At 36.6% G+C, this 69574-nt stretch overlaps 1 protein-coding gene across 1 annotated transcript; it reads left to right on the top strand.

Moving 5' to 3' along the window:
• The first annotated feature begins 30547 nt into the window (after positions 1–30547).
• LOC140793777 (uncharacterized protein At1g32220, chloroplastic) lies at positions 30548–57406 on the top strand. Its single transcript, XM_073145464.1, has 10 exons — positions 30548–30863; positions 37203–37344; positions 37850–37938; positions 39002–39057; positions 39134–39189; positions 42204–42297; positions 46879–46958; positions 49656–49698; positions 49854–49945; positions 56972–57406. The coding sequence occupies exons 1-10, from the start codon at positions 30808–30810 to the stop codon at positions 57143–57145; spliced, it is 882 nt and encodes a 293-aa protein (XP_073001565.1). The 5' UTR covers positions 30548–30807; the 3' UTR covers positions 57146–57406.
• The last annotated feature ends 12168 nt before the right edge of the window (positions 57407–69574 follow it).

Raw genomic sequence — 69574 nt, 5'->3', positions numbered from 1 at the left:
GTTTTAGAGAAAATTTTATATATTAATCTTATATAAAAATTTCAAGGCTTTCCTTCGAGTTCAGTAATTAATCATCAAATTATCTTTTATTTTTTTAATTTAGTTGAATTTATATTAAAAAGACCATTGTGCTCTCCTATAAATTATTTAAAAGGATTCTAAGCTAGTTAGTGTTACTCGATATCATAGTTGCAAAAAAGAAAGTTTTATTTTCTTGCAAGAAAATTTTCGTCATAAATATTTTACGCTATAAACTTTGAAAATTATTTATATGTATATATTAACTTTAACAACTATTTTTTAAATTTTATTTATGAATAGTCCAATAAAAACTAACCATAATGGCTGCTTTAGTTGTGCTCTTTACAAAGCTATGGGCATTGAGCCTATGGATTGAGTTAGACTTACGATCCAACCACCTGGATAAAGTCAATCGAGTCAAGTTAGTTATTTAACTTATTTATTATTTTTAAATTTAAATAAACATGATAATTTGCAAGTGGATCTGATTTCCTCAGACTTTACTCTTATAAATAGGAGTGGTCATGAGTTGATTGTCATCATAAAATTGATCATTAAGTTTAGTTATTTTATTATCTCATATTTATCTTTCGTTGTAATTGTTAGATTGTCTTTATCTTTTTAGGAGTAGATTATAACCGTAGAACTTATCCAAGCTTCCAAACCTTATCCATCATCCACAAACACAAGCCACCCTATTACACGGCCATCCACCACTCTCTGATGACCGCCACAAGGTTGGATATTTCCACTTCTATTATGTTCTAATCTTCTTCCACAATTTTCTTTTTAACTTTTTATCTTGACTTTCGATTTATGTAGAACAAAGTCATTAGATCCTAACTTATGAGGCTACCATCATAAAAAATTTCATAATTAATTTCATAATTTTTCTTACATCCAGAGCTGGTTCATAATATTGGTATTAGAGTCGATGTTCCTCGAACGATAATTAAGATGCAATCTAAGACTAACGAGGAAGGAGCAACTATGGAAGATTAGGAACTCATCTTTGTTCTTTTGGAAGTTTCTTCGGTAGCCACCATTGATGACAAGCCATTGGCGTTTGGGAAGACATTTTTTAAAGAATTTTCTAAGGTGCTTGCCAAATCCGCCGTAGAGAGCACAAAAAGGATGGAAAGGCTATTCAAACCTTAATGTCTACCCTCCTAATCCAGCACCACCTACCTACATCGCTAGCCACGGCTGAAACGACACCCTCACGGCGAGAATAATCCAAGCCGTGAGGGAGAGGATGAGCTGGCCCAAATTGAAGCCTCGACCTCTCCTCTAGTAGCCGTGGTGGACCCTCCACCATTGTAGACCATAGCCATTGTCGCAACCATGCTAGAGCCAACTGTAGAAGTGGCTTCAAGGTTGTCTTACCCACTCATAGTAGAAGCTAAGAACCCTCTCCCCCCCTCCCCCCTGAGCCAGGTCAATGACTACCACATGAGATGGTTGGAAAACCTCATGCTACGACTCTCTTTCCACTATAGCAGACCCGAGCTTCGTTGGTTCACGTCTAGCGTTCCAGCAAACACTACAACCATGGTTAGCTTTCTCGAGTCGACTATGTAACACCCCAAAAAAAAAAAATCTAAGAGCGGGGCCCCCTCTCCTTAGCCCATTTTGACCTGACAAAGGAATGCCTTTGTTAGACCAAGGAGAGGGGAGTAGGACAGGCATAGCCCCTCCAGCACATGCCACCATTGACGTGCAGTGACCTCGAGTAGAGGGCCGCTGCACTCCCCCTGTCTCTCTCTCTTACACCCTATTTGTTCCCCTCCTTAAGGAGAGCTCGAGCGTCACCTCTTCCCTTCAACCATTCTCCCCTCCCGTCACTGTTGTGGTCGGGCCGGTGTAGTCCTTGTCATCATCGGTGAGTTTTCTCCCTCCTCCTATCCTTTCTTTTCTAAGCAGGACGCGACGCTTCGAGCCGCGCGTCATCACTATCCCTCCTACCGTGACAAAGCGGCAGCGGTTGGCCATCAGCCTTAGTGCTCTCCCCCACTAGGCAATGCCCCAACTTATCTAAGCTGGGACTGCCGAGCTCGGGCTAGGGATGCCCAATGCGAGCATGCCAGAACTAGGGCACTCGTGCGCGCTCGAGTGTGCCGCTCTCGAGCTAGGTTGTGCTGAGCCCGGGCGTGCTAGGCTTGAGCTGGGACTGCATAGCTCGGGCGTGCCTATCTCAAACAAAGTGGAACCAGCTCGAGCATGTAGGGCTCAGGCTAGGACTCCCCAGCCCAAGTGTGCCTATCTCAGGCTGGGTGGAGCCAGCCAGAGTGCGCCGGTCTTGGGCTAGACTTGGCCCAACTCGAGCGTACTTGTTTTGGGCTGGGTGGAGCTAGCCCGAGCGCGTCGACCTCAGGCTAGACTTAGCCTAGCCTTAGCGCAGGGTTACGGGTTGGGCTTGGCTAGCCTGAGCTCGAGCACTGGGTTGCGAGTTGGGCTTAGCCCAGCCCAACAAGCTTTGCCCTGGGCCCTTTTAGGCTTCATCTCACTCATTCTTAGGGCTGGGCAAGGATGGAATCGGATTTTTCTTTCCTCCTTATCATGATCTACAACATTAATATTAATTGTCTTCTCTTTTGTCTCCCGTAAATTTAAGATTTTGGTGCTAACCTAGTGATTCTGTGGCAGAGTACCTTGATGCTAGAGCTCAGCTTAGGGCCAGCCGTGATTAGGCGATGGCTACTCATTGCCAGGGAGTTTTAGAGAATCTAGGCAAGTGGTCTATGCCAACATGACCGTATTTGACCTGTTAATCCTTGCATTGCAACAAAAATCTATTTGATTAACATGTTGTTTGACATGAATTGTTATTAATTTAAATATGATATGCCACATGCAAAGATAACCTTGCTTATTATCCCGTTATGCTAGACTTATTTATCTGACCATGACACTTGCACACGTGCACGACCTAAAAAAGGGTGATTTCTATGTCTTGGCAATACCCAACACTTTTCCAGTTAGGGTTAGGGGCTGGGGATATTTATAGTATTATATAGTAGGGCCCATGCCTGAGGTCTCAATCTATGAATCCCAGACAATCAGACAGCTGTTTCGCTAAGTGATGCGCAATTTACTGTTGATCAATGAGAATCAAACCCTTTAAGGTGTTTAAATTAGAGAGTAAGGATAGGATGACATAGTCCTAGCAATACCCGATGACGTAGGGTAAAAGCGTCCGTGAGTGATGACTCACGAGATTACCACACCATAGTGCGATGATGTGGAGCCGTGGGCTCAGATGGTTGTATCGATATGCGGTACCAACTTTGGGGATGGACTTACGATTGGAGTCCTTAGTTTGTAGAGGCAGATGATCGGTTATGCTGTTCGCCGGGTTACGGGCAGGCAATTCTATCGGTAGGGTCTACCCTCCCTTGAGGACTGCTATGATTGATGAACAAATGTGGAAAGTCGAGGGCCTGTGTTAGGAGGCATACCAAGCATAAAAATTGATAAATTAACTGTAATCTTGTCAAACCATGCTTGCCATTCATGACATGTATACTTCAATTTACGATATATATTGTTTTACTTAGTACAATTTCCTGTATCTTATTTTGAGAGGGGTATGTTATTATTCCTGATAAATAATTAGTGATAGGCACATTTCGTAGCAGCAGCTAGCTAGTATGGCAATAAACCTTTTATTTCCATGCTTTATTCTAAACTTATATCAAGGGATCTATGTCCTCGTATTGTAGCCACTCCAAGCATGTACTTCTGTAGAGGATGGTTACCCCTTTTTTATTGTATTATGGATGGATTTGTTGTAGCCTGTAGACCCCCTTCTTTGTTTTCCACTTAATTTGTTTGGATTCCTTGTTTTGATGGCGTGTTGTTGAGCTCCAAATATCCCATGTGACCCTCACATGAGGAGTTAGCCTCATGAGAGCCGTGTGGCAGTGTTGAGCTATTATTTACTGTTATCCATTGGTGGCCACCGTAGCTGCTAGAAATCGCCGCATGGCCAAATCCGATTGGCTCAACCACCTCGCTTGAACTAGCTGGGAACCCATAAATGTGACTTAGGACTGAGTACGAGCTCGAGAACAACTAGTGGAACAACTCAATGGACTCGCGTCAATTGACTAAGCTAGACCTGCATGCAGACCTGTGGACCTACAAGAACAACATGAGCTAGCTCATGTAATAGTCACCTTGAGGACAATGCGTGAGAAGTGTGGTGGATTGTTATAATTTGACCACATGGGTTAAATCAGTCGAGTTATTTGAGCCAAGTCGAGTCAAGTCAAGTTAGTTAGTTTGATTTATTTATTATTTTTAAATTCAAATAAAGCAGACAAGCTCATATGGATCTTATCCGATAGGACTTTACTCCTGTAAATTGGAGTGGTCATGAGTTGATTCTCATCATGGAATTAATCATTGAGTTTAGTTATTTTATTGTTTTGTCCTTATCTTTCATCCTAGCTTTTAGATTATTTTTATCTTTCTAAAAATAGATCATAATATTATTTTTATTTTTAGCTTCCAAACCTAGCCACCATCCTCCACCATGAGCCATCCTACTATATGGCCGTCCACTACCATTTGTATACTAGTATGAAGATCTTCATTGGCGCATAATCTGATTGTATTAGGGGTGTAAACGAGCCGAGCCTGAGCTTGGCTCAGCTTAGCTCGAGCTAAGCCCAAGCTCGAGCCGAGCTCGAGCCTAAATTGAGCCTATCATCAAGCCTCATTCAAGCCGAGCTCGATCAAGCCGGACCGAGCCAAAGAAGAAGAAAAAGGAGGAGGAGGAGGCGGGGCATCATGGCGGCGGCGGCATTGCGGTAGCTTGCCGCTGCCAAAGAAGAAGGAGGAGGAGGAGGAGGAGGAGGCAGGGCACCACGGTGGCTTGCTGCTGCCGAAGGAGGAGGAGGCGGCACCACGATGGCTTGCGGCTGTCGAAGAAGAAGAAGAAGAAGAAGGAGGAGGAGGAGGAGGAGGAGGAGGAGGAGGGGTGGCACCGCAGCAGCTTACCGCTGTCGAAGAAGAAGTAGGAGGGAAGAAGAAGAAGAAGAAAGAGGAGGAGGAGGCACATCGCGGTGGAGAACGAGGCGGCACCAGCGCACCGCGGTAGAGGACAAGGCTGGGATTTAAACTGAGCCTATCAAGCTGACCCTGAGCAAGCCGGCTTTAGCTCAGGCTCGGCTTGATATTAATTTTGAGTTGGTTTTAGCGACTCAAGCTCGGCTCAGCTCAGCTTTGACCAAGTCGAGCTAGACTCAAGTTTCAACCAAGCCGAGCCCGAGCCAAGCCTGAGCCACTCGTCGAGCTTAACAACCCTAGATTGTATACCGCCACTAATAAACACTAGAATGAGCAATTTTCATTGGGCCAGTAGCACCTCCTTGAGTAAAGGCTTCTATAGCTGGTTGATCAAAATGAGGATCCCAAATTGCATTAGCAGTAGGACTTACATGTAAAGGATTTTGTATCCACGACTCAAATTTTTCTTGCCAAGCTACATGAAACAGATTTCAAGATGTCCATAGAAAAATTATTGCTAACTGCACAAAGTGAGAAGCAAAAAATGTTCAAATAAAGACATTCCTCAGTAATATAATCATGACTCTCAATAGCTAATTTATAAAATTTTGTTATGGTTTTCTTTAAAAGTGGCAAATCCAAAAGTAAAAAGAAATGTAGTGGTGATTATGATATTTTAAAGGGCATTTTATAAATCACACCCTATATTTTATCTATTTTATGATTCATACCTCGTCTTTGAGGATTTTGTAATCCGATCCCTTACTATTTTCTTATAATTTCTATTTAACACCCCGAGTTAATATAGACGATACTAGAAAAGGAATATTTTATTATAATATATAATTATAAATACATAAATTATCCCTATCTTCTTCATCCTCTTTTTTTATCTTCCCAAAGAAGAAGAAGAAGAAGAAGAAAAATAAAATGAGGAGAAGGAGAAGGAGGATGGGGAGCGGGGAAGATGAGGAAAGGTGGCAGTTGCGACGATAACGGCGATGGCGGAGGAGGTAGGCGAGGAAGATAGTGGAGGGATATAGAAAATAAGACATGACATACCATGTAACCCAAGAAAACAATCCTAAGATATATGAAGCCAATAGAAGCAAAATTTATTATAACTAAAATAAAGTCAAAGATTTCAATTCAAAAATTAATCTAACTAAAATAATATCTAAATCATTCATAAGGTTCAACGATTACTAATCTAATATGAAAAGGTAATATAATAACTAAAACTAATCTAAAGACTCCTAATGGGGAGGATTGAAGCTTAGTCTCCAAAGTCCAACTTTAAATTATTCTGATCTACTTATGATAAAAAGGTAGATGCTTAATGAGCTCGACACTCAGCAAGTAATCTCACTCTATCTATGAATATGTCTAACATCAGAAAAATCAACAAGTGATAAATATAACATAGTGCACAAGGGATCATAACTCATATATAACAATTTTCTCAAATAAATATATTTTTCAAAAAATTTCCAAAATTCTTGAATTATGAATGTTGCAATAACTTGCATTTCTAAATAAATCAATCTAAAAGTAGAATTTATATATGTTGAAATTAATATCTTGAATATCTGACAAAACTGATAAAATGCTATATTATCTCTTTAATGGGTACTCTATTCTGTGGTCACATCGCACTACCAGTCATCATTGAGATGGCTCTCAGAATTTTTCTAGATAGTTGATCTGTCTAGGTCACAGTAGGTACTTTACAGTGTCCTACCGACTTTTTTTTAGCCATTAAGTAAGATTATAGTCATTAGGACGAAAAGGAATCTTCTCTCTAATCCCTTAGAGTCACTTGGTAGTATACTACAACATTAGATTACAAGAGTATTTTCCCTAGAGTTATCTCTCAAAATGGGTTCCAGATATCTCTTTCACCAGTATAATTTATATTGACTCAATCCAAATCAAATCATGACCATATACTTTGAGATTCTTAATTTTTATCAAAGAATTCATTATACATAAATTAAACAATGCATAAATGTCAATGTATTTTGAATCAAATAAGTTTAAACTAATACAACACTCTAATGTCATGATTAACTTATATATCCTATTTACATGAAAACAAAATAGGGTAAATATCTAAAATTCAATCTGTCTCATTATCTAAAAGAGACTATTCTAAAAAATAAATTTCTGATTCTTAACCATAAATACTAATAGTAAATAAACATTTACATGAACCAATAAAATTTAATGAACCAATAGAATATAATCATAAATGTTTAATTATTACTGTTTCTAATGAACTAATAAAATATAACCATGAATGTCTAACTTGTAACTGTTTTCAATAAACCAATAAAATAAACCTATAGAAGAGATCATACACATTCAAACATCTTTAAATAGATTCTATCTAATGAAAGAAAATTACTACTAATTTTTTTTAGATTAATCTAACAAAAATATGAATGAGAAAACTTGCCTCTCACGCTTATCCAAATAAATTCTAATTTTTAATTTTTTTTTTCAAAATCACTGTTCCCCATCTTTTTCGTCCCTTCTTTTGACTTTACTACTATGTACTATAGCAGCAGACCCCCCCCCCTCTCTCTCTTCTTCTAAAAATCTCCTTGTCCGTTCTTTCTCCTTTCGTCTTCTTCTTCTTCTTCTTCTTCTTCTTCTTCTTCTTCTTCTTCTTCTTCTTCTTCCTTTGTTGCACTCCCTTGTTGCCGACACCAGAGTTCGCCGCTACCAAAGTCCAACACCGACGCTAATGTTTACCGCTGTCGTAGTCCGCCATTGCTGAAATCCGCACACTCTCTCTCTCTCAAAAGTTTAGGGTTTCTCTTATATATATATATATATTATTACCTAGTATATATATATAAGGAGATAAAATCCTAAAGAGATACGAGTTTAGTTTTTTTCTCTATTTCCTAATACGGATTAATGATAAGTGCATTATCATCCTTATTGTTATTATATGTTTATTTTTTTCGTTATTACATTCTATCTCCCTTAAAAGAAGTTTCATCCTCGAAACTTGTGCAATCATAGTTATAACTACTACTATGAAATAGGTGAATGTTATGACATTCTAGTAAAATACCTAATTTACTTAACTAATGACAATAAGGATTGTAGATCTACAAATTAATTAAATCATAGGAAAACCATCAATAAAATAAATGATGGGTATTTCTCTCGCATGTCATCCTCGAGTTCCCACATAGCTTTGTCAATTGAATGATTTTTTTTTCCATTGAATCTTCACAAAAGGTACTACGCATCTACCGAGTGATTTATTCATGGTATCAAGAATCTTCATAGGCTTTTCTTCATAAGTTATATCTTCACAGGTTTGGAGCGGTGCATAATCAATAATGTGATCTAAACTATGTACGTACTTTTACAACATGGACACAAGAAAAATATTATGTACTTCTGCTAGTTTAGGTGGTAAGGCCACCTTATAAGCTACTTGTAACAACCTATCCCTGAAAAAGAAAATAGTGTTCTCTCTCTTTCATCTCTCCCCTCTGTCTCTTTCTCTCGGCCTCTCTCTCACTCTCCTCTCTCTCATTTACTCTCTCTCCCTATCTCGCCACCACCGAGGTGAGCCCCTCTCCATCCTTTCTCTTCCTCTCTCTCTCTCTAGTGATCTTAGATCTCTAGACCCGAGCCGCCGGCGAGAGGCCGGTCGCTGGCTGGCCAGCAGCAAGAGGAGAAGGAGGAACTGAGAAGGGAGAAGAAGAAGAAAGGAAGAAGAAAAGAAAGAAAGAAAGAAAGGAAGGAAGGAAGGAAGGAAGGAAGAGGAAGAAGAAGAAGAAGAAGAAGAAAAAGAGAAAAACGAGGGAAGGCCGGCTCGGTGGGGAGGGGCTAAGTTTATTTAGATAATTAATTATTTTGATAATTTCTACTCTCTAGTTGTAACAACCCAAGTAGGGTTAAAAAAACTAATGCTTGCTGGGCACGACACGACTGGCCACGCTGTCGCCGGCCTCATGCCCAGCATGCCATGCATGCTGTGGCGTGGTGGGGGTGACACGCACCTCCACTGAGCCACTCTTCTCCACGCTGCGGCGATGCGTGGAGGTGGGACCCGGCCTACCGGCCACTCCTTCGCTGCCACACGACCCGCTTTTCCTCTCTCTAATAATCTCTCTCTCTCTCTCCCTCTAGTCCACAAACAGTTACCGACCGCCAAGAAGAGCCGCTGTTGGCCCTTCTGTTCGCCGATGAGTCTCTCTCTCTCTCTCTCTCTTCTTTTCTTTCTCTCTTGCTCTTCCTTTTTGTCAATTACCGTTTGAGATGCAGGAGGTTTGAACCGCCGGCGAAAGGCTGGCCGTTGAGTGGCCACCAGCGGCCGTACCCCTCCCCTGCGGCCGAAGCCTCTTCCCCGCTTTCTCCTTCTCCTTCTTCTTCTTCTTCTTCTTCTTTTTCTTCTTCTTCTCCTCCTCCTTCCCTTCTTTCCTCTTAGACTGCACCTTACGCATGGTGCTGGGCTAAGCCCAGCACTGTTTATAGTTTATATAAATATATATATATATATATATGCACATTATTTATTTCTAATTATATATGATTATGTTATTAATTATTCAATTAGTTTAGTTAATTTAATGTATTTAATTTATATAAATTAAATATAATTATATCATAGTTAGTAAATAATTCTAATTATATCATGTTTAGCAAAATACCTACAATATAAATTACTATTTTAATCCCAGGTAGGTAATAGTAATTATTAGGGTTATGTACGTATATATTCTTACATAATTATTTGCAGTAACTTAATTCTTATTTTTTTAATTATCAAGGAGAATAATAAGTAGATAATTATGTTTTAAATATATTATTAAATAATATAATTATGGTTAATAAATAACAAAACAAATATGAAAATGAAGAGTACATAATTACAACACGAAACTATCTTTTTGCCGGGTTAATTTTAATGAATAAAAAAACTGACATTATTTGTTATAAATAATTTTAGATCCCGACCCCCTAGTTCAAGACCCTATGGACCTAGCTATCGAGGCTTATACCTTGTCGTAGCAACGTGAACGAGTGGTTGTTTGGTATTTGCAATGGTGGTGAGTAGTCTTATACCTAGATGCCTTTCTCAAATTAGGATATATTATATATTATGTACATGCATATTTTGGCCTCCAGCATGATTATATTATTTTATATAGAGATGATTCAGTCAAACATATTTTATCATGCATTTTGATCAGGCGATCCTGGGATTTGAGTACATTGGTGATATATAGAGATGATTGGAGATGATTATACTATTATGGTTTTATGTTGGGATGATCTCTATCATGAGTGTGCATGTGATGGACTAGCAAGAGTACGCATGTGTTAGATACATGGTTGGAGTCTGCATTACATCATTTTTCTCTTGGCTTCTTTACCACCTAAATTCTTGAATTGCATGATCTGTTGCAGTACTGAATATATGCATATGATCTATCATATATAGAAAATCATAAAAATACATGTGTATGTGATGTGATGTGATATGATGTGATGGTTGGAACGGTATCTCATCCGAATTGGTACTAGACATATTCTTAGCGTATGGCAGAGTATGGTGATGACTAATGATTGTACTATTAGCGTATGATAGGGTACAACTATCATTGATATACCCTTAGCATATGACAGGGTATGATTACTTTTTTCTGAGATACCCTTAGCGTATGGCGGTGTATGATTTATCTACAAAGATACCCTTAGCGTATTGCAAGGTATGATTTATCTACAGAGATACTCTTAGCGTATGACAGGGTATGCTCTGAGCTTATGACATGATGTGTATCGAGTTTGGGGCCGGGTATCGTAGTCCAACATGGTGGATGATATTCAGAGTTGAGACGGATGATTGTGATAGTGAGAAATATGTGAATTATATCTGCCTCTGACATATACGATTATCCAGTGATTGGCATGCATTATACATCATCATTGATGTGACTAGTATCATTGGATTATATCTGCCTCTAACATATACGATTATCTAGTGATTGGCATGCATTATACATCATCATTGATGTGACTAGTATCATTGGATCATAATTATTATACAGGATATATTGTTATATTCAGTGATGTTATATGGTAATTTTATCATGTGATATATTTTTGGTTGATGATATAATATGCTCATTCATGAGAATTGACTTCATTCATATATATGTCATGAAGGATACATATATACATGCTCATACATGACATCATATTGCTTTCTGATTCATATTATCCAGTACATGATTTACTCTTTATTTGGCATCACTAATTCGGGGTAAGGTCTATTCATTGAGCCTTTAGCCCATGAATCTCTTTGTTTTCTCATTTCCAAAAACCCAGGTGAACGAGTGGAGCAGGATACTCCCTTAGAAATCTTGCTAGTGGGTGAAGAGTAATGTATGGTTAGTGTTATGCGCTAGATGAGTTATTTTATTTGATGTATTAGTAGACATCCTCCAAAGTGTGTCTTTATTGTTGTCTTATATTCTAGTAGGTGACTTTGTACTTTTATAATTATGTATATACCATCGTTGTGTATATGTTATGGTGAAAAGCTCTTGATGATGTGTTGTGGCCTGTGTGGGGCCCAAGTAGGGTTATCCGTGTGTTGTTGATAGTTAAACTTGTGTTATTCTTAGTTTAGATGTTGTGAATAAATTTATGATGTTGATACATATTTATTTGATTGTTAGTAACTAAGTAAATGGTTAGGTGCCATGCACGTGCCATGTGGGCTCGTGGCATGCACGTGTTTAGGGTTGTAGGTGTTACACTAGTATAATTATTAGCTAAGTGTTTTTAGTATAACAAGTTATTAATTATAATTATAAATATTTACATATAAAATTTATTTATGGTTTAGTTATTATTCATTAGATTAATACATGTAGCTTTTTTAATAATAATCTTCTATCTAAATTTATATTTCATATAATTATTTTTAGCATCTTATTATTGTCTACTACTTTGTATAAAATGAAATAGTAAACTTTGCATATTATTTTTATATAATAGGATAATGGCTATTTTTCATATAATTTATGATTAATTAAATAAGAGTAAGTATCACAAAATAATTATTAATAAGATTATATTTATAATGATATTTTTATAAATCATATATATGGTTGTCACTAATTAATTACTATATTACTTACTCTATAATTAGCAAACTAGGATTCTTATTAATAAATATAAATTATGGTATTAACATATTAATATTATCACAATTAAATTTATCCTATGAATCTAATTAATTTAAAACCTAATAAACTATCATATTTTACTCGAATAGATTAAAATCGGATAAATGACTTACTTTATGTTACCTAATATTTTCATATCCCGAATCCCTTATGTGATACCTCATGGACCCTGTTAGCGATGAGTTGACACTCGGTTATCGGATATGAGGGATACGTGGTTTTTATCTTCTAATTAGATGTGAGTAGTTTTATCCCCTAGATGCCTTTATCAAATTATGATATATTATATAATTATGTATATGCATGTTTTAGCCTCCAACATGATTATATGATCTTATCTAGAGATAATTTTAGTTCAGCATATTTTATCATTCATGTGAGTAGACTGATCTTGGATATAAGTATGTTGATGATATATTGATATGATTAGAGTTGGTTATACTATTATTACTTTATGTCGAGATGATCTATAGCATAAGTTTATGTCGAGATGATCTGTAGCATGACTTTATGTCGAGATGATCTGTAGCATGAGTATGCATGTGATATATGTATTGAAAAAACCCTTAGACACACGTATGTATCTAAACACTAGGCAATGATCTCGCTCGTTCGCTTAAGTAAAAATTAGAAGAAATATTAGAAACGAAAGCAGAGATGAACGCCAAGATTTTAACTTGGAAAAACCTAAACGGAAAAAAATCGCGGATCCAAACTCGGATCAAAAACCAATCACTAGAATAGTAGCAGTTACAAGACTGACTCACAAAATAACCCGTCGATCCAAACGGCTTTGTTCCTCTCAGTCTTGCTCGCTATCACCCACGATTCACCGCTTCTCGTGATTGAAGTCCAACCTCAGTAACCCTCGAGATTGATTTTTCATCTAGATAGCCCTTAAGACGAAAGATTAACTTTTGTAGATGAGTGGAACCTTGTTAGTTGAAGAATCGATGTAGCCTCAAGAAGTCTCCTTCAATAATGCTTTTTCAACCACCTTAGAGATAGGGCATCACAATTCTTATATATGATCTTCAAGATAGAGCCAAATCCAAGTCTTATCCATACTCACGAAAGTACAAGATAGAGCCAAATCCAAATCTTATCCGTACTCACGAAATTACAAGATAGAGCCAAATCCTAATCTTATCCGTACTCACGAAAGTATAAGATAGAGCCAAATCTAAATCTTATCCGCACTCATGAAAGTACAAGATAGAGCCAAATCCTAATCTTATTCGTACTCACAAAAGTACAATATTCTTAAACTTTGTTGGTGCGTTCGAACGGGCTCGAGTGCGTTCGAACGCGACAGCTTGAATTCTTCAGGTTGCGTTCGAACGCGTTTGTGAACGCAGCTCTCGGTCTGTGTGAACGCAGTGCCCGCGTTCGAATGAGTTTGTGAACGCGGCTCTCTGTCTGTGTGAACGCAGTATCCACGTTCGAACGCGTTTGTGAACGAGGTGTGAACTCGACGGCTTTTCTCCAATAATCTTGCAATTCTTCAAAACAAAGATATTCTAGACTTGTGTAAAGCTCATATACATGAAAAAATATACTTAGAATATTTTGTACGCAATTGCCAACAAATAAAAACCTAACATGTATCATTGGAGATTTCAATGCATCATATATTTCTTTTTACTCTTTTTCCACCTAAATTCCTAATATGCATGACTTGTTATAGTATTGGATAAAATGCATATGATCTGTCATTTAGAAGAAAAGTATAAAATCTAATTAATAAGATAGTTGGTATAAAGCATGAAAATACCCAAATGAGCGCAAGGGTTAGAGCGTGCCTGAAGATGATTGATCGCTCGACATAGTCATGATTCTGTGACCTTACGTCCGAGGTCAGTAGTCTGTATGCGTAGTAGATATTCGGACACATGTCATTCGCCAAGGCATATGTGACGAGTTATCCTCATGCGGTTTCTATCAGCTAGTTGGGTACTCGAGTTTGGATGATGATGATACCCTTAACAGTTGGCAGGGTATGATTATATAATTGAGATACCCTTAACGATTGGCGAGGAGCTATCGAGCTGGATTTTGAGATGGGGTACCGAATGTTGACTGTGCACAGTGGTCTAATATGATGATATTATACTAAGATGTTAGTGATGATCGTAATGTTGAAAAATACATATAATTTTATTATCATCTGATATACCTAATTTTTGAGTAGTCATTATATATCATATGTGGTTTTATTTGATATCATAGTATGGTTATGATCGACATGCATAATATGTAGCATAATTTGAGAGAGTTATGATAATGGTATGACATAGAGAATTATTTATACATTATCGAGAATTGTATACTTGATCAGTTATGACGTGATATCTACCATACATTTAGATATGTGGTACGTGATAGCGACTTAAGATATTCTGAGAAGATATCTGAGAATGGTGAGGTGAGCTATAGGTGTGAGACACTATAGATGATAATTTGTATAGAAATTGAGTTGTATCATTATTTGTTATATTTGTACTTTATTGTATCAGACGATGATTTGTATAATACATGTAAGATTATAGTGTACTCATGTATTAGTAATTTTAGTTGTATCTTGATAGTTTGTCGTGGCCTATGTGGGCCCTGCTAGATTATATAGTTGTCTAGTGTAGTAGTTGTAGATTTAGATATAGATATGTCAGCAGTTTTAACTTGATGATGTCCTGATTTATTTTATGATGGATTATGTGAGCACAGGGGTGTTTCTATGCGTGACTAGCCCCGCCCGTCCTGTAGCATGCACCGCGTGCGTGCCGTGTGGGCGCGTGGGCGTGCATATGCCCGTGCCGGGCGGGGACGTTACACTACTGGTCCGACTTTGTCTAGAATTTTGAACGACCCAATGTACCGAGGACTTAGCTTTCCTTTCTTTCCAAATCTAATAACTCCTTTCCAAGGTGAGGCTCTCAAAAATATTTGTTCACACACTTCAAACTCTAATTCTCTTATTCTATTATTAGCATAATTTCTTGTGACTTTGAGTAGTTAATAATTTCTCTTGAATGGTAGTAATCTTCAAAGTAGCATCTTGCACTAATAACTATTTCTGACCAACTTTGAACCAACAAGGTGGAGATCTACACTTGCGGTCATAAAGAGCCTCATATGGAGCCACACCTAAACTGGAGTGATAGCTATTACTGTAGGAGAACTCAATTAATGGCAAATAATTATCCCAATTACCTTTCCATTGTAAGGAACAAGCTCTTAGCATATCCTCAAGTGTTTGAATGGTTCTCTTAGATTGTTCGTCTGTCTGTGAATGGTAAGTTGAGCTGAAATTTAATCGGGTCCCTAAAGCTGATTGCAAGCTTTTCCAAAATTTATATATGAAACATGGATCACGACAAGATACAATAGATATTGGTGTTCCATGCAAATTAATAATTTCATTTATATAATCTAGGCCAATCGATCAAGAGAATGAGTCATCTTGATAGCAATAAAATGAGCTGACTTAGTCAATCTATCTATAATTACTTATACTACATCATTGCCAGATTTGATACGAGGGAAACCTAAAACAATATCCATAGTAATCTTTTCCTATTTCCACTCTAGTAAAGGCAAAGATTGCAACTTTCCCATAGGCCTTTGGTGTTGAATTTTAACTTGCTAGCAAGTTAGACGTTGAGCTACATATTCGGCGATGTCTCTTTTCATACTATTCCACCAAAATCGCTCCCGTAAGTTCCTATATATCTTTGTACTTCTAGGGTGGATACTAAAACCTAAATTATGAGCTTTAGTTAAAATCTCTTTCTTCAGCTATTCATTAGCAGGAACACATATTCAACCTTGAATTTAAGTACTCTCTGTGGATATTGAAAATTTTGGTACTTCACCTTTCTCGAATTCCTCCTTGATCTTTTAGCACTGAGTGTCTTTGTAACTTTATTTATCAGAAATTAAGTGAACAAAATCAATTTTATTTGTATTGATAGATTTTTGTAAAGAGTATGATACAATAGAATCATTTAAAAGTCACAAACACAGTGTTTTAGTATTTAGGCATTTGAACGCACCTACAAGACATACCTTCATCCAATGTTTTGGCGTTTGAACGGCCTTTGGAGGCATTCGAATGCAATATCCTGAGAGGAGTAGTTTAATAAGGCGTTCGAACGACATCAGAAGCGTTTGAATGGGTTTTTCCGAGAGCAATGGCATTTAATAGGCATTCGAATGACATTAGAAGCGTTCGAACGAGTTTTCCAGAGAGCAACAACATTCAATAGGCATTCGAATTGAACCAAAAGTGTTCAAACATGTTATCCCGAGATCAATGGCATTCAACAAGCATTTGAATGGCACCAGAAGCATTTGAACATGTGTTCTCGAGAGAAGTGGGCTTTAATTGGCTTTTTTGAACGTGCCTTGTGAGCGTTTGAATGACCTTGGCTGTTTGGACTACTTTTGCTGTGCGTTCAAACGGCGATTCGTGTGTTCGAATGCACTTATGAAGTTGATCAATTATGGACCGACTTAAACTAGGTTTCTCATCTATCCTTGGAAACCTATATAAGACTTTAAAAGCCTAGAAGATAAAAAAAGATTGGAGAACGTGAATTGAAGCTTTTGAAAAGATTTGAGTGAAAGTTCATTGATCAAGAAGCTATAGGTTTTGAGTGTTCAAAGATTGTTATTAATTGTTGTAGCATTGTGCTACTTGTCTCGAGGGTTACTAAGACAAGATTCAGTTTGATCTCAATGGTTAAAGAGATCGGTGCAATCAACCACTAGAAGCAACTTATCACGAGATCTAGCAAGTAAGAGATCTTCAAATCTAGCTGTGGGTTTCAGCAGGTAATCTATAAGTAGTTCATGTATTTGCTTTTGATAAGTGGTTGATTGATTCTAGTGTAAATGATTCATCATTTTTACCCTAGTTTAGGGTTTTCCACGTAAATCGTGCGTGTTTGCATTTTTTACTCTTTATCTTTCTTTATTTATCATCAAGCTTTCTCGTTAAAGGTTATATAGTTGAGATTAGGATTTGCCCTAGAGTTTTTCAATCTTCTTCTTGCATTAACTTAATGCAGTCTAGCAGTGTAGGTCTAACTATAAGTTGGCTATATAGAGCTTCAATACTATGTGGTACTATTTCCACCTCAAGTCATCTAAGATCTTCTAAAAGGTGATGCTAAATTATAAGCGATGAAATAAGTGTCATTGACGACTTCCTACTTAGAGCATCCGCCACTATATTTGCTTTGTTTAGGTGGTAGTTGATGCTAAACATCACAGTCTTTGATTAACTTCAGCCATCGACATTGTCTAAGATTTAGCTCCTTCTGTGTGAATATATGTTTAAGGCTTTTATGATCTATATAGAAAGAACAAAGACTCTCCGTAGAGATAATGATGCCAAATTTTAAGAGCAAAAACAATTACCTCCAACTCCAAGTCATGAGTGGGATAATTCTTTTTAGGATGTTTTAACTGTTAGGATGCATAAGTAATGACTTTATCATTCTGCATAGTACACAAACTAATCCATTCCGTGAAGCATCACTGTAAATGACGAAATTGCCACCCACAGTTGGCAGTGAAAGGATTGGTGCTGAAATTAATCTATAAGTTATAACGCCCCCGCCCGGCATGGGCATGTGCACGCCCACGCGCCAAGACGACACGCGCGGCGCACGCGACAGGACGGGCGGGGCCCATCACGCACAGATACTCTCCCGTACACATACAATCATGACATCATCAAATACTACCTGCTAACATATCCATGATCACATAACCCATCACCAATTAAATCATATTATTAACTAAATAAACCTGTTAACATATGAATATCACAGTCCACAATAATATACATTAAACCACTACATAATCTGGCAGAACCCACACAGGCCATAACAAACTATCAAGATACAACTAAAATGACTAATATAAGAGTACACTATGATTCGACATGTATTATACAATTCATCGTCTAATACAACAGAGTACAAATATCAAATACTAGTACAACTCAATTCCTATATAAACTATCATCTATACTGTCTCGCATCTATAGCTCACCTCATCATCGCTCTAAAATATCTTCTTAAGATATCTCAAGTCGCTATCACATACCACGTATCTAAAGGGGTTAGAAAAGAAATAAAGAGAGTCATGAGCAAAAGGCTTAGTGAATAGACCTTACCCCGAATTAGTGATGTCAAATAAAAAGTAAATCATGTACTGGATAATATGAATCAGAAAGTAGCATTATGCCATGTATGAACATGTATATATATATCCTCAATGACATACATATATCTAGTACGACAACAGATCATGCAACTCAGGAGGTTAGGTGGTAAAGAAGTCGAGAGAAAAATAATGCAATGCTGACTCTAACCATGTATACTTTTGCTAGTCTATCACATGCATACTCATGATAGAGATCATCCCGACATAAAAACCATAACAGTATAATCATCTCTATATATCACCAATGTACTCATATCTCATATTAGCCTAATCAAATATATGATAAAATATGCTTGACTGAAATCATCTCTAGATAAAATCATGTAATCATGCTGGAGGCCAAAACATACGTGTATATAAGATATAATATATCCTAATTTGAGAAAGGCGTCTAGGGAATAAGACTACTCACAGTTTGATCAGAAGACACAAACCACGCATCTCTCACGTCCGTCAGATAACCGAGTGACACTCATCGCTAGCAAGGTTCACGGGGTCTCAAATAAGGGGGTTCGGGATTTGAAATATTTAAGTAGTATGATGTTAGCCGTTTATCTAATTAGAATTAATTCAGTTAAAATATAAATGTTTATTAGGTTTAGAATCACTTTTCTTTATTTTTGATTACATAACTAGGTCTATAATATAGATACGATTCAAATATTATACTTCTATTATTATTATAAAATGTTAGTTATAACATAAGAAGAAGAGGCCTGTTTCCTTTTATATGAGAGTATTTTGAAATATATAATTATAAAATAAAATAAAAGGCTAAATAAGTATAGACAAGGTCTAATTATAATTAATTTTATAATTCATACACTATCTTGATTAATTAGGGACAATGTAGTCTTTACTCGGTAAAATAATAAGTAAATAACTAAATAAGCCTAGTATTTTATTTGTTGCAGAATAATCATAAAATTAATAGAAATATTTAAAATATATATGATGAGGGTATTAGAATATAAATCTAATAATTATAATTTACCAATCTATCTATTAATCTAATAGATATATAAATAAATAAATAAATATAAGTATTACCTATATTTATACCTAATTAATCATTAATTATAAAATTATTATTAATAAAATTATATTGAAGAATATATAATATGATTAAAATAGTTAATGTCTAAATAATCTATTTGCATTAATTAAGAAGAAAAATACCTAAATAAATAACATAAATAAAACAATTAATTAATAACTAAATTAAATCTACCATAAGTGCTGGGCTCGGCCCAGCCATTGCAAAGGAGAAAAAAAAGAAGTAGAAGCCGAGGAGGAAGAAGAAAAAGAAGGAAAGCGAAAGAAGAAGAAGAAGAAGGAGGAGGAGGAGGAGGAGGAGGAGGAGAAGAAGAAGAAGGGAGGAGAAGGAGAAGAAGAAGAGGGGGAGGGGAGCTGAGGGAAAAGAAAGGAAGAAGAAATAGAAATAAGAAATAAGAAGAAGAAAGAGGAAGAAGAAGAAGAAGAAGAAGAAGAAGAAGAAGAAGAAGAAGAAGAAGAAGAAGAAGAGAAGAGGAAGAGAAGAGGAAGAGAAGAAAGAGAGAAGGTGAGGGAGGAGCTTACGAACCCGGGCCAGCGGGGAGGGCACCGGCCGCTGCTGGCCAGCTAGCGGCCGACCTCTCGCCGGCGGCTCGGCTTCGACGAGCCCGAGCTCTGGCGAGAGAGAGAGAGAGAGAGAGAGAGAGAGAGAGAGAGAGAGAGAGAGAGAGAGTGGCAGAGAGAGGGAGGAAGAGTTTCTCACCAGCGGCGGCGGCTTTGAGAAGGTGGCGGCGGGCCGACGTTGGCAACGAGGAGTGCGAAAGAAAGTCGAGAGAGAGTGGAGTGAGAGAGAGAGACCGAGATAGATAGATAGATAGATAGAGAGAGAGAGATTTAAAGAGAGAGAGAGAGAGGAGGCGGTGGAGGGGGGTTGCAGCAGCGGCAGCGGGCGTGTGGCGCCCCCACCACGCAAGCTGCGCATGTAGCTTGCATGGGCATGAGGCCGGCCATAGTGTGGCCGGTCGCGTCGTGCTCAATTTAATTAATTAATTTATTTATTTATTTATTTTTGGGTTTGGGTTGTTACATAAGTAGTTCTTGTACTTGCTTTTAATTGGTAGTTGATTTGATCCTGGCATATAAGATCTATAATTTTTACCCTAGTTTGGGGTTTTCTACGTAAATCGTGCATATTTGCATTGCTTACTTTTTAGCTTTCTTTATTTATCATCAGTTTTCTTGTTAAAGGTCATATAGTTAAGATTAAGGTTTGCCTTAGAGTTTTTCAATTGGTATTAGTGCATGTCTTTCTTATTTTAGAAAGAGATTTTGTTATTTTGGATTTTCCTAGGGAACGACAATCTACTGTTAGACCTCCTTTGCCTGATGGATCTAATTATCTGTATTGGAAAGCTAGAATGCGGACTTTTTTAAACTCTATAGATGAACGAGTCTAGATTTCGATTGTTCATGGCTGGACATCTCCAACTATGATCATTGATCAAACAGAAGTTATCAAACCTGTATACAAGTGGGATAAATTAGATTATGAATTGTGTGGTTGGAATAGTAAAGCATTAATGTAATTTTTAGTGGTGTTTCTTCTGATGAATCTCATAGAATTTGCACTTGTGAAGTTACTAAGGCAGCTTGAAATATTTTTGAGACTACTCATGAAGGTACTCCTACTATCAAATTATCCAAGCTTCAGAGACTTACGGTTATGTTTGGAACTCTACGTATGGATGGCAATGAGTCTTTTGATGAATTTTATTCCAAACTTAGTGATATTATCAATTCTTGCTTTAATCTTGAAGAAAAGATTCCTAAAAATTAGATTGATAGAAAGATTCTTAGATCTTTACCTGAGAGATTTCAATCCAAAGTTACAGTATCGAAGAGAATAAAGATGATATTAGAGTTGAATGACTAGTTAGGAATCTTTGGACTTTTGAAGCTCCTCTTCGTAAACCTAGAAAATCTAAAGGGGTTGCTTTGAATTCTATGCAAAAGATTGACGATGACAGCAATGATGATAGTGATTTTGATCCTAAGATGTTGGCTCTTTTGTCAAGAAATTTAAAATTTTCTTTAAAAAAATCAAAGGATGTTTTTGATAAATTTAAAAAGTCAAAACCTCATGACAAGTCTAAAGGTCCTAGTGTTCCTACTCAACTTTTAAGTTTGAAACAAAAGGGCTCTAGTGGTGGTATTCAATGTTTTGAAATGCAAGGGTTTTGAACATATTGCACTAGAATGTCCAAATTGGTTGAAAAGAAAAGACAAAGCTATGAAAGTTACTTTGGATGATTCATATGAGTAGGATGGCAGTGATTTTGAACATCAACAAGAAAATTTTATAGTATTTACTGCATCAAATGTTTCATTTGACAATTCTTATAAGAATGTGAGCACAGGTGAAGAGGAAGATGGCAATGATGACATAGACATATAGAGGGCGTATGATAAATTATATGAAGAGACATACAAAATGAAGAAAAATTTCATCAAGACTTCTAGCAGACTGAAGCACTACTTAACTTCTAGTAGGCCAAATATATCCTTCAGGGTTGGAATTTGTGCATGGTATTAGTCTTGTCCTAAAGAATCTCATTTGATTGCGGTTAAATCTATTATCAAATATGTGAATTGAACAACAGATTTTGGAATTTGGTAAACTTCAATTATTGGTTATTCAGATGCAGATTGGGCCGGTTCTTTAGATGATAGAAAAAATACTTTCTGGTGGGTGTTTTTACGTCGAAAATAATTTAGTTGGTTGGCATAATAAAAAATAGAATGATATTTCATTATCCACTGTAGAGGCCAAATACATAGTCGTTGGTAGTTATTGTACACAGTTGTTATGGATGAAATAAATGGTTAAAGATTACGGGATTGACCAAGGAACCATGACCTTATTTTGTGACAACATGAGTGCAATTAATATCTCTAAGAATCCAGTCTAGCGCTCCAGAACAAAACATATTGACATTAGGCATCATTTTATTCATGAATTGGTAGAGGAGAAAATTATTACTTTAGAATATATACAAACAAAGCTATAGCTCAGTGATATTTTCATCAAACCTTGAGATGTCCAAAGATTTGAATATCTTAGGAAATCTCTAGGGGTTTGCATATTTTAGTGATTTTTGTTTGCATATTTATTTGAAAAAAAATTTGGTTGGTTTTTTTTTTTTTAACGGAACTTCCTTCTTGTGGATTGCATTTTGTTTTAATTTGTGAACTTGAACAATTATTGGATTAATTCAGGCAAGATTTCTTTTATACATTCTTCTTATCCATGATCAACTTTGCAAAACTTACTCGATACTTAGATCTACTCATATTTGCTCACTGATTTAAACTTAATTGACATGAGCTATCTTGGGCAGTCATGTATTATGTACTCTCTTAATCCTCTGATTTAGTTTTTTTTTAAATATTGTCCAGTTTGACAGTGTAGATCAATAGAAAAGGCTACCTAGTGAAGAGTGTAAAAGCCGTCTTGTTTATTATATGTCCAGTTTGACATTCTATTTCAAAAACAATGATGCCCTTGAGGGGGAGAACTAATATCTAATATTCGTACAATAAAAGGGCTACTTCTCACATAGAGTGAAAGAAAGAAAAAACTGATCTTAGAACATTAGGGGTATTTTTTTTATTTTGCCTTATCTTGATTTGACTTATGCTTGTGTTTAGAAATTTGTTTTAAATATGAATTAGGGCTGAGATCCAATTTTCAAGCACAAATTATTTCTTTTGAATTAGTTTTTACGTTTGCCTTACATTAACCCTCTAAATGTTCTTTGTTTCAAATTCCTAAAAATGCAATTTACATTGATTTATATTTAATAAAAGCATATAATTGAAATTGAGTGGACACCAACCTGTGAGGTGTTCAAACGCAATATCAGGTGTTCGAACGTCCTAGGGTTAAAATGAAACCCTTGGGATGTCCGTTTACTTTATCTTTTCACTTTATTTCCCCAAAGGTTTTCACGTTTCCCTTCTCTTTCCTTCATCACTTTCTTGTCGATTCCGAAGATTTTTTTTTATGAATCCTTGGCGATTTACTTCTTGGAATTATATCTTACTCTTCTATTCAAAAAATTTCATATTAAAGTATGATTATCACTTTAATTTACTACATATTAGGTTTGTGAGTCATTGTTTTGTTGATCACGCGGGCTAGATCTTCTTCATTTTTTTATTTTTTTATTTTTTGGTACATCATTTACTTAAATTAAAAAAAATTGCATATCATACTTAACTGTTTGTATTCACTAGTATCTTATTCTCTACCATTAATTCATTTTTTCAGAATCATGACTAGAACAAAGATGTTAGCTTTAAAACATTCTGGTAAGAGTGCTCGGACTGGGTCTTCATTCAAAAGACCAAGATTTCTCTCTCTTAATAAGGTAGAAAGATTTCAGAAATACTTTGCAAACTGTTTGGTGCTTGTGTTGAGATTGTTTGAGAATTTTATGCAAATGTTGTGGTGCCAAGTAGAATTAAGATAGTTGTTCATGGGATAGAATTTGTATTTTATTTAGGAACCATTGCAGATTTTTTTTCTCTCTCCCTATACTTTCGAGCAGGTTTCCTTATGCAAATAACTCAGAACTAGATATTCAGGATGTGGTTAAGGAAATTGTGGGACCAAATATGGATTGAGACAGAAAAATGATAAGCCAGGCATCACTGAATGAGAAGTACAGAGTTCTGAATTTAGTGTGTGCTTTTAATATTACTCCTAAGGCTCAAAAAAATCAACTTGACAAGTAACGTGCATATCTGATACATGCCATTGGTATAGTCATACCTGTTGATTTGTCTAATGTGATGTATCGATGTATTGAGATTGCACCAAGTCCTTGGCTCCTATGGAGGGTTTGCCTTTCGGCATTTTTATTACAGATTTGTGTATCCAACACGGCGTGCTTTTTTATCCCTCCGACGTTGTGGTCCATCCTTTGGGTCCATGATGTGATTCAGACCACACTGAGTCATCTCGTGTATAATTTTACTTGTTTTCTTCAGAAAAATAAGGATTCTGGATGTCGCATTCAAACGCGGGGAGATCGCGTTTGAATGCCCCTTGCGAACTCCTGCATAAATTCGTATCGATAGAGAATACAAATTGTTGAGAATACAAATTGTGCATTCGAACGCATGCGAGTGCGAACACCTACATACATTCGCATCAACAGTGAACGCAAATTGCACGTTCGAACGTGCTTGACCCTGTTTGAATGCGTTGGTGAGAATATAATGTTTATAGGGTTATTACTTGTTAGTTTGGCTTGTTAGGTTAGCCTCTTAAGATGTGGATGGCAACCTAAAGGAGGATTATGAATGAATATTGAATTTTCTTCCCGTCTTTCTTTACCCTAACTCTTCTCCCTCCTCGTTCAAGCCCTAGTCGTGTGTCATCTCATCGTCGGTTCCCTCTAATCCCCCTCAACTGTCGAGTTCTCCCTTCTCCTTGGGATCGAAACCAACTTGTCCCCCTTCATCCTTTTTCCTTCAACACCACGTGCCATCCAAATCCATCACCAGTATCACCACTTTTATCACTATCATCACCATCACCCTTCATCTCCACCTTCACTATAAAATTACATATTTCTCCCCAGGTGCAATCAAAATCTGTCAAGGGATGAATATAAAAAATGTAGATCAAGAAGATACAGAATGATCACCACTAATTTCATAATTTTTGAACTACATGAGAATATTTTGAGATTATTCTCCTTCGATTGCGTGGACTGCTTCCCTGCATCCGAGCTTGGTCAAGAATGGACACACGATCCATATTAGTCTATTGGGACTTACTATGCTCAGCAAGAGCACAATCCACTCTACATGTCTTTCTCATTATTCTATGACTACTGACGGCCTTCCCACTGATCATGAATCTATCAAAACCGAGGAGTCTTCTGCTATTAATACTCGGTTGGATCTGTTCGAGCAAAAATTATGACAGCTCAAGTTTCAGAACATTCGAGCTGAGCAAGAATGTTAGTTTCCATATCTTCAGACCTTCTACACTGACATGTATCGATATTTTCCTCCTCAATGATGACCTAATTTTTAACACTTTTGTAACAAAAAAGGGGGAGACATCTGACATTTGAAGGGGGGGTTGGATTCATGTGTTCTTTTTCTTACTTCGTTTAAGTACCTTTCACCTAAGCACTTTTGCTAATATGGATGTTATGTGCTCATGAAATGTATTTGTTTGCATGAAATGTATTTGTTTGGATGTTGAGTACTGTTACTCCTACGACTTTAGAGTTTGTTCTTAATGTGAGTGGATGTTAATTACTATTATCCACACATGCGTTTCACGTGGTATCTAGTGTTTTTGATGTGGCAAGTGTAGGTTTATTACAAATTGTTTAATTTTGAATTTTTTTGTATCATGCTCTATAGGCTATTGTATTTTAGACATTTTTTTAAAAAGTTATAGGTTTTTGTTACTAAATTGCCAAAGGGGGAGATTGTAACTTTATTTTATTGGTAATTAACTGAACAAAATCTTATTTTATTTGTATTGATAGATTTTTGTAAAGAGTATTATACAATTGAATCACTTAAAAGTCATAGACATGGTGTTCCAGTGTTCAGGCGTTTGAACGCACCTACAAGACATACCTTCATCTAGTATTCCGACGTTTAAACAACCTTTGGAAGCGTTCGAACATAATATACAGAGAGGTGCAATTTTGAAAGGCGTTCGAACGATATTAGAAGTGTTTGAATGGGTTTTCTTAAGAGCAGTGGCATTTAACAAGCGTTCAAACAGTACTAGAAGCGTTCGAACGGGTTTTACCGAGAGTAGCGACATTCAACAGGCGTTTGAATGGAACTAGAAGGTGTTCGAGCATGTTATACCGAGAGTACTAGCATTCAACAGGCGTTTGAAGAACACTAGAAGCATTTGAACGTGTGTCCCTAAGAGAAGTGGGCTTTAATTGGCGTTCGAACGTCCCTTGCAGGCGTTCAAATGACCTTGGCTGTTTGGACTACTTTTGCTATGTGCATTTGAACGGCTCTTCGTGTATTCAAACGCATTTATGAAGTTGATCAATTCTGGATCGACTTAAACTAGGTTTCTTATCTATCCTTGAAAACCTATATAAGTCTTTAAAAGCCTAGAAGATAAAAAAAGATTGCATAACGTGAATTGAAGCTTTTGAAAAGATTTGAGTGGAAGTTCTCTATTGATCAAGAAGCTACAGGTTTTGAGTGTTCAAAGATTGTTCTTAATCGTTGTAGCGTTGTGCAACTTGTCTTAAGGGTTACTGAGATAAGATTCAATTTCATCTCAAGAGTCAAAGAGATCAGTGCAATCAACCATTAGAAGCAACTTATCGCGGGGTCTAGCGAGTAAGAAATCTTTAGATATAGCTATGAGTTTCAGCGGGTAATCTGTAAGTAGTTCTTGTACTTGATTTTGATTAGTGGTTGATTTGATCCTAACATAAATGATCTATGGTTTTTATCCTAGTTTGGGCTTTTCTATGTAAATCGTGCGTGTTTGCGTTGCTTATTTTTTAGCTTTCTTTATTTATCATCAAGTTTTCTCGTTAAAGTTATATAGTTGAGATTAGGGTTTGCCCTAGAGTTTTTTTAGTGTTCTTATTGCATTAACTTGATGCGGTCTAGCAATGTAGGTCTAACTGTAAGTTTGCCATATAGAGCTTCAATACCATGTCATACTATTTCCACCTCAAGTCATTTGAGATCCTCTAAAATGTGATGTTGAATTGTAAGCGATGAAATAAGTGTTGTTGAAGACTTCCTACTTAGATCATCGACCACTACATTTGCTTTGCCTGGGTAGTAATTGATGCTAAACATCACATTCTTTGATTAACTCTAACCATCGATGTTGATTTAGCTCCTTCTGTGTGAATATATATTTAATGCTTTTATGATTTGTATAGATAGAACAAGATAATGATGCCAAGTTTTAAGAGCAAAAACAATTGCCTCCAACTCCAAGTCATGAGTGGGATAATTCTTTTTATGAGGCTTTAACTATGGGGATGTATAAGCAATGACTTTATTATTCTGTATAAGTACACAAACTAATCAATTCCGTGAAGCATCACTATAAATGACAAAATTGCCACCCACAGTTGGAGTGAAAGGATTGGTGCTGAAATTAATTTTGTTTTGAGCTCTTGAAAGCTGCTCTCACAATCATCTAGTCCATTCATATTTCACCCCTTTTCTTTCAAGTGTGAGTGGAAGAGAAATTTGAGAAAAACCTTCTACAAATCTTCTATAATATCTAACTAATTCTAAGAAACTACTTAATTCTGTTGTTGCTAAGATAGGTGTAGGCCAATCCAGTACAACTTCAATTTTCTTTGGATCAACACATACTCCTTTCTTAGGTGACATGAGATGGGTATATCTTGAGTATAACTTCGGTGAGGATATTTTCATACTTTTTTTAGTATAGTTAATTAACCTAGGATTTGATTAAGTTTAATTAATAGAATTAATAATATGATGCTTTTCACATATAATTGATAAAAAAAAATAGGGCTCTATTTGCAGCAAATAGGTTAAAAAGAATTATGTTAAATGTAAATTTTCCAAAATTATACAACTAACAAAACAAAAGGAATTTTTTTTCTTTCTTTCTTTTTCATATCAATTAGATACTAAAACTGAGAAGATGAAGACAAATATAGAATACTTAATTTGTAACCAGCTGCAAAGAAAATTTATTCTTTCCTTGTCATCCATTAAATAAGATTTATCTCATGACAGCTTGCATGACCCATAACCTAAGTATAATGGAATTTCAACCACAATTGTCCACTTTAATTATATAATTAGGAGAGTAAAAGAGGTTGGTATGGAATTGTACTTGCATGACCTATATCCTAAGTACAATGGAATTTGTACCACCAATGTCCACTTTAATTATATAATTAGGAGAGTAAAAGAGGTTGGTATGGTGTTGTACTTGCATGACCCATATACTAAGTACGATTGAATTTGTACCATCAATGTGCACTTTAATTATATAATTAGGAAAATAGAAGAGGTTAGTATGGACTGTATGGTAGTAGGCAGGCTAACAAAATCAAATGTTCAGAACATCAAGAGAGCTCCGAACTTGGGGCTCAACAATCAAAAAAGTATATAATAATAAGAGAGTTTAACTTGACATAAACATCTAGGCAGGCTTTAGGAGGCCTGATTTGCAAATCAATCTAATAAGTTCTGCAATATATGAAAAAGGCACAGACCTCTCCCATAATTTACAAATTCATACTGCATGCCGATAATTTGTTTGACATCCACTCCAAAGAATGCATAAACTTTTAAGATCTTGTGTTCTTTAGGAATAAAGATCAATTTTAGAATAAGTATTCCTCTTTGTTATTATCAAAATAAGAACTTTATTATACGAATAATTATTTTTATATTTATTTATATTCTAGAATAAGAGTATAATAATTATTTTAATGTAATATAAAGTGAAAAAAAAGGTAAAAAAATGTGTTTTTATTTTTTATTTTTTATAAAATTACATAAATATCCCTTGATTTAATATAAAGTGTTACATCCTAAAAAAATTGAGGCGCACCGCTATAGTGCCATCTTCCTCCCCATCTCTATTTTGATAGGATTTGATATGAATTCTTAGACAAGATTTCAGATTTTGCTGTTACATAATCCCTAATATATATATATATATATATATATATATATATATTTCTCTCCCTCTTCCTTCCCTCTCTATTGCTAATGATAGAATTTTCTTCCCTCTCTATTTGTTCTCTCTACTTTCTCTCGTCTTTCTTTGAAGGAAAGCTCTCACTGTCAATGAGCCGTCGAACGCCTTTGATCACCCCATCCTCTTCTCTGGTTAGTGATCGTGGATGCCTTTGTGTTTAATTTTGTTTCTAGTATAAAGGGCTATAGGGGTGTAAATAAGCCAAGTCTGAGCAAGCCCGCTTTAGCTCAGTCTCAGCTCAAAATTAATCTCGAGCTTATATTGAGAATCAGGTTTGGCTCAACTCAGCTCGAGTCGAACCAGACCAAGCCCGAGTTGAACTTGAGCTTAAATCAAGTTTGTTATCAAGTAATACATTAGCTTAGTCAGACCGAGCCAGAGTTGAGCCCAAGTTTGAATCCAGTCAACCACAATGAGATGAGAAGGTTGATGTGCTGACTAAACAATTAAAACCATTTCTTGACATGTTATCGGCATAAATGAAAGTAGAAGATCCTTCTTCGAATAATATCACCCATTGCTTCCTTTTTCCCACAGTTGACACAAACAACAAGCTATTTAAGACAACTAAGAGGATAATATTGTGTCCATCTCATTCTTTTCTTTAGAACTCAAATTATAGTTAAAAATATTCTCAATAAGCTACCTAGTATTCAGTACTAGAGAACAGAGAGAATGGTACATAACAGCTCTAGTGCATTAATTAAGCAAAGAGGAGGAGGCAATGACGACTTAAGGAGGAGGAGGTGGTGGAGGAGGTTTGTAGACGGTGGAGGAGGTAGTAGAGGCGGCGATAGCAGCTTGAGGAGATGGTTGAGGAGGCTTGCCGACGATGGAGGAGGCAACGCTAACTTATCAACCGAGGAGGAGGAGGACATGGTGGGCTAGTAGCTTAAAGAGGAGAAAAGGACCGATTTGGAGATAGGGTTTGTAAATGCTAAGTTAGAGTTTAGATTTTGGCAGATGATTTACATCGAGCCTATAGAGCTGAGCTTGAGCGAGCCGGCTTTGACTCAAGATCTATTCAAAATTTAAATTGAGCTTAAAGTTAAGATTTAGGCTCAAGCTCAACCGGCTCAAGTCGAGCCAAGTTTGAGCCGCTCATTTATTTTGATATCCCTACCTTATTATGAGTTTGGACATAGAGCAAGCTCGTGCTAGGCCCGTGGACCAACCCAAGAGCTGCCTGACTTTGGTACGGTCAAAAACTCTCTTTCCATACGTAGCCTTTGCTTTGCAACGGTGTTGCGTTTCCTAACTGAGAGCCACACGTAGCCCCACCAGACTTGTCTCACTTACATGCCACGCGTTCCTCAGAGCAAAACCCCTCTCTTTCCTCCCCCTCCCCAACAAACCAAACCCGAACCCAGAGCTAGCACTAAAACTCTTCACGAGTCGCTCTGTTTCCCGTTTGTTAGAGAGAAATCAAGAAGCACCGAAGCAAAGCGTTCTCTCGCTCAAAAGTGATTCCTTCCGTTCTCTCCACTCTGAACCATTTAGAAACCCATCAATTTGAAGCGTAGAAGCCACAGGAGCTCCGAGATGAGATCGATCGTTACCCGACTAATCCGCTCGTCGTCTCCCGTATCTCGATTGCAGTAAGTCCTCTAATCTCTCGACTGTAGTAAGTCTTCAGTGATTGAATAGTTGGATTTTCTACTCATGCAGGAGTTCCTATCGAAATTAAAATTAAGATCTTTGTTTGCAATTACCTTGTAATCCTTAATAAGTGGTTGATTGTAAAAGATTCATGCCCAAAAGTTTGTCTTATCAATTCATATAACTTATCCCCATTATATAACTTAACATACCACTAATGGTGTTTGATATGTTCATTCTTATTCCGAGGGTGTCACTTCACCTTGAATCTAAGAGCCGTGGGTTCAAGTCTTACAAACAACTTCCTTATAAATGAAGGTAAAGCTGTGTACATCTTCCCTCCACAGAAACTGTGTAGTTACGAGCCTCGTGAAGCCCTAGAAGTCATTTCTTAGTCATCTTTTGTAATCATAGTTGTAACCCACCTCAATATCCTCTTCTATGTGAAACAATATTTGGATATATTGCCTTCTAGTTGCCTGAAATTTTCGTATATCATATCCATAGCTATATACTTATTTTAAGGGCATAAGCATATGCAACAACGGGTACTTTTCTATGAGAGCTTGAGATGGTTTTTGGATGTTTATATAGTTTGCAAATGCAGATTGGGTTGCTCTATTGTGATCTATAGCAATCTAAGACATCTAGCTTAGTCATGGAACATCTGACTTAGACTTCATTTTTGTGCTTTTGCTGGTAGATGGCAGATTCACGTATGCATGCCTAGATATCTTATCCAAGACACCTAGCAAAATTGCCTTGACATCTCTGCTATTTACATCTTAGATTTTGTTGTGAGGAAAATAATTGAATGTTGCTAAAAGGGACAACAATAAAGAAGAGAATGGTCAAGTTGGTCAAAAATTAGAAAGTGGCATGACTTTTATTGAATAGAATCATTGTAACTTTCATAGCTTTCTTTAGAGTAATGGCTTAAAGTAAGGTTGTTGTTTCAATTTGGTGAGGTGGTTATTGTACATGTGAGGAGGAAGGAGTGGAAGAGGAGGGTTAAAGAAAGGAGGGGGGGGGGTGGGGGGTGGAGAGAGAGAGAGGATAAATAGGAGTGTAACCAAATCGGATTTGGTTTGGTATGTACAAAGATTGGACCCATATCCATTTAATTTTGTTGATTTTGGATTTGAATCAGATTTTAAATGGAAATGTAATTGTAATATCCATATTTAGACCATTTATTATCGGATTATGTCAAACTTGAATTGGATTCAAATTCAATCGTATAAGGGACTGAATTTGAATTCTCAACAAATAACTATATACTATGAAATAAAAAAAATACAATAATATTATTCCAAAACAACAAGTCTCAACTTTTGGCAGTAAATTATGATAATTTGATAGCTAAAAATTTGAGCATAATACTTCTATCATGTCATCCAGAACGGCACAAGTTTAACAAATTAAGCAAATGTAATAGTAGTATGGAGGGTATTTTTCTCGAGACTTGAGATAATTCAGACTATATAGGAATTAGAGTAATTCAAGGCTTTTATTTACATAATTTAAGTATTGAACTATATTTCCATTAGTTAAAGCTGATCGGATCCTAAACTACTTATACCGAATCCGACCCATTTATTATATGGATTGGAAAATTAAGATTCATGTATGAGTGAATCGGATTTGGAGCGAATTCAGTATTGGATAATTTGGAACTGGTTACATTCCTACCAATAAAGATATATGATTGACTGACAAGCAATATTACATACCTATGGTGGTAATTTAAGCTAGCATATCCAAGGTCCTTCCTAGGAAGCATAGGGAAAACTGATTTGTGAATGGACATTGGAAGCAAAACCATCTCCTACTTGTTAGTTTAGAACAAATATTTCACATTAAAGACATCAATAATTGAAGAAAGAGAAGTTGGAAAAGGGAGAGCACATCTCCATCAATTGAAATAAAGCTCAAGTGGACTACTTATGCTAAGTTGTTGCAAGCCTTTAGAAGTATTTATAGAGAAGAATCTGATTTAACTGTTGGAAATAAGAAGAATTTTAAAATTAGCAATTTTGGAACGATACTTATAAAGCTCTAATCTATCAAATGTTGATTGTAGAAGAAAAACAGATCATCAAGTTCTAGAATCACACACACAAATTTTGGCATTTGTAGATATCTAGGCCAGTTTTTTTTTCCTGATTGACCAAATAGTGAGTATATCATACACTCTATAATAAGGATTTTATCAGTCATGCCTGTTTAAGGTTGATCTTTGATATGTATATCTCAAGGAAAGGAAAGTTTTCCATATCCAAATCTTCATCTTGTTCCCCTGTTTGATAAATTGTGCTTTTTCCCTTCTCTAGACTCTCTATCCTCTTGGCATATATAATCCATAGTGCCTCTTGTGCTACCTCGCCGCCTCTGCGTGTCTCAAGATGTCTCATTTCTGTCCTTATCATGCCACCTCCAAAACAATCTCTTTGCTCCTGGCACATCTCTTGTTGACAGACCATCTACATAACCTCTGCTGGCAGCTCATAAAACCTTGGCAAGAGTCATCAACAATTAAAGGGAAAAATATGGAAAGAGAGAAAATTCAATCTACTGAAAGATGAAAGAAAACTAACTGAACTACTTTTGCTACGTCTTGCACAAATATTTAATGGAGAAGTAGAACTCTAACCTAGTTTAAATAAAGGATGAATTCCTCAAATTTAGAATGTTGGTAGTAGACATGACAAATTTTAATATACCTAATGTTGCTCACAGCTGAACAAATGGAATAGAATTTTGAGTTATATACTGAGAAGTTGTCTATGATTTATAACCTTCCAGAATAAAAATATTACTAGTTTAATGACTGAAAGTTAAAACTAGCTAAGAATTGTCCTCAATTATAGGTATGTTCGGTTGTAATTTTTTCTTCTAATTAGAAGCATGCTTCTCTTCTTCTTGCAAACTCGTGTTCCCTCTTCGTAATGCCATAACCTGATTTTATTTTGAAAGACAATTCTCTACCTATTCAAACATTGATGTCATTGCAGAATCTGTCCTTGTGGCATCATTGTTGGAAGAAAATTCTAAGGGAAAATTATTTTACCTCTTTGTGATTTGACCCAAATTCAACTTACACCTTGTGCTTCAAACTTATAACCAAGGTTCCAAAAATCGGTATCGGGATCGGGATCGGTCGTCCGGAAAAACAATATGTATTGGCTGTATCGGCTGCCTGTATCGGATCGGATTATTTTAATTAAATAAAATTTTAAATATTATTTAAAAATGTTGAGAAATTTCTAAAAATTTAGAAAAAATTATGAGAAAATAAGAAATAATAATTACTCACATATAAAGCCTAAAAACTAAAAAATTAAAAATCTTTCTTCCTCTCTTTCTTTTTTTCTATCCCTTTAACTATTAGTCTGAAGTATCAATTCTTTCCTATACTTTCTATTTCTTTCTATCTTTCCCTCTCTCCCTCACTCTCTCTTCCTTTTTCCCTCTCTCTCTCTCCCCCCCTTTCTCTCTCTCTCCCTCACTCTCTCTCTCCCTCACTCTCTCTTCCTTTTTCCCTCTCTCTCTCTCCCCCCCTTTCTCTCTCTCTCCCTCACTCTCTCTCTCCCTCACTCTCTCTCTCTTTCCCTCTCTCTCTCCTTCTCTCTAGCTGCTACTGACCTATCCCTCTCTCTTTCATTCTCTCTTCCTTTTTCCCTCTCTCTCTCCAGCTGCAGCAGGCAGCTATCTTCTGCAGCCGTCTGCAGCAGCAGCTATCTGCTGTTGTTGCAGGTGGCTGCTAGTAGCCACCTGTACGGCAAAAACCAGCCAACTGGCTGGTTTCGGCCTGGATCGAGATCGGCCGAAACTGGAAACTATGCTTATAACTTAACCCCTGTGATCTAGACCAATTCGTTTTTATTTTTCATCCAAAACTAATGGTATTAAATGACCAAACTGCCCTTACCATCATTGACACTAATCTTTTCCTTTTTTTAACAAGCAATTTGCTAAATGATCAAACTACCTCTATCATTAAATCAAACTATATTTTCATGGGAGTAATTAAATCTTTTTAATGTTTGCATCTCATTAAATGTTGACTAATGATTGCAACTTAGCATGGACCGTAGGGGGATTAAGTGCTACGTGAAAGTAAGTTGAAATTGGGTCAATCCATAGGAGAATAAACTGTAATTTACCCAAACTTTAATCATGAATAAGCAAGTTCTGATCTACTCGTGTGTCTCCATTGTTCCTCTAGACAAAAAATATTATACAAGGAGAATTTTAAGTCTTTCAGTGTGTAATGGGTGTCTTTTGGTAGGCATAAACAAATGAAAAGCCAAATCGAGCATCGTTTTATTTTATGAATAGAATACCAAGATAAAATATATTATCTAACGTGCTCAATTTCTTTTCCATTTTAGTTATTTAAATAAGATATTCTTTTTTTGTGTGCATAGATTAGGTTTCCATGCTTAAAATGAGGACCATAATTCTTTCTCACTTTCTTTCTGATGGTGCTAATTGATGAATTTTGGATAGTTTAAGCTCTTAAATCATACTTATGGAGAAGAATGTTAAGTTAAAAAGATATAGGATAAATGGGCTTAAAGCTAAGTACATAGAGTAAATCTTTATTATGTCAAGACAATGAGTGGAGGATTTTGAATTGGAAGAGTGATGTCATTTGGAGTTGTGAGTCTGATTTTGTGTTGGATCTGACTCAAATCCAACCCTGAACTTCAAATAAATGAAGCCCCATGTGTGAAGATGCTTTCCCATTCTCTGCTCTCTCTCTCTCTCTCTCTCTCTCTCTCTCCACGTGTGAATGCTATAATCACGAGGAACCCAACTAATAGGAGATTAATTCAACATATTCAACATAGATCTGGCTAATTGGAGGTGGTGCAACAAGTTGAAGGCTCCATCTGAGGTGTTCCCTAACGAGGTCAGTTCTGTTTTTTTCCAAGTAAGTATTTTCTTCTCCTCTCAACTTTTCTTTTTCTTTTTTCCTTCCTTCCCCTTTGTTATTGGCTACAAGACCTCTACACCTACTTTGCCCTGCAAAGGTTGCTACAACTACCATTGTGAGTGTAAGTTTTTATTTTTTAAAGCCTATATGGCTAATTTGCTGAATTAACAAGATATGTAAGTTGCTTTTGGGTGAATTAAAAATGAACATTGGAATACTTCCCTTTAGCAAAGGTACTTGTTCGCTTGCAGTACTTGGCTTTCTAACAAGCTAAAGTGGATATGCTAAGGGTTCCCTTGTTGCAATTAGTGTCATGCTGATGTGCCATGTCAACATAGTTTTGACAATATGTAACTGTAAAAATGCAAAGGAGGATGTACATATAGAGAGAGCACTAACCGTGTTGCAAGAGCATCACCATCGAGTCTTTGTTGCCAACCATTGAAATTTTTTCCGAAGTTTTAAATTAGAATAATTGGCCACCATATACTCCAAAGCCAATTGAACTTGATAAAGTTGGACAGATGCAGTTTGGGTGTTAACTAAATTCTTGTTTTTCATTAGTCCCTAAGGCCTTGTTTGCTAGGGACCCCTCCTGAACTAGTTCAGGGACCTCTAACCTGATTCAGTAACCAAATATTTTTTTTATCTTTTTCATATCTAACTAAGTTTATTTTCTAAAAAATCAAGACTAAGAATGAGACTAACTAATTAAGTTTGGGGCTTAACCTCAAACCAAACAAAGCAGTTGAATCATATATTATAGATTCAAAAGGTTTATTGCTGTTGTACCTTGTTCTCTATTAATGATAGCCGTGCCGGTCAACATTATGAATATATTCAATCATATTATGTATTGAACAATATTTATATTTGACTATTGCTATATCTTTAATAAAATAGGTTATTTATAAAAATAATCCAAAGATAAAAGACTGTAATGTTGGTTTTAATATTTATATTTAAACTAAAAAAAATCAAAGATTGACGTGCCAAAGACCCAAAAATATTTTTAAATATACTAAATTTTTTATTAAAAATAGGTTAAAGGCATGTTGGTTGGTGTGCCCCTCGGCATGGCCATTGTAATCTCTATTAATGTTATTCTTTTGTTTCGACCATAAGTCCTTAATCTTCCATTTGCTAGTGGGTATTCCAGATTTCTAGATTACAATTCTTCTAGATCTTTTGAAGTATTTTCTATTGGGACTATATATTGAAGTTTAGAATAATGCATAAGCAGGAGACAACTTCAAACTGATTCTTGATCAAAATTAGGGTTTGAAACTTATATATTGAACTTCTTCTGGTTAACCCAAGAAAAAATGCATATGTTATTTTATGTGAAATATTTTATGCTCTCTGACTTATGTTTTGCAATATCAATGCTGTACAGTTCATCAAATTTATTGAGAAATGGGAGGGGATTCTCGACTGATACTACAACTGGTACTACAAATGATCCCAATCGTGTGGATGAGCCCTTTAAAGTGGAGGAAGCAGAGACAGTAAAAGGTCCAGCACCTCCATCAGATAAGGTAGTGACTTATTGCACCTTCTTATGCTTTGAAATTCTTCTTATTTTCTGTTTAGATTTAATAAATCTTAGACAGAAAATTCTGTCTGAAAATTTCTTTCTTTCTGAAAATCAGCAAGAGGTAGTGCTTTAATGGTAATGAAGTAATTTTGGGTACATTGTCCCATAATGGAAAAGAAACTAAAGAAGATTTTGATATAATAAAGCAGTAGTATTCATTAAGTTTCTCAAAAATAATACATTTAAACTTTAACCAGCTCCTTTTTTGTCTAGGCAGTATAATATTTCAAATGCAGTCAATAAGATACTGTAGTTATTTCTAGAGAGAGGAAAGGTTGACAAGGGTCAACATACGGCATTTAACTTAATGTCCATTTACCGTTTACCACCTCCGAATGCTGGAATTGGAAAATTCAAAATAAATATAACCAAGTCCTGGTCAACCAATAAAAATGTACTGTTTTGCATTTCTTGGTGTGACCCTTTCCTAATATGTGTCATTGTAGTTACTTGTACTTGGTGGGAATGGTTTTGTTGGTTCACATGTTTGCAAGGAAGCTTTGGATCAGGGCTTGTCTGTTTCTAGCCTTAGCAGGTATCTTTTTCTTGGACATTGTTATTCTTCTTCTAACTTCTTAACTTTTTGACTATGATAGAATTCTGTTGCTTCTTTCTTATATTATGATGAGATCTGAAGCCAAATATTTTCAGAACCAAAGGATTGATTGAAGGCAATGAAGAAACTAAGATGAGATTGGCAAGCAATTGCTGTCACTATAATCCAAAGAAACTGGAAGACAACTGACTAATCATCACAACTTTCATAAATCCAAATTTATCCAACTAATGTTGTAATGCATATGAGTAGATCTAGTGACTAGTGTAAATAATATGTACTCACTTTAAGCATCAAATGGGTTTAAGATCACTAAATATATGAAAGCTACAATAAAGTTATTCTTCAAGTATATGATGATGTCCTTATAAGGAACCCTTCTCCTTTGCTAATCCTATTACCTTACTAAATCGATTCTAGATTCAAACAAGGTTCGAAAAATCGGGATCGAGATTGGCCTTCCGGAAAAATGATACTTATCCGCCGAATTGGTTGTATCAGTCATATCGGTCACCTGGATTGAATTAGACTTTTTTAATTATCTAAATTCTAAATATTATTTAAAAATATAGAAAAATTTCAAAAAATTTAGAAAAAATGACAAAAAATAAGAAAATAAAGAAAGAAAAATTATGGTGCAGTGAAGAAGAAAAAAAAGAAAAAAAGAGAGTAGAAGAAATAAAAAAAACTGAGAGAGAAATAAAAAAATAAAATTAAAAAATTATATATCGGAGTTCGCCGGAGTTAGATCTGCGTTGCCGGAGTTCACCGGAGCTAGAACTCTCCGTAAGAGAAACAATGACTATATGGTAGAAAGAGAAAAAGAGAAAGAAAGAGTGAAAGAGAAAGAGAGAGAGTGAGAAGAAAGAGAGAAAGGGAGAAAGAGAGAGTTTGGATCAGGATCGGGTTTGGCCGATCCTGCTAATCATGGACTCAAAACTTATCTGCATATTCATTTATTTCATGTCCCAGCAGTTTTTAACTCCACATTCTTTTAACATGGTACTTTCAGATTCAATAAGTGTCTTTATTTGTTTCTCAGATCTGGTAGGTCATCTATACGGGAAAGTTGGGCTGATAAAGTCGTGTGGCACCAAGGTTAAACATATAAAAAAGCATTATTCGTTGATTCTTTTGGTCTTGGAATTGGATTTGAGCTTTCCTTTTTTGATAGGTAGCCTTCTTGTACCTGATTCATGGAAGGATGCTATGAATGGTGTAACTGCCGTGGTAAGTTTCTCCTTGTTGCTTTATTAGATGACTTGATATCATTAGGAACATGCAATTACAAGAAATGGACTACATATGATTTGAAATAACTAGAATAGATTGCTTTCATAATCTCACACTATGTTAGAGTTATTATGTTATATTTTATTTATTTATTTTGATATATGATGAGTTTGTATAAATATGCCAAGGCCCCCTCTATCATTTTATGAAATAAATTCACCAAATCCCCTTATCTTCTTCTCTCTTCTCTGCAAACGCATTCTTGTTTTAATCTTTTATTGTTTCAGTACTAAATAGGAATTTGGAAATCTTAAGATAACAGGCATAAAGTGCTACTGTGGAATGATATTACGTAACAGATCGGAATAGAAAGAAAGTCCTTAGGAGGAAAGTCAGTTATGGAGTCGAAGTTGGTTAATCTTGGTCCATGATTAGAAGAGTTTCAACTTTGAAGGGCAATAATATTTATAATTTTCTTCTATTTCAGCTGGACTTAGATCTTATCTTATGTTTTGTTTAAATAAGTATATTCGGCTCTTATTCCATTTGTCCTTTTTGACTTTGGCATGGAAGATGAGAAAGCATAGGAAGAGTTTTCTATTCCGCAACTTCAGACTTCAGGATTTCTCCTTCTCTTTTTGTCTCACTTTTTATATTCTTATCTTCTTATTTTTATTTCTACGTTTCATTTACTTCTTTGCTGAGAATGCTGAAATTGCTTTATAACAGATAATATTGGAAACACATAACGAAGTTTCTTTCTTATTAAATTTTGTAATTTATGCTTCTTATAATAATATAATCATGTGCATAATTTACAGAAATCGTCTTGTAGTAGTACATTTCTTTTATTTCTATTTTAAAATGATGCATTAATTAATTTGCAGAGATTTCTGATCACTAGTTTGAGCATTACCTAATGAAGGGCTGCATCAATTTGTCTCCTTGTCACTTTCCCCAGTGCCTTTTGTTTTGAATCCATGAGATCTCTTGCAATAATTATATAGGTTTTTGCTAAATGCTTTGCATCTATTTCTGTTGAGTTGGAACCTGGAACCAGTGGCAGAGCCAGGATTTTATTTTAGAGGGGGCAGAATTATTATGATCTATACTTAAAGTAGTCAGTATGCTAAAAGAATATATTTATTAACAAAGTTTTATATCTATTCATGATCAATGAAATACTACTTTTTTGCTTAAATTTCACTAGAATTTATAATTCTTGATCCAAGACTCAATAATTTTAATCAAAGTTTTGAAAATCGGTATCAGGATCAGGATTAGAATCGACCACTAGAAAAAATGACACGTATTGATCGTATTAATTTGTCATATCGGATTAGACTATTTTTTAATTATAAAATTCTAAATATTACTTAAAAATGTAGCAAATTTTTTAAAAATAATAGAAAAATAAGAAAATAAACATTAGTCATATATGAAGTCTAAAAACTAAAGAAAAAACTATCAAAATCATGATGAATTCTGACTTGAATTTGGTAAATTTATATACTCATAAATTATTGCTGCAAAACAATAGTGAAGAGAAATCTCTTTTTTCACTGTTTTACAACAGTAAGAAAAAGAGGTATTAAAAAGTGGATGAAAAAGAGAGGAGAAATGAGAAAAGAAAAACAAAAGAGAGAAATAAAAGACTCACCTTGAGTTCACTAAAGTGCGGACTAACTAGAAAGGTTTTACTGGATTGGCTGCTGGATGAGCTCGGTGAAGTGTGAGGGGTGGGAGGAGAGTTTGTGTGAGAGATAAATGGTAAAAGATAAAAACTTGAAAAGAAACTAGCTAGGGACATTAATTATTATGTTTCCTCGGTTAGATCTAATTTTAGATTTGACTTGAATTAAAAAAAAAAAAGTAGTTTCAGCTGAGTTTTGATTGATACAACTGATATGGCTGAGATAGATTGGCCGAAACTAACCTATCAAGATTAGGCACGACTCAGGATTGGCTGATTTTGGGAGCCATGGTTTTAGTGTCGATCTTTCAATGACTTCTTTTTTTTTTTTGTAAAAACTTAGTTTTGTTATCACCAATTTCTATATGACTAACCATTTAATAATTAAAATGAAGCTCCAACAATATTAGAAGCAAAAAATCAAAACTAACTTTGATATATTTTTCAACTCAAATTTATGATCATGATGAGTAATCACAAGATTAAAACAATAAAATAAAATATTATAATATATAATCTTCCAAGAAATATTTTTTTTTGAAGTGGATCTATGGTGAGGAATAAGAACCTTCCATGTGGGACTTCCCACTTGTGATAATTCACTGAATAAAGTACTGGATGGAAAAAATTAAAATAAAGTAATAATATAAGTGGTTTGGGCTGCCTCCTGGGGTTGGGGTGGTGATGGTGGTGTGCCACTGCACCCCCCTCGTCCCCCTACCTCCAACCCTGCTTGGAACTGAATTTTTTTACTAAGCCTGTAGCTTAAGGTCCAGAGAAATATGTGAGCCATCAACCGACTGCATTTTCTTGGACATACTTCGTAGCCCTTGTTCCAAGTTCTAGTTGAAAAGGTTACTCAATAAGAACATATATGGCAAAAGATCTGTCTAGGCATACCTGTCTTGTTGGTTCTTGCATGATTATCAGATGATTATCAGTGTAGGTCTTTTATCTCTGGTATTTTGCTGCTGATGTATTTTGGAGACTTTATTTGCTTTCGAGGATGTTGAAGAGTTAGTGTTGCTTTCTTTTATAAAATTTATCCTGCAAACTTCTGACAACTTTTAAGCTGGAAAATATATCACCTAATATTATCTAGAAGGTAAAATATAGAACAAATTAATTTGTCTGAGATGTTGCTGAGCGCTATATCACTGTCTTTGCAATTGCTAGTCTTATTGAGGTACTTAAATTTATCATCTATGTGGATTTTAGGCAATCAGTGCTGCATGTGTTGTTACACATAATGCTAATGACAGTTATATTACAAGTTTAAACGTGTAAGATTCATATGAAAAATTAAATACTTCTGCAGATATCCTGTGTTGGAGGTTTTGGGTCAAATTCTCATATGCACAAGATTAATGGGACTGCAAACATCAATGCAATCAGAGCTGCCGCAGAACAAGGTATATTAAATTATTTTCTCTCTACTTTTCTTAGTGACCTTTTTCCCCTTCAAATCTTATTTTTATTTTACTTTGGGTATTTATTAGAATAGGTTGTTAGGATAGAACTTGTGTGCTTTTCTTTTTGTAAATTCCCACTCCTTTATCAAACTAAAGAAAAACTTGTCTTTAAACCAGAACCTTGTGAATACTTTGAGAGCTACATTTCACATTTATAATATTTAAACTAGGACTGAAGGGCTTTAAGTCTTATGTAGTTTCCCAACCAAGGGACGCTTACCTATGCATAATACCCTTTTTCAGATGAATGAATTTCGGTGGAAAGATGAATGAATTTTGGTGATGGGGGATTTTGGGATCAGATTGTTCGACTCATATGCTCTTATAAGGAACAAGGAGAGAGGATAATGATCTATGACAAGGATAGATGACTCTTTTTCCCTCCCAAGTACTCTCCTTATCACTTTAAGGGAATATTGAGAAACATGAAAGTTATCCAAAGTAATTATGATTGATGATGCTGCTGGTAATTTAGTCATAGTGTGTTTGTTCCAAGGATGACCTCGTCAGTTGGCAAATGCTGTGCCAACTGGCACTTGCTCTACTAATAAGGGCATGGCATTCAGTATGGTTGTGACAATGGCACAGCCTCGTGCCAACTCTGTGTCGACCGACATAGATTGGACCAAAGATTATTCAAAGAGACCTTTTGTCTCTTTATTTGGAAATCACTTTACTAAATTAAGAAAGTGAAAGTGATATAAGGTAAGAGAAGTGAAAGAGTGGGAAAAAGAGGGGAAAGAGAGGAAATTGAGAAAGAATTCAAGATTTTCTTTTATTAATCTCATCAAATTACATATTTTCTTTCATTCTCTTGAGTTTTTTTTTTGTTTTTTGTTTTACACTTTAAAAATTATTTGGATTGTACGATTTTATGGTCCAAGTTTGAGTTGAGTCTGACTTTGACTTAACCTAAGTCCTCGAATTATAGGAATTTACTATTTAAAATAATTCTAGAAAAATAACTAGCAAATATTCAATTGATATTTGAAAAATATGATACTAGACTAGAGAGATTGATTTGGTAATACCATGATATATAATTTTCATATTTAGACTAAGGATCCTCGTGCGGAAGGCATGTGTCCTACCACCGGTTGGCACGTTGTGTGCAACTAGCACGCCTAATACATCTCCAATATATTTTTAGGGTATTTAGAGATGTTTTTGATTAGTCTCTTATCCATTGATTAATTTTGTAAATGACCTATTTTGTTAAGGATATAACAATAATCAAGTAGAGTTATTATTCAACACATAATATGATTGAATACATTTATTAATTCATAAATAGTTCAATAACTAAAATCAATACCTTGTTGTACGTAGAATGACGGGGATGATCGAAAACTTCATTTGTCGGTACTAGAATAACACGAGAATGTTGCATCAAATATTATCGATAATCGTCAAAAAAGTCATCCATTAGTAATATTACTTGTTGTAATGTCTCATGTAATCTTCATACAAATATGGATTTTGCAATTTTAGTATGACACGAAATGGATATTGAACATGTATCAAAATGATTGGCATTAGTACAAGCACACCATAAGTATATGTAGGTTGCATTATTGTAGATATTGAATATATGTGACTCTGGTAAGTGTAACTGATATGATGGCAATAATGATGAACTCCTCATCCTATGAGTTGCCCTGATATTCTGCTATCTATAGACTGAAGTCCTTCCATAAGAAAGTAATCCAATATATTTCTATACTACTTTTGAACTAAATTTGAATGAATTTGATATATTAATTTCATTCTTTTTAAATTTGGAGAAAATTTTGTGGAAAATCTAATTTTTTCTTTGATTCCTATATTTTAAAGATATTTTTTATAGACCCAGCATCAAAATGCTAGATCTATGTAGGGAGATCTTTACAAATAGAAGATCTAGCAAAATGGAGGTAGGATTTAAAGAAGAAAACATAAATTCTTCCTTAATTTCCTCTTTCGTCTCCCTTTCACCTCTCTTTCACCTTCTCTCACCTTCTATCACTTTCATCCCAAATTTAGTAAAGTGGGCTGCCTAAGTAACAAAGAATGAGACAAAAACCTAACCCTTAATGAGTTATTGGTTTATTGTTGCATCATCACTAACCCTTATTTCCTTAATGGGTTATTAACTTGTTGGCTTATTAGAGGCTTTAGAGCATCACCACCTTAATGGATTATTGGCTTATTGGAGGCCTCTAAAACATCTTTTTACCCATCATTATTCGACAAACTTGCTGTGTCGGCTCGGCACGCATCTATGCAGGTTGGCAAGACGATTGGAATGCCTCCATGCCAACCGGTATGCCTCGACAGTTGTGCGGTTGGCACATCACGTGCCAAGTGTCATGTCCTCATCTGCAGGGTAAGTGCTGGTTGACAGGTCAATCTTTGATTGTGCAATGGCTAATGTGACCTAGGAACGAGAAAATATATTGATATGGAAAATATAATGAGGTACCTACATCATTCCCCAAGGAGAACAGATAGCACTTCTGTGAATCTCTTTTTCTTCCTCCAAGTACCAATTTTTATACTAGCCTGGTTAGATAGATAAGAAAGTTAAAAGATAACTCACTAAGCCATAGGGAAAGAAGATCAGACCCACCTAGTTGTGGGGAAAAACCAAAACAACCCACCTGGCTTGTGGGGGGAAAAGAAGGAAGAATCCACCACAAAAGAGAGAAGGGAGGAGAAGAGAGAACGAGAAAGGGATAAACATGAAATCCTCCACAAGAATGATAATTTTTTATTTTTCATGATTTTTCTCTCTTCATTATTGAAATTCCCTCGCTTCTATATATAAAGATGAGAAAATTACATCAAATCATAATTTGAACTTATCTGGACCTTTCCTATTCTAATTCAAGGTTCTCAATCTTGGCTGATTTCGATCCCAGTGAATTGGCTGCTTTTGGTATCGGATTGGCCAGATCGGCTGATCCTGTCTCATATTGGGCTCGCTTTTGCTATTTCAGCGAGATGGCAGCAAAGAGCGAACGTTTAGAAGTTGTTTTGATGTAAAGGAGAGTGAAGGAAGCTATTGCAGCGGTTGAGGGGCGGAAGAGGTGGACCTTAACTGTGGAGGAGATGGGTTTGTCGTGGTGGAGGGCTTGAGGAGCTTGATCTTCTGAGGAAGAAGATTATCACTCAAGCTGATACTCTTTTGAACTTCGACTTATTAATAGGTTAATTTAATAGGAGAGAGATAGAACAGTGGAGGCTCAATAACGATGATTCAAAACCTAGTTCCTCTCCCCCTTCTCTTTTTTTTTCCCTTTCGGATTTTCTTGGTGTAGGCACACTGTTTTAGGCTTTCGAATGAGGAGCCATTCACGACGGTAATGGAGATCTAAGGTTAGGGTTTTCAAGGAGTAGATTTGGGGATTAAAAATTTTGCCTACATATTTGAGTAATTTAGAAATTGATGATGGGGCGATGGACTATTGAGATGGAGGGGATATGATGGGTCTTTTGGGTAGATGTGGAGAGATGGGAGAGTAGAAAGAGAGAAAATCACCAATGAAAACGAGAGAAGAGAGTGATCGGAGGGGAATTCCCATAAGTAATTAGTAAAGAATAATACTTGGGATATCCTATAAAATGTTCAATATTAAACATAAGGATTTTTTTAGTTTTTAGACTTTATATGTGATTATTTTTATTTTCTTATTTCTCTTATTATTTTTTTTCTAAATTTTAGAAATTTTTCGAATTTGTAAGTAATTTTGAAATGTTACATAATTAAATAATGATCCATATTGTATTGTCTATTATAGGTGGCCGATACTACTGATTCGGCCGATAAATATTGTTTTATTGCTTGGCCGATCCTGAGCCTGAATTCGATATTTGGAACCTTGATCTAATCTTATAACCAAACTAGGACTCTATTTAAATTAAAGATCAACCAAATCCTAACAAAACATATCTAAAAAGAAATAACAACCCAATCTCCTAGATTTTAGGAGTTTTAATTAAATATGACACTTTAAAAACAAATCTAATTTATAGATAAAAAATATTCTGAAAATAAAAAATAAAAGAAAATCTAATTCTCATCAACGGCTGAGCTGTTTATTTCTTCGTTTATCATGGATATTTTAGAAAGAATAATTTATTTATTGCATTCATTGCTTATATCTTGCTAATTTGGACTGTATAACTGCTTAGCTTGTGTTATTGCAACCCACGAGATGGCTATTGTGGTGCAACTTATGGAAATGAGCATTCTAAGTTGATAAATAATACCATAGCAATGTTAGAAAATAGAATGTGTAGTACATTCTCATTATTACAATTAATTTGGTATCAAAGATAAAATGGACAATTTTGATACTTTATTGGATGATGAAATAGTGTAAATAGCTTGCTATATTCTCTTTAAGATTTTCTGTTGATAACTTGATATACATTTTTAAATTCAAGTTGCTGTTCAGTATGAAACACTTATATTATAGTACATCTTTCGACATACATAGCCACATAGAATTTCATTTATCAACTTCTTCACATCTGCAGGTGTAAAAAGATTTGTGTATATCTCAGCTGCTGATTTTGGTGTGGCAAATTATTTGTTACGAGGTTACTATGAGGGAAAGGTATAGATATTTTCAAATTTGTCAGATCATACTGTATTATCCATATATTAGCTTAGCAAATGAGGGTCAGTTCATTTTAAATGGCTTATAATATAAGAAAACCAGGGCTTTAAGATAGACGACTATCCTTACAAGTTTCAGTCATTTGAGTTGCTCCTGATGCCTCAGAACAAGTAATGGTTGACTAAAGAAAATGGTATTCTTTCTAGTATTTGGAAGGGGAGGAATCTCATATTTTCTTTTGACATATTCCCCAAAAGTAAGCACTCGCTTCCTTAGACAATGAGCAAAGCCCTTGCTGCTATTATAATTTTGTTGTTCGATTTTGACACACTACCTGTTAATTAGAGACCAGATTGTAGTACTATCATTAAAATAGGAAAAAAAAGGATTTAATTATATGCTTCTAATGTAATTGAAGTGCTCTAAAATTTGAAGACCTAGATCTAATCTCTTTGGAGGGAATGGCAGTTATCACATGAATTTATCATTCACTCCTGTTCGGACATCTTTGGATGTGGTGTCTTGAGTCAATGATTTATGTCAAATTGCTTTGAACATGGAACTGTTCAGTCTTCAAACATGAAAGTTTTGTCTATATTTAGAATTTTCATTTCCTTGAAATGTGTCAGAGATTACTAGATATAACCAATCAAATTACTGAAAGCCTAGAAGCTGATGCTCATCTTTAGATGTGGTGCCTTGACATAAATTTAGATGGCAGTTATCACGTGAATTTAGCACTCACTCCTGTTTGGACAACTTTAGATGTGGTGCCTTGAGTCAATGATTTATGCCAAATTGCTTTGAACATGGAACTGTTCAGACTTCAAACATGAAAGTTTTGTCTATATTTAGAATTTTCATTTCCTTGGAATGTGTCAGATATAACCAATCAAATTACTGTAAACCTAGAAGCTGATGCTCATTGTCAATACTACAGCTAAGCTTGTTTTTCTTTTTCATTTTTGTTAAAATTGAAGGGGATGGTAATCATCCTCTGATCTGTAGTTTTGGTCAGTGTATTGGCTTATATTGATGACATATGTAGGAAAAGAGAGAGAGGGGGGGGCTCGCTTGGATAGATCAAAAGAGGAGGAGCATGTTGGAGAGAGTAGAGAGAGAAAGAGAGATGGGGTGTGAGAGAGAAAGAGAGATGGGGCGTGAGAGAGAGAAAGAGAGAAAGGAAAAAGATATTAACCCGAGATTGCCAGGTCTTGGTTGGAAAACATCGCTAGACATTGAGCTCGCCGAGATCTACGATGGCTGCCGTCAATAGAGAGAGGAGAAAAAGAAAAAAAAGAGAGAATAGGGATATCATGAACCATGGTTCTAGTGCTCAAACAGTATCTGGTCCGTTCAAACAATATCTGTGAAACATTCTACGCTAAATTGAGGTTCTGATCAAAATTGGCTGCTAAAAAAATGATATATGTCGGCTGTATCAGTCATCCGAATTGGATCAGACTATTTTGTTAATGACGTAAAATTCTATGTAGGAAAAATTTTAAAAATTTAAAAAACATAACAAAAGTAAGAAAATAAGAATTAGTTACATATGAATTCTAAAAATTAAAGAAAAAGTTCACTCAAAATCGTGATAAATTCTGAGCTAAATTTGATAAATTCATATGCTCGTAAAGCGCTGAGTGAGAAGAAGAGAGATTTCTCTTTTCACTACTGTTGTACAATAGTAAGAAAAGGAAAGTAAAAGAGTCGGGAGAAAGAGAGAAGAAATTAGGAAAAAAATAATACTTGATACCCATAAGGCACGGACCGTATCGACCATCGGCCGGCATAGCACAGCACGGCATGTGCCATAAGAGAAAGAGAGAAAAAGGTAAGGGACTACTCACCTTCACCCTTTATCGCTCACCGTCGTTGGCTCGCCGAGTTGCCGTTGTCACTCGTCGCTGTTCGCACCCTTGTTGGGTGCCTTAGCTTGTTAAAAACTTGTTGCGGATTCGGATCTTTTTCCTCCCTCGGGCTAGGGCACTCGACAGGGGTGTGAGTGGCGAGAGCTCGGGCGGCGGCGAGCGGCAACGGCGACTCAGCGAACAACGATCGGTGACAGCAAGCTCGACGACGAGGTCGATGGCAAGCAGTGAAGCTACTTGTGCACGACCATCCATGATGAGCGGTTTCTTAAACATTTCATTGTCAGATAATAGAAAGACATAACAAGCTGCTAGGCTTTGCTGCTAATTTTGTAATATCTCTGCAATGAAGAAAGGTCTTGTTCCTTGTGATAGTCTAATAACCAACATGTTTTGTAATTGAATAAATTTGAAGCATAACCAATTAGGCTGGAGAAATGTTTGATTTTGATCAGGTAAAGCGTTAGATTACTTGACAGCTCAGGCACTATTATCTTGCAGAAGATTCCTATTTTAACTTTGGCAGTCACGTAAAGGAAAGATTTATACACAAACAGTATAGGCTGATACATTTTGTTAAAGATTTCCGTTCACAGGCAACATGATTTATTTGCTGTTTGAAACTGTGAAAAGTAATAATGGTTCTCCACTTTCTTACCTGTTTAGTTTTTACTAGCGTATTTCTCTTTAAGTTGTCTTTTTAGGAGTTGAGTTGTAATCTTACTTGAAGTTGAACATGTTGCATCTGACATTCTTGTGTATAGCTTTTGTCATTCTGGTTAGTGTTCTTCATAACAAAATAATGTTGTTTCTCATACAGAAAGCTGCTGAAGCTGAGTTGTTATCAAAATTTACTTATGGAGGTCAGTTTTGTCAATTTTGTTAACTTGAGTCCATGCGAAGCATTTTTTACGATCTGTTTACTCAAGTGGCATTCCATTAGGTCTTACATCCAAAATTATTGTATCCTACATATAGATGATCAATAATGGTGACTGCCACACCCTTATTCTTGCAGGTGTAATACTGAGGCCAGGTTTTATATATGGGACTCGACAAGTTGGAAGCATGAAAATACCTTTAAGCCTTATTGGGTCACCTCTGGAGATGGTAAAGTCAAAATCATGTCCTCTGATACATACACACACAGAAATTTATGTTTAATATACAAATTCACCACTTACACACGCATGCATGTACTTTTGTATGTGGGGATGCGTACATGTAGGAAATGTCTTTAATATTGATTGGTCGTTGAACAGTGTTACACTTGCATCAATAAATCCCAAAATAATTGTAAATGCTGTTCTAGTTTTGCAGTTTATTTGAGATGGTTGATATTACGGGCATAGGGGTTCTGGTAGTTTATATTTTCGACAAATAAACCACAGCATCTTAGATTTATATCTAATTTTTATTCTGTCACCTAGTTCTTTGAACTTCAATAAAAATATAGATTATCAAGATTGCTTCTATGTTTATATATAGACAATCGCACACACCATAATATAATTAGGCATTCTACTCTTCCACTGTCTGAAGCATTCAGCTCATAAGCATTATGGAGCTTCCAAATGCAAGATCAGTGCTGTTCATCGTAGTATATGAGTATCCAAATTATGGTTGATACAAGAACAACGTACATTGGACATCACAAATCTATCACCAAGTTCTCCTAAAATTAGTGATTTTCTTTTTGTGAGATTGCATCATTGTCATTAAATTTAGGGAAATTTGTATATAACACCCTACATTTTAGCTAAATTTGCATTTACACCCGACATTTTAGCTAAATTTGCATTTACACTCTACATTTTTACTATTTGCAGATCGAGCCCTATGATTTAATTAATATTTACAGAAAACACCATGTGTTAGATTTTAACTAACACCGTTTGGACAGATGGGAATATTCCGTCAAATTTATAATTAATTTTCTTAAATGACGAAAATACCCTTCTTCTTCTTCCGCCCTATTTCTACTTCTTTTCTCTTCCTCTCTTTTAGGGCAAAACCCTATAGCTTCTTTCGATCAAGAAAAGGTAGGATTTTCTTTTCTAACAACTCTCTTTTCTCCTACTCTATCTTGGGTTTGATATTTTCTTTAGATTTAGTTTTAGAATTGGGAAATGGCATAGCTTTCATTTTTGGAAATGGCACAGCTTGGGTTTTACTTTTTACAACAATTTCACTGATCAAATCCTGAATCTACATCATATTTGAAATGTTAAAGTATGGATTTCAGAAATGGCATAGCTATTAGCTAATTAATGAGCTCAAATTTACTTTTAATGTAGCTCCCAAGAAGATTAATATCATCATCAATTAGCTCAAATTTGAGTTGCAATGATGTGGGCGAAAACTTTAGTTGCCCTTTTGGTAGCAAAATTCGAGTTTATAATACGAAGAAGAACAAAATAGAAGATTCTAAATTAACAATGGTCGCATTGAGGGTTTTCTGAAATCTGAGATAGATTTGGGTATTTGTTGGGTTAAGTTTGGTTAGGTTAAGTTTGGTTAGGTTAGGTTAGGCTGAGTTAGGTTAGGCTGGGTTAGGTTGGGTTGGGTTTGGGTTAAATTGTGTATATGTTGGGTAACTTAATCGAGGGTATTTTGGTAATCATATTAGTTTAGTTAACTTAACCGTAGGATTTGGTTAAATTAAGCTAATAGAACTAACAACAGGGTATTTTCTACAAATATTAATTGAATCATAGGGCTCGATCTGTAAATAGTGAAAATGTAGGGTGTAAATGCAAATTTAGTTAGAAGGCAGGGTGTTATATACAAATTTCTCTTAAATTTATAGTGTAGAATTATCCAAATCAGTTTATTCTCTTATTGTTAAATGGAGATCAAGATTGTCGTTTGGATTTTAAGAAGCTGGCTTATTTCTTATGCGGTTATTCTTTTGACCTTTTACTTTATTTCACCTGATTCATAGTCAAGATCTCTTGAAAGTCAAAACTTGAGAGTTGAAAGTACATATATTCAGGTTATTGGACATTATATGTGTCAAATCATGTTGAGCAGAGTGGATCTAGCAATTGGAAGTTCCAATTATTAGATCTAGGTGAATAGTACTCTCTCTTTCTCTCTCTCTCACACACGCTATGTATATGTGTCGGTGTGTACATGCCCTGTATATATGTGTACGCAACATCTCAATTGTACCTAGTGGCTAAAACATATTGTCAAAAAATTAAATCAAGGGTCTTAGTTTTCCACTTATATTATACATATAAAAACCCTACTTGCATACTGCAACATTAAATTATTTAAAAAGTTAAATCAAGGGAAGTATTTTAATCTATCATGGAGAAACATTTCTTCTGATGACCATCTTGATGGATAAGTGGAAGTGTATTATGACAAGTATTTCTTATGAAACTTCATGTTCCTAAATTCTGGATAGCTAGGGATGGTCACCAATGAAGCACGGACACGGACACGACACGATACGGACACGGCGACACGGCAAATTTTGAAAATATAGGACACAGACACGGCATAGGACACGGCGAAATAAATAAATAAATAAAATAAAAAATTGATACATCTAAAGTAAAAATTTGCAATCTAATAGTGTTAAACATACATCAAGCTATAAGAACTAAGAAGTATCATTCAAAAAGAAGTACACATCAAGCTGTAAGAACTAATTTAAAGATAATAACAAAATTAAAAGATAATCAAATGCCTCATTGCCTTCATCAACAAAATATGTCCTACTGTCCAAGTAACTGAGTTCCACAAAAGTTGAAAAACTAACAGTCATTACAAAATAGCAACATAAGGTAGATCATTCATCTTCAACTGCCTCATTCCCTTCATCAACAAACATTATAGTCTCTAAATCCGGTTCATCAATTGAGAGATCAACAAACTCCAACATTCCTGCACCATTAAAGGAATCATAAGAATCTCCTCCAACATCCCACATCTTGGTCTCCTCTCTTAAATAATCTGGAGACCTCCTTGATAGAAGGCGAAGATTAGTATGCACATATACTAAATCTTCAGCTCTTTGTGGAGTTATCTTGTTCCTTTTCAATGAATGGATGAAAGAATAACTGCTCCAGTTCCTCTCACAACTAGAAGAAGAGCAAGGTTGCCCAAGTAACCTAAGTGCTAAATTATGAAGAATAGGAGCAGAAGCACCATAAGCAACCCACCACATGTTTGGATCAAACTCATTTCTATCTGCTACTGAATCATACTCAGTAAAACTTTTGGTTGATGTGGAGAAACTAGTATACTCTTGGTATGCCATTTTTCGTTCTTCTGCATTTGGAAATAACCTTTTTAAGCATTTGTTTCTCATATTAGAAATTTCCAAATACTTATGCGGTGGTACACGATTTGGATCCTCTTGAATCCATGATGAGCTATAATACCTATTAACATAATCATATAATTAGTAAACAATAGCAATGAAAGAACAATAAAACTTTTAATCATAAGATAGAAATTAAATTAACCTTGGATTCAAAGAATGTGCTAAGCAATGTAATGGTGTATTGCTTTTATCCCATCTATCCACTAGAAAATAGATTCATCGCCTTCTTTCTTGTTTTTATACATAAATATGATTGTCTTCACCTTTTCAATCATTGTATCCCACATTTCATATATCAAATGTAAGCATAGTTTATCTGTGTCTGCAACCCGTAGCATACTGTATATAGGCTCTGTGAAAGCAAGTATATATTCAATTTTATCCCACCAAATGTCATCAAGGACTTTATCTTTGACAAACTGTGCTTTGCCAATATCATCTTCCCTATAAGAACTCCATTTATCACTGATTACTATTGATTGAAGACCCTTCTTGATCTTTCTAAATCTTTTCAACATTATAATCACCGAAGCAAAGCGAGTCTCCGCAATAGCAAGCAATTTTAAGTTGACAAATTCATTAAAAATAGCCAACCTCATTGAATGCTGTATGATGAAATTTTTTATGCACATTACATCCCCTGCAATTACTGAAATCCAGCTACACTCATCAAACACAATCTCATTTGCCTCGGTGTTTTTTGCTGCACATATGTTCTTCAAAGCTAGGTTGAGAGTGTGAACTACACATAGAGTCCAAAAAATGTGAGAAAACCTTGCTTTAAGAAGCATCCCTGCTGCCTTACAAACAGGTGCATTATCTGTAACCACTTGGACTACATTATGAGGTCCAACCTCTTCAATGATTTTAATGATCAAATTAGAGATAAAAAATTTGTCTTTATATTCTCCTTCACAATTCACAGCTCTTAAGGACATAGGCCCACTCTCAGTCACCGCTAAAAAATTTATAAGCGGTCTTCTCTGTGCATCAGTCTAACCATCACATACAATACTCACCCCTTTTTCTCCCCATGTGCTTCTAATAGGGTTTAGCAACATTTCAATATTTCCTCTCTCTTGTTGTAGTAGTGTAGTTCTCAACATATTGTAGCCAGGGGGCACAAATCCAGAAATATTATTATTTGCTGCAAATTGAAAGGCTCTAACATAGTGAGGGTTTCTTGCCAGATGAAAAGGCAACCCAGCTGAATAAAACATTCTTGCAATCTCACAATATAATTGATTGCGAGCACCAGAATTAAATGACTTCTCAATAGGTGTCATTCCTGTTGCTCTTTTTTTTCTTGATGTCCCTCCCATATCAAAACCTACACCTCCAACTGAGCTACTAGAAGATGCCGCTTGTTCAAAGTTTGGCAAAGGAATTTGTTTAGGCATCGAATTTTTAATTCTCATCTCGGCAATATCAACAACCTTTTTCATTTCCATAACATGTTCACTACTCACTTTTGGACAACCTCTAATTCCATGCCCACTAATTTTCAGCAAATGAGCCTTTACTCTATAATATGATCCCTTGTAGACTTGTTGACAATAATTGCATCTAAAATTATGATTTCCTCCACCTTCTCCCAATTTCTCCATCTTAGTAACATATCTCCACAAGGGAGCATTATCATCCACAAAAGATACAGTATTTTGACTAGAATCAGGATTATTTTCAGTATTCATTTTTCTTCAACCGCAATAAAACTATATTAGTAAAGAGATATGTATTAGCAGATTAACAATTTAATAGACAGAGATTAAAGAAGCTTTAATATAATTTAACAATTTAATAACAGAGACAGCGAGAGAGAATGAGAGAGAGAGAGAGAGACAGTGAGACAGAGAGAGAATGAGAGAAAGAGAGGGAGGAAGAGATAGAGACAGAGTGAGATAATAAGAGAGAGGGAGGGCGGGAGGGAGGAAGAGACAGAGAGAGAGAGAGAGAGAGAGAGAAAAGAGAGAGAGAGAGAGAGAGAGAGAGCGTGAGTGTGAGACAGCGAGAGAGAGCGAGAATGAGAGATTGGGAGAGAAGGAGGAAGAGACAGAGAGAGAAAGAGAGAGAGTGAGACGGCGAGAGAGAGAGAGACAGAGAATGAGAGAGGGAGAGAGAGGAAGATACAGGGAGAGAGACAGAGACAGGGAGGGCAGGAAGGGAGAGACAGAAAGAGAGAGATAGCGAGAGAGTGAAACACCGAGAGAGAGAGAGTGTGAGAAAAGGAGAGAGGGAGGAAGAGACAGCGAGAGAGTGAGACAGCGAGAGAGTGAGACAGCGAGAGAGTGAGAGAGAGAGGGAGGGAGGAAGAGACAGAGAATGTGTGTGTGTGAGAGAGAGAGAGAGGGAGGGTGGAAGAGACAGAGAATGTGAGAGAGAGAGAGGGAGGGAGGAAGATACAGGGAGAGAGAGACAGAGACAGGGAGGGCATGGAGGGAGGGAGGGAGGAAGAGACGGAGAGAGAGAGAGACAGAGACAGGGAGAGAGAAGAACCTGCGTCCTCGCCGTGCTCAGCTCGCCGCACTCGCTCCGTCGGCCGTCGCACTCGCTCCGTCGACCGTCGGCCGTCGCACTCGCTCAGCTGCCCGTCGCGCCTCGGATCGTCGCTTGGCAGCTGCTCGAGGGTTTTAGGGCTTCGATCGAATCGAACGATTCCGTCGCTCAACAGTGAAGGTAAGGTTTTATTATCGGGTTTGGATCCGGGTTAATAACATTCGATCGAACTCGACCCGACCCGTTAAACAATATCTAAAATACCGCCTGTGTCCCAACAGTGTCCGATTTTCCTTTTTTTTTTTTTTTTTTAGGAAACTCTGGACACGTGTCCCATACGTGTCCGACACGTGTCGGACACGGACACCTCTTCCTGGGAGAGGTGTCGGTGCTTCAGAGATGGTCACTGATTTATTACTGTCATATAGTTCACTTGCACAAGTATCCAAGTTGTTATTCCTCAATGTGCCACTTATAAAAGTGTTTTGTATCATAACTGTCTTGATCTTTACTAGATTATCAATTGACTAAAAAACTTAAGTTGCTACGTAACAGATCAATGATACATATCATGCCTTTAATTTGTTTCCTCACATTTAGCCCATATATCAATTACTACATCTGGATATACTATCATGCCTTTAGATGTCCAGTGACGACACTATACAGGAAGAAAAGTGGGACAATAAAGTTTGAACCAATGACATTTAGAAAGTTGTAAGTTGGCCCAACAGCTTAAGACTTCAGGTAATATACCAACAATGTGGATCATGCCTTTTAACATCACTAAAATTAGGTAATACGTCAACAATTTATATTATGCCTTTAGTAATATTCAATGCTAATGCAATGTTCATGTTTTAATGAAAAGTCTGTACTTCAGTTCTCTATTTCTATAGTACGTATATATAATATATGTATGCATGCATGCATGAATCTATACAACTGTGGTGGTTGCAAAGTTGGAAACCTCACTATGGATATGAATTCTGAAATACTTTACTTGTAAGTACCCATAGTTTCAGACCTTTTCAACGCATTAAAGTTATAAGATTTGTATGATTATGATAGCGCTATTTCTTTTGGATGATTTCATGAATAAGCAGTTTGTGCAGATCATTTTTTTTTTTTTCCTTTGCAGTTTGTGCAGATCATGGGTTTTTCCTTCTTTCTTTCCCTTTTTTTATTTTAATTCCTAGGCCTAAAACCTTCTCTTATATATGAGTGACCATAGATATTCTTATGTGCGAACTGATCAACTATTTCTGAGATTTTAAATAATGAACTTTTCTCAATTTCAGATTCTTCAACATGCAAAACCACTTAGTCGACTACCAATCATCGGCCCTGTTTTCACCCCTCCAGTGAATGTCACAGGCGTTGCAAAAGTTGCTGTAAGAGCTGCAGCAGACCCAGCATTCCCTCCGGGCATCATTGACATTTATGGCATCCTTCGTTACAGTGAGCAAAAGTGATTATCCTTTCAGCCAAGGAAAAGGACGTGAGCTCGGAATATATTTTTCTTAGCAATTACATGCGACCAATAAATGCAAAAAATTATGCAGTATTTTATGTTTTGATGACTTTCTTTCCAATAAATTTTCCTAGTGATTGTTTCATCTGCTAAAATGGCACCACTGAATTGCTTATTTGATAAGCCTTTTGTTTTATGCACATGCTCTCATTTGGCTTTCTCTAACCAAGGGTGCCGAGGAATTCCCCTCTTTCTACTAAAACCTACTCTTTGACATTTGAGTTTGCTCATTCTTTGACAACAAAACTTACCTCTTTGCTTAGGTAGGATAAATATTTCCCTTGTTAATAATAAAGGAAAGTGAACTCTTCATTGCTTTCCATTTGAGCAGCCAAAATCCATATATATTTACAAGTGAATCTCTATGTTTTTTTGAGTTTGCATTGCCTCTTTCCTTAGTAGTGTTAAGTCCACTCATCTGTTGCATTCTTGGCTACAGTCAATTCACTCTAATCGCCACATATATTCCTAATTAATTAGACAATGTATACTACCTACTCTATCAAACTTTACAAATCGTGTATTGATATTCTCTAACATCTTAACCTGAATATCTGATGGACAATATATCATGGATTTCACCATCCATCTAGAATACTGATGCTTTCACAGTTGATTTTAGATAGAAAGAACTCGTCATATTTGCACTTAGAGCTTGATAATTCATTGCTAGATATTTTTTTTTTTACACTTATTATTGGAAAGAGAACGAAGATAAAAAGTTGACTCAATCTGATCTCTAACACGGTACTCTTTTTCAGAATGCACAGAAAATGGAGACACGAGAGAACTGAGAGTTCAGTCTGTCAAAATCTCGGGTGTAAGCATTATGTCAATAGATTTGAATAGTTGCAACAAAAAAAAAAAGACGAGATAGGAGAAACACAAGTTGTACTAGTTAGGCAAATTTTTTGAAAGGCATCAACATATAACCAGTTGGTGTTATACAATGCAAGATATTAAAGTCTGTCCGACTTCTAACCCCAAGATCACTGCATATAAAACAGTCACAAATCTTTAACCACTTGACACAGAAAACATTCTCTTGTACAAGCTCAAAGATGCATCTCTCCTACTTTGATATTATTTGCCGTAGAGAACTCTCGCCATCCCTTACCTAGGAGGTTGTAATTCTCATACATGCGAGAACTCAACCATCATCTCTGCTTCAAATTCTTAAGCACAATCTCGCACCTTGTTCACAGACCGACCCGACTGGCGAGCAGAATTGTTTCGGAATAGTTGCATTGATAGCAAATCTCAAACCATATACTTTCTCTCTCAGATGTTTAAGGAGAATATAGACAGATCGACTAGGCATGAAACACTTGACCCCTTGTTCTCTATTCACTTGTGGAATAAGAATAGCCTTGTTCGATAATTGACCTTATTGTTTTAGTATAGTACATAACTAAGCAACAACTTAACTTCATCTAATATACTAATTCATTATTTTCTCTCATCTTATTTTTAAAAAATAATTTAATAATAACTCATAATTATTATATTGCTCCTAGATTAGACATTACTTAATTACATATTACCTTAGCTACAAATGAGATTTCTTCTCTCTTCTCTTTCTTCAAAAAGCAGTCATATCACATAAATACATTATGATATTCATACGACAATATAGTACAAAGGACAAGTCCACGCTACCATGCGTTGGTACACACTGGTAGGCACTGCATAGCTACACATTGCCATGCACTGCATAGCAACACACTGCGATTCATTGAATAGCTATATGTTCGTATTGTGATGCACTGAATGGCTATAAGTCCGCACTGCGATACCCTACATAGCTATATGTCAACACTATTACGCACTATATAGTTATGTGTCCGTAATATGCTGCATTACATGGCTATATGTCCGCATTACTATACGCTAGATGTATATATTTTTACACTGTCATACATTTGTAAGTCTACATTTGTTCTAATGCATATATAGAGTATTATAATCCCCCATTTATAATAAAAAATGTTATAATTTTAGAATATATATATTATTACTACTACTTTACATTTAATCAAGAGTATTTTTGTCATTTACTATAAAACATCACAAATTTCCAACTATTCTCTAATATTTTAATATTAACTTTATGTCGCATCAAATATAATTATTACTCTTTATACTAGTATTTAACTAAATAACATAATAGTTTATATTGGTATTAGCTCTTTCTTCTAGTATTAAAAATTAGAATACTTATTCTAGAATAGGTCTTAATCCACATGTGAATAATGCCTTACAACATAGGCAATGGTAAAAGTTCTAATTATCCTCTCAAGTTGAGAAGAGATTTATTGCAAGAAGATCTATCCTCTATTTTTTCTTTCCTCACTTCTTTCTATTGACTCTTCCATTTTCTATTAGATGATGGCATAATGTTTGCTATGCAACTTCCTCTAAAATTCAAACACTGAGAAAAGGAAAAAGAAAAAGAGTAGAAAAATAATACAAGAAAAGTATTTAAATATAAAAGAAGCTAAATTCTTTTACTCAGTTGTGGCATCCACTTAGATTGAATATTTTAATGGTCAAGATCAAGTTACTTTTGTATCGGAACACAAGAAGTGAGTGAAGTTCTGGGGGACTTATTTGATCTCAATCAGGCACCTAAATTACAACCAAAAGGGACAAGATGGATCTCGGTAGTCTATGGAAAATAAGCTGAAGGAGGAATGGGGACCATTCCTAAGGAGGTTCTTAAGAAAACAAAAAGAGGAGACTGGTGATTGTGCGGTTTTAAAGCCGGAGGTCTTGGAGTGCTGTCGGGGAAGGTGGAAGCTCACCATATTTCACCGGTTCTTAGGTGAAGCCCTACCTCTTGATAGTCTTATACTAGTTTTGGCCAAGCTACGGTCTAGTATAGCAAGTTTTTTAGTCTCGGATATGGCTGAAGGATATTATGTCTTTCGATTTTTTCATAAGGATGATCTATCTTGACTAAAGGGCCTTGAACCATTAATGTTTAGGTGCTCAACTTGATTTGGCGAAAGGACAATTTTTGCTCGTTGCTGGAGGCCTTTTAGGTTTGTCTGGTGTGGATCCAATTGTATGATGGGAGCTCAAATCCCTCATTCCTCTGCTAGCCAAATTTGATAGGTCTTTGAGGGTGGATGAGACTAACCTTAACAAAAGGAGAAGTTGTTTTGCGCGGGTGTGCATCGAAATTAATCTTGTTGTGCCTATCAAAAAGACAGTTTGGCTAGGAAATAAAGATAGGAAAGGGCATCAAAGGGCTATCTATGAAAGTGTTCATATTCTTTGCTATAAATATGGGGTAATTGGGCACCAGCTAGACCAGTGCCCCTTCTACTTATTGGATAAGAAGGTGGCGCAAGGTAGCCTAAAAACTCAAGACTCTAATGTCAGCAAAGTAGGGGGGAACTACTGGTAAAGGATGTGGTTGGGGCCAAAGAGTACCCTCGGCCTAGCAATCAAAAGGATCAAAAGGAAGCTCATAATACTTACAACCCTTGGGTGAATGTTCAGCGGGGCAGTGGTGTTCGACCAACCTCCTTCTGTGGGCGTGTCCCAAGAGGCTTGAGGTGGGCTAGTGGACCTAAGTTTGGTCAACCTATCTACCAAGCTTAGAGATGATTATTAGGCCCGACCTGCCCAAACCTAGCTTGAACCTACTTAGTTTTAATAGAGCTAAGCCCGGCCCAAGCCCAATTTGGGTCTAGCCCAACTCGAGTTTGAGATGGACGGCATAGGCTAAGCGTTTGCCCACTCAGCCCAACCGGAAAGCCCGACCCACTACTCTAATCTATGGCCTAACTCATATTGCAAATATATTCTTATAATTTTTTAGTCCCATATTGGATATTTAGTCAACTATATATCAATATATAAGTATGTTCCCATGAAAGATAACTAAAATATCTTCATATAAGCCCATTAAACTTAGCACAATAAGATATAATATTTTTTCTATTTAACTCATTATATTAGACCCATTATACTCAAACCCAAGTGATTGGTGGGTCGGGCCGAGAACAAATATTTAAGCTTGGTTAGCCCGAAAAGCCCAGCCCGAAACCCGGTTTGCCCGATGATCAACTCTAACTAAGCTAGGCCTAACTAGGTCAACAATCATAACAGAACTGAGCCTACCAATTGGTCCCAGATTGGGGCTTGTCTTAGTGATGTCAAAAGTCATCAGATGACTAACCCAGATCAGATGTGCAATAACCCTGTTAGATCGGATAATGTCAGAGGCTTCTCTACCTTGGGATGTGGAAAGGGAGGACGAATGGCTCCTATCAAAAGAGTCATTCCATCTGTCAAGAGCCCTAAAGAGCAATTTGACTAAGGTGATTATTCCCAACCTTGGGAAGGGAGGTATGGCCTTGAGCAGTGCAAAATAAGTTAATTAGGCCATATGTTGCCCTGATGTGGATCTCTCACGATTTGGGATTCCCTTGATGGGACCTATTGATAGTGGGCATCCTCTTGTGCTGCTTCGAATGGTGTTGTGATGGCTAAAGGCACTAATAAGGTGGTGTGTCTGACCAGGTTAGAGCTGAAGTAGTTGAGATGGGTTTTGTGGCTAGTAAAGCCAGACAATCTCTTATAGTGCATACAATTGGGGGCAAGGAGGGGAAGTAGCAAGTCCATCCTTATGGCCCCTCATAGGCAACCCTCCCTAGGAGGGCCCTTGGCTAATCCTAGCAAGTATGCTAACCACTCTGAGACAGTTGATAGGTGCAAGAAGGCATTAGAAAGGAATGATGTTGGTGACCCGATGGAAGGGGTGGTTGATGCTAGCTCATCCTTGGTCTTGTATGACTTGAAAGACAAGGGGAAAGCCCTCATGGAAATCAACACCACCAAATTAGTGGATGCGATGGAGAAGGAACATGCCTCCACGGTCAAGCGGGGAAGAGGAGCGTAGCCAAGTCCTATGTCCTCTATCTCTTAATAGATTTTTTTATGATTAATACAATCATTCGTAATTGTCGAGGTCATGGTAGGAGAGACGCCTATGAAAGGTGCATGAACCTAATCAAATATTATAACCCTAATTTCTTAGTTCTGCTTGAAACTCATGTGTCCGTCGTTAGGCATCTCACTGTGTTCGCAGGCTGGGATGACATTGAAAGACATCATTGTATCTCAACTATTGGGGCCTTAGGTGGTATCATCATTGCTTGGAGGAACCTCGTCAAGGAAGTCACTATGCTCTTCAAATTATGTCAGGTAGTCCACATCATTATTACCCCTCGAGTAGGCCTTGGTTATGGTCAAAAGTGTATAGAGCAACTATACCGATGAACATTGGGACTTGTGGGTTGAAGCTCGTTAACCTATGTCTCCCTTCGCTTTTATCGGGTGACTTCAATATTTATTTATCCATTAATGATAAGAAATGTTCCAGTAATGTTGTTTTGGATGGTAAAGATAGTGCCTTCTTAAATTTTCTTAATGATGTGGGGCTGTGTGATCTAGGGTTTGTTGGAACTCCTTTTACTTGGTGTAATAATTGGGAGGAGTCAGATCAAATTTGGGTGAGGTTTGATAGAGCCTTATCAAATCCGGCCTGTCTCTCAGAGTTCCCTAACACTAAGATCACCCACCATGAATGAACAACCTCTAATCATGCTCCTCTCTTGATTATCTTGGAATGATTATTCAATATAGTTAGAAAACCCTTCAAATTTGAGTCCTTTTGGTTGGAATTTAATGACTCCAGAGCCATAAGCTGGAATGGTAGTCTTCATAATAACTCTTTTCATCAATTCAACCATTCTTTATTGAAATCTCGGAGAGCCTTAGGTAAGTGGAATAAAACTTGTATTTGTAACCTAGGTAATCATTTGGATAGGGTTAAGAGCCACATTAATGTCCTTGAGAACCTTGATGCTTTTGGTAATGCTAGTTGGGATGATTGGAGGTTGATTAGAAGTTTGTATAACCTTTAGATTACCCTAAATTGATAGACCAATACCTTGTGGTGCAACTGTCTAGGGTTTGGTGGGAGAATGATGAAGATCTTAACATTAAGTTCTTTCATACCTCTACCACTGTTAGATGTAAAAGAAATTTCATCAGTGGAATATTTGATGCTAATGAGGTTTGGGTTAATGATAAGGATCTTATTAGGACTACCTTCAATTCCTTTCAATTAGAATTTGTGGGCTCCTGAGTTAGGTGAGCTTGGGTCTCTCTCGAATTGGCCTTCTCTCCCTCAGATTGATCAGAACACACTTATTGAACAACTGATCACTAGTGATGAGATCAATGGAGCCCTCTGGGCTATGGCTACCAGTAAGGCCCCTAGGCCTGATGGTTTTCAAGCTGAGGTTTATCGTACTTATTGGGATATTATTGGTCCAAATATTTTTGATACAGTTTCTTATTTTTTTAGCATTCCTATGCAATAGGGTCATACCTATATAACTCTTATCTTGAAAAAAGAAAATCAGGTGTATGTTAAAGATCTTCGACCTATTGCTTTGTGTAATGTTTCCTCTAAAAGTATTGCAAAAAGTCTTGGCTAATAGGCTACGTCCCCTTCTTCCAAACCTTATAGGTAGATAACAACCCGTCTTTGTGGCTAGTAGAAGTATTACTGATAATATTTTTGTCGCTCAAGAGTTAACTCATTCTATGCCTAAGGAAGGAAAAACCACCTTATGATGCTGATTAAAATTGATATAGAAAAGGCCTATGATAGGCTTAGTTGGAAGGCAATTCTCTTTGGCTTGGCTACCATGGGATTCTTTAGTAAGTGGTGTGAGTAGATTAATGCTTGTATTGAGTCCCCTAAATTCTCCTTACTTTTTAATGGTACACCCATTGAGTGGATCTTTCCATATTATGGCATTCGCATGGGAACCCCCAATCCCCTTATTAGTCTATCATGTGTTCCCAATTGTAACTTCTCTACTCAATGAACAAATCTCTCTTGTTAACTTGAAGGGCTTCCCTCTTAGGGATGGTCACTCGGATTTGACCCATCTCTTCTTTGCTGATGATATCCTTATTATGGTAAAGGCAACCCAAGCCTCGCCTAATGCGGTAAAGACTGCTCTTGATAGGTATTGTGCCCTTACCAACCAACGGGTTAATCAATACAAGTCTAGTATTTATTTTAGACAAGATGTCTCTTTAGGCATCAAGGACTTGGTGCTGTCCATTTTCAACATTAGTCTCAGTCAATTCCTAGCTAGTTATAAAGATAAGTAGAAATTCTAAAACCTTCTAAATCATCATATATTACATGAACTGATTTTAATCAGATAAACGGCTAACATCATACTACTTAAATAATTTCAGATTCCGACCCCTCTGTTCAAGATCTCGTGGACTTAGTTATCGAGGCTTGATCATTGTCGTAGCAACGTGAACAAGTGGTTGTTTGGTATTTGCAGTGGTGGTGAGTAGTCTTATTCCCTAGACGCCTTTCTCAGATTAGGTTATATTATCTATTATATGCATGCATATTTTAACTTCTAGCATGATTATATGACTTTATCTAGAGATGATTACAGTCGAGCATATTTTTATCATACATAGAATTAGGCTGATCTTGGATATGAGTATGATGATGATAAATAGAGATGACTAGAGATGATTATACTGTTATGACTTTGTGTCGGAATGATTTCTAGTATGAGTGTGCATGAGATAGACTAGCAGGAGTATGCATGTGTTAGATACATGGTTGGAGTCTACATTGTATCATTTTTCTCTTAATTCTTATTCCACCTAAATTCCTGTTATGCATGACTCGTTATCGTACTGGATATATGCATATGATCTGGCATTTAGAAGGAAAACATAAAATATGATTGATAGGATAGTTGATAGAAAGCGTGAGGATACCCGAGTAAGCGTAGGGGTACTTGAAGTGATGATTATGGTCGCTGATATGCGATATCTCGTAGCCCATGTCCGAGGTCAGTTGAGTCTGTGCGCACAGACAATCGAACACATACCGTTCGCTAGGGCATATGTGGCGAGTTATCCTCACGAGGTTTTTATCAACTATGTGAGTGCCCAGTCTGGTTGGATGTTGATACCCTAGCGGGTGGTGGGGTATGGTTATATTTGAGATACTCTTGCGGGTGCGGAGTATGCTCTGAGCCTTCAAACATAATGTTGAAACCGGGTACCGGGTGTTGACTATGCACAGTGGTCTGGTATGATGATATTATACCGAGATGTTGGTGATGATTGTGATGTTGAGAAATGCATATGATTTTATTATTATTTGGTTACCTGATTATTGAGTGATCAATATGCATCATATATGGTTGTATTTGATATCATAACATGGTCATGGTCTGCATGCATCATGTGTCATATTTGAGAGAGAGTTATGATGATGGTATGACATGGAGATTTATTTATACATTGTCGAGGATTATATATTTTATCAGTTATGACATGACATGTTATCTATTTTTTATTTATGTATTATTGAGGAATATTCATATACTCATTCATGACATGATGCTCTTTCGATTCATATTATTTCAGTACATGATTTATTCTCTATTTAGCATTACTGATTCAGGGTAAGGTCTATTCACTAAGCCTTTTGCTCATCAATATGCATCATATATGGTTGTATTTAATATCATAACATGGTCATGGTTTGCATGCATCATGTGTTATATTTGAGAGAGAGTTATGATGATGGTATGACATGGAGATTTATTTATACATTGTCGAGGATTATATATTTTATCAGTTATGACATGACATATTATCTATTTTTTATTTATGTATTATTGAGAAACATTCATATACTCATTCATGACATAATGCTCTTTCTGATTCATATTATCCAGTACATGATTTACTCTCTATTTAGCATCACTGATTCAGGGTAAGGTCTATTCACTGAGCCTTTTGCTCATGACTCTCTTTGTTTCTTTTCTAACCCCTCAGATATGTGGTACATGATAGCGACTTGAGATATCTTGAGAAGATATTTTAGAACGATGATGGGGTGAGCTATAGATGCGAGACGCTATAGATGATAGTTTATATAGGAATTGAGTTATATCAGTATTTAATATTTGTACTCTTTTGTATTAGACGATGAATTGTATTATACAGGTCGAATCATAGTGTACTCTTATATTAGTCGTTTTACTTGTATCTTGATGGTTTGTTGTGGCCTGTGTGGGTCCTGCCAGATTATGTAGTGGTTTAATGTATATATTATTGTAGACTGAAATATTCATATGTTAACAGATTTATTTGGTTAATAGTATGATTTATCTAGTGATGGATTATGTGATCATAGATAGGTTAGCAAGTTTTATTTGATGATGCCATTATTATATGTGCACAGGAGAGTATCTGTGCGTGACGGGCCCCACCCGACTTGTCGCGTGCGCCGCGTGTGCCGTGTGGGCGTGCTCGTGTCGGGCGAGGGCATTACAATTTTATCCGGGCTAGACTAACCCGATCCATAAGCACCCCTACTTGGATAGGCCCTAACTCACTTTCACGAGATTACAACAGGTAGATATTTGCAAATCACCATCGAAAGGTCCGCACTAGAATCTGCTACCAATTGGCCACACACCTCCATTGCTACCACCATTGTCTCCTCTAGCCTTTCCTCGCACATTCACTACCTCTCTTTCTCTCACTCTAGACCATCATCTCTACCCTCTAAACCATCAACCTCACCCTTACCACATCCTGGACACCATTAGAGACTACTCACCACAATTAATCCCGAAATCCTCCTTGCTACCATTAGACACCACATCCCTGACCTCTCTTCTACCCAACCCAGCCACTACCATCTTCCTAAACCTTCCTCCTTCATTTCAGATCAACCCTAACCATCCTTCCCACATCCAACTTCCATTACAGACTTACAAGTCCACCTCTAACCCTCTAACTTGAAATCATCTTCACCGGCCATCAACACCAACAACGAAGCCCCTAATATATTTTGAATCTAATGAAGGTTATGAATATAAAATTTGAATATTGGGAGGCTATAGAACAAACCCATCTGGTTTCATAATTTTTCAGCATTGGACAAATATTTGGTGAATATTCTCCTCCTACTATGCATACTGCACTCTTGCACCAGACCTTGAGCTAGTAGTTGGGAACAGTTCATAAAAAGTCGTATCAGAGCCATTATTCCTCTGACATCATGAGTATGGCTAGAGCCATGTCTACAAGAGGCCAAAGGGAGACTTCTCGAGTCGTGGACCCCAAAGAAGTCATGGACACGAGGGCGTCACCCGCTCTAACCTCATCGCCATGGCCGATTCCTCCATCGGTAGCAACACCTCAACCTAGCATGGGAGACATGACCAACATGTTCGTCGTCCTTTCCCCAAGACAACAAGAAGAAAAGGTCGAGATCACCTAGGTGAGCGGTTTTTTTTTTGGAGACGAGATAACAAATCTAAATGGCTTTATAGCGAAGGTCCTGCTGTCCCAATTCGTTCAGCTCGTCCACCACTACCATCGAGGCGTACCCTAGTGCCAGGCGAGCCATTGTTCTCCACTTCAGCAACACGACATCAAGAGATGGGGGTTGTTCTACACCAGCCTCCACCTGAGCCGTCGGTGGACGACTTTGAGAAGTGGAGGGTTGATGATGGTGGTGATGAATAGATAGATCGATACTTTATAAGAGAAGACGATGGAGAAGTAGGCTGACCCTATGGGATTGGGTGGATCGGCAATCAAGGAGAGAAGCTTCGACCTCTTCCAGAAGGGCATCAGTGGCTTTAGGAGAACATGAGGGAGGCTAGGGGGACGAAATTGAGAGATAGAGAAAGGAGAGATAATAGAGGCAATGCAAATATTCCTTAGTATTAACGTATATATAAAGACTAACTTTAAACCAACTCAAACTTGGACTCCTACTACTTTAAGTAACTTGACTAGACCAAGTAAGACTCAAACTCCTAATACACCAATTGACTTAACTAAACCACTTAATTAGCTTGGCTAGACCAATTAATAAATTTAACAATTCAAATCCATAATTCATAGGTACCCGTGTTTAGGACTCAACAAAATAGCTGGTGAAATAGAAAATGGCTACACTAAGATAAATAGGCTCGGCTTAGTGAACCCAATGTCTCATGATGTGGTCTAGCCCGTTTCTTTTTTTAAATCTTCCTCCTTCTGGTCCTCTACTGTCAAGGCCAACTCCTCTTGGAAAGCTATCTCCTATGTCAAAAACACTCTTTTGGACAATGTTTATTACGTGGTTGGTAATGGCCACTCCATCCATATAAAGAGCAACAACTGGTTGCTTCATAATAGTGGTACTAGAGCCGACATTCCTCGAACAATGGTTACCGTAAGATCCAAGACGAATGAGGAAGGAGCGACCATGGAAGACCAGGAACTCATCTATGTTCATGTGGTAGTTTCTCTGCCGCCTCCTCCACCACCAGCAACTGTCGACGACAAGCCGCCACCGTGGGCAAAAGCATTTTTTAAAAACTTTTGGCCAAGTCAAAGAAGAATTCAAGGGAGATTCAAACCACCATCAATGACTCGATCCAGACCTTGACAGATGCCCTACTGGCAGCCCTCCATTGCCCTGCAATGTCAACATCACTGGCCACGGTGAAAATAGCCCAACCATCGCTATCAACTTCAAACCGTGAGGGAGGTGGAGAGCAGACCCAATTGTCGGCCAAAACTCCTCTAGTCGAGGAGGAGCACCTTTCGTCCCTATAGGCCGAGCCCTCCACCGCAGCGACGCTGGAGCAGCCGATAGAGACAGCCCCTAAGTCATATTTCGCTCCTGCGGTGGAGGCTAGGGCCAAAAACTCAAGCTTTCGATTGACGGCCATCCAGCCGCTCTCAACCCCAACTACCACATCCACTCGCTTCCTTGAACCAACCGCACCTGGGATGTGGGCTCCGTTCACACCAACAACTGTCGAAAGACCGCTGACGATAGCGGTTATTGCTGCAACAAACCCACGACCGGTGGCCATGAGTCCGGTGCTCCCACAACCACCGGCGGCCACGACTGGCTTCCTCCGGCCAGTGATGGCCATCGCAGCTGCCGATGACTGTCGGGTGATCGAACTTGACAGCCACCATCGCGAGAAGCTACCACTATGTTGGGGTGGCTCCGCTGCGGCTTTCCACCTCTGCTGCTCCCATGCAGTGGGGCCATGGGTCCCTTCTTTAGGCGCTAGGGGCCGGGCGTCCCACCGGTAATGCGCTGTGGCCGTCGTTGCACCAGCTCAAGCCTGAGCTTGAGTTCGGCCTTCCACAGCAGCTCATCGCTCCGCGTGGACCTTCGGGATGGCGACTACTACTGGCCACCTACCTTGCCTTGCTGCTACCAAGGCTACAACGACTTGTGAGGCCGCCCTAGGCCGAAATTCAATTT

Source organism: Typha latifolia, chromosome 8 (genome assembly GCF_019914945.1).
Source record: "Typha latifolia isolate L0001 chromosome 8, TyphaL0001v2, whole genome shotgun sequence".
Classification (NCBI taxonomy): Eukaryota; Viridiplantae; Streptophyta; class Magnoliopsida; order Poales; family Typhaceae; genus Typha; species Typha latifolia.
Note: the sequence above shows the minus strand (reverse complement) of the source record. Positions and strands in the feature narration are given on the sequence as shown.

Excerpts from the sequence above, each read along its gene's own strand:
- LOC140793777 (XM_073145464.1), top strand. The coding sequence starts at position 30,808 with ATGAGATCGATCGTTACCCGACTAATCCGCTCGTCGTCTCCCGTATCT. Across the intron at positions 39,190-42,203 it reads TGAATGGTGTAACTGCCGTG|ATATCCTGTGTTGGAGGTTT; the intron begins GTAAGTTTCTCC and ends ATACTTCTGCAG. Across the intron at positions 49,946-56,971 it reads TTGGGTCACCTCTGGAGATG|ATTCTTCAACATGCAAAACC; the intron begins GTAAAGTCAAAA and ends TCTCAATTTCAG.